This window comes from Ranitomeya imitator, chromosome 4 (assembly GCF_032444005.1).
Source record: "Ranitomeya imitator isolate aRanImi1 chromosome 4, aRanImi1.pri, whole genome shotgun sequence".
In the NCBI taxonomy this organism is placed as follows: domain Eukaryota; kingdom Metazoa; phylum Chordata; class Amphibia; order Anura; family Dendrobatidae; genus Ranitomeya; species Ranitomeya imitator.
In genome coordinates this window covers 715,191,888-715,263,976 of record NC_091285.1, presented here as the reverse complement: position 1 = coordinate 715,263,976, position 72,089 = coordinate 715,191,888, and the positions used below count along the sequence as shown (strand labels likewise).

Genomic DNA, 72,089 nt, shown 5'->3' with positions numbered 1-72,089 from the left:
ACACAAAGTGACCTGACAATTACAAAAACAAAGAACGAGCTCTGAGACGTGGGAACTCTGCTGATCGCAATCCCTAATCCTAACACACCACACTAGAGGTAGCCGTGGATTGCGCCTAACGCTCCCTATGCAACTCGGCACAGCCTGAGAAACTAACTAGCCCTGAAGATAGAAAAATAAGCCTACCTTGCCTCAGAGAAATTCCCCAAAGGAAAAGGCAGCCCCCCACATATAATGACTGTGAGTAAGATGAAATACAAACACAGAGATGAAATAGATTTAGCAAAGTGATGCCCGACTTACTGAATAGACCGAGGATAGGAAAGATAGCTTTGCGGTCAACACAAAAACCTACAAACAACCACGCAGAGGGGCAAAAAGACCCTCCGCACCGACTAACGGTACGGAGGTGCTCCCTCTGCGTCTCAGAGCTTCCAGCAAGCAAGAAAAACCAATTAAGCAAGCTGGACAGAAAAAATAGCAAGCAAAAATAACACAAGCAAAACTTAGCTTATGCAGGATAGACAGGCCACAGGAACGATCCAGGAGGAAGCAAGACCAATACTAGAACATTGACTGGAGGCCAGGATCAAAGCACCAGGTGGAGTTAAATAGAGCAGCACCTAACGACTTAACCTCATCACCTGAGGAAGGAAACTCAGAAGCCGCAGTACCACTCTCATCCACCAAAGGAAGCTCATAGACAGAACCAGCCGAAGTACCACTCTCGACCACAGGAGGGAGCTTGGCCACAGAATTCACAACAGCAGGCGTCACGTTGCATTTGCAGAGCCCCTGATATACCCAAACAGTAGAACCCCCCACAAGTGACCCAATATTGGAAACTAGACCTCCAAAGGAACTTATCTAGATGTGTTGTGAGAACTTTGAACCCCCAAGTATTTCACTACAGTTTATAACGCAGAGCCGTGAAAATAAAAAATCTTTTTTTCCCACAAAAATGATTTTTAGCCCCCCAAATTTTTATTTTCCCAAGGGTAACAAGAGAATTTGGATCCCAAAATTTGTTGTCCAATTTGTCCTGAGTACGCTGATACCCCATATGTGGGGGTAAACCCCTGTTTGGGCACACAGGAGAGCTCGGAAGGGAAGGAGTTTTTCAACGCAGAATTGGCTAGAATTGAGATCAGACAACATGCCGGGTTTGGAGAGCCCCTGATGTGTCTAAACAGTGGAAACCCCCCAATTATTACTGAAACCCTAATCCAAACACACCCCTAACCCTAATCCCAACGGTAACCCTAACCACACCCCTAACCCTGACACACCCCTAACTCTAATCCAAACCCTAATCCCAACCGTAAATGTAATCCAAACCCTAACCCTAACTTTAGCCCCAACCCTAACTGTAGCCCCAACCGTAACCCTAACTTTAGCCCCAACCCTGACCCTAACTTTAGCCCCAACGTTAACCCTGACTTTAGCTCCAACCCTAGCCCCAATCCTAACCCTAGCCCTAACCCTAGCCCTAACCCTAACCTTAGCCCTAACCCTAACCCTAGCCCTAACCCTAACGAGAAAATGGAAATAAATACATTTTTTTTAAATTTTATTATTTTTCCCTAACTAAGGGGGTGATGAAGGGGGGTTTGATTTACTTTATAGCGTTTTTATACCGGATTTTTATGATTGGCAGCTGTCACACACTAAAAGATGCTTTTTATAGCAAAAAAGTTTTTGCGTTTCCACATTTTGAGAGCTATAATTTTTCCATATTTTGGTCCAGAGAGTCATGTGAGGTCTTGTTTTTTGCGGGACGAGTTGACATTTTTATTGGTAACATTTTCGGGCACGTGACAGTTTTTGATCGCTTTTTATTCCGATTTTTGTGAGGCAGAATGACCAAAAACCAGCTACTCATGAATTTCTTTTGGGGGAGGCGTTTTTTACCGTTCCGCATTTGGTAAAATGGATAAAGCAGTTTTATTCTTTGGGTCAGTATGTTTACAGCGATACCCCATTTATATCATTTTTTGTTTTGGCTCTTTTATACGATAAAAACTATTTTATAGAAAAAATAATTATTTTGGCATCGCTTTATTCTCAGGACTATAACTTTTTTATTTTTTTGCTGATGATGCTGTATGGCAGCTTGTTTTTTGCTGGACAATATGACGCTTTCAGCGGTACCATGGTTATTTACATCCGTCTTTTTGATTGCGTGTTATTCCACTTTTTGTTCGGCGGTATAATAATAAAGCGTTTTTTGCCCCGTTTTTTTCTTTTCTTACGGTGTTCACTGAAGGGGTTAACTAGTAGGACAGTTTTATAGATTGGGTCGTTACGGACGCGGCGATACTAAATATGTGTACTTTTATTGTTTTTTTTATTTAGATAAAGAAATGTATTTATGGGAATAATATATTTTTTTTTCTTTATTTAGGAATTTTTTTTTTTTTTTTAATACATGTGGAATTTTTTTTTTTTACTTTTTGACTTTGCCCCAGGGGGGGACATCACAGATCACTGATCTGACAGTTTGCACAGCACTCTGTCAGATCAGTGATCTGACTTACAGAGCTGCAGGCTTCACAGTGCCTGCTCTGAGCAGGCACTTGGTAAGCCACCTCCCTCCCTGCAGGACCCGGATGCCGTGGCCATTTTGGATCCGGGCCTGCAGCAGGGAGGGAGGTAAGGAGACCCTCGCAGCAACGCGATCACACCGCGTTGCTGCGTGGGTCTCAGGGAAGCCTGCAGGGAGCCCGCTCCCTGCGCGATGCTTCCCTATACCGCCGGCACACCGCGATTAATGTGCTGCGGGCTGTCCGTGACTGCCCCTGGCACATAGTGCCGGATGTCAGCTGCGATAGGCAGCTGACACCCGGCCGCGATCGGCCACGCTCCTCCCGTGAGCGCGGCCGATCGCATATGACGTACTATCCCATCACTGGGAATTAAGTCCCAGGGTACCTTGACGGGACAGTACGTCATATGGGATTAAGGGGTTAAATTGCGCAAAGTCCAGGTCAGTGTTTTGCAAGGCCAGGATGTGCAGCTGTGTCCTGTGGTTGCTGGACAGGAGACACTCAATGAACTGTTCCTTTAAGAGTTTGTCTCCATCCTGCACGCTGTTAGGGTCAACCAGTCTGACGGCCCACAGTTCCTCCTGGAGATTAAGGGCATGGTCCCATATGCTATCCTGTGCTCTCTGCTTGCACCCAAAGAACTTCATTTTGATTTCTGCAGCGGTGCAGGTGTCAAAGGTGGTCTTAAGTTTAGCAAATATCTACTGCACAGTTCCTTTTTCCATATTTGGCCAGGATTTCACTTCTCTTAGGGCTGCGCCTATCAATTGTCCAATTAAGATGCTGACCTTTTGATGCTTGGTCAGGGGATATACCTCAAATAGGCTGCAAAGTATTTCCCTAAAGTCACTTAATGTATGGGGCTCCCCAGAATATTGTGGAAACCAGGCCGCTCCAGGAACATAGGGCATGGACAGCGGCATGATGGGCACTGTAGCTGCAGCGGGGTCCGGCATGGTGGTAGAAGCTGCGGGGCCTGCGGGCTCCTGGTGGCAATATCGGGCTTGCAGGTGCGTCTGCGGCGGGACTTGGGGGGTGCCAGGAGTCCGGAGGCTGCGTCCCCCACAAGGTCTTGGGGTATCACCGGGGCTGCGTCCACCCCGAGGTTTTGGGGCATCACTGGGGCTGCGGCTGCGTCCGCCGCCATTTCTCCCCCCTGGTCTGACATAGCTTCTCCCCACTTGCTAACCTTATAGGGGCCGGCGTCTCTCCTCCAGAGTTTGTAGCGGTTCCTCCGGTGCGTCGCTCAGCACTTTGCAGCATCCTCACTTCTGGCTCAGTTGTACGACGTCTTCACGTCAGGAGTTCCTCTTGCAGTGCGGCACCCGTTTCCTTCTTCGCGCTCTTTCCGGCTGGCTCCGCCCACGAAGGTATGCCTCCTCCTCCTCACGCTCCACATGGCGCGGCAATGGCGGCAGTTTTGGCAGCAATTCACAATGCACAGTCGGTCTGCTCTCTTCTGTCTCTCTCACAATCTGAACTCTCTTTTTCCCTCCAGAACAGAATGTCTTTTTTAGGGGAGTTCACCTTAAACAGGTTTAGAGCTCCCCCTTCTGGCCAGGAATGTGAACATGTTGTATGCATTGTGATTACCTGATAAAACATCTCCTTCATCGCTTCCAAACGTAATATCACTCTCCCCGTGAGGAAAGCAATGCCACTGTGACGACCAGGACCCTGGGGCGCCACAGATGCAGTAATTGATGCAAAAGGAGCCCCGACTAAGTATTAAGTGCAATTACTGAACACAGACATTTTAGTAGGCCAACATTTCGGATTTTAAAATCATTTTTCAAGCTGGTATTATAACGTATTCTAATTTACTGAGATAATGACTTTTGGGTTTTCATTGGCTGTAAGCCATAATCATCAACATTAACCGAAAGAAGCACGTGAAATAGATCGCACTGTGTGTAATGACTCTATATAACACGAGTTCCAGGAGGTTCACTTTTTGTATTGAAGAACTGAACATAGTAACATATTAACATAGTAACATAGTTAGTAAGGCCGAAAAAAGACATTTGTCCATCCAGTTCAGCCTATATTCCATCATAATAAATCCCCAGATCTACGTCCTTCTACAGAACCTAATAATTGTATGATACAATATTGTTCTGCTCCAGGAAGACATCCAGGCCTCTCTTGAACCCCTCGACTGAGTTCGCCATCACCACCTCCTCAGGCAAGCAATTCCAGATTCTCACTGCCCTAACAGTAAAGAATCCTCTTCTATGTTGGTGGAAAAACCTTCTCTCCTCCAGACGCAAAGAATGCCCCCTTGTGCCCGTCACCTTCCTTGGTATAAACAGATCCTCAGCGAGATATTTGTATTGTCCCCTTATATACTTATACATGGTTATTAGATCGCCCCTCAGTCGTCTTTTTTCTAGACTAAATAATCCTAATTTCGCTAATCTATCTGGGTATTGTAGTTCTCCCATCCCCTTTATTAATTTTGTTGCCCTCCTTTGTACTCTCTCTAGTTCCATTATATCCTTCCTGAGCACCGGTGCCCAAAACTGGACACAGTACTCCATGTGCGGTCTAACTAGGGATTTGTACAGAGGCAGTATAATGCTCTCATCATGTGTATCCAGACCTCTTTTAATGCACCCCATGATCCTGTTTGCCTTGGCAGCTGCTGCCTGGCACTGGCTGCTCCAGGTAAGTTTATCATTAACTAGGATCCCCAAGTCCTTCTCCCTGTCAGATTTACCCAGTGGTTTCCCGTTCAGTGTGTAATGGTGATATTGATTCCCTCTTCCCATGTGTATAACCTTACATTTATCATTGTTAAACCTCATCTGCCACCTTTCAGCCCAAGTTTCCAACTTATCCAGATCCATCTGTAGCAGAATACTATCTTCTCTTGTATTAACTGCTTTACATAGTTTTGTATCATCTGCAAATATCGATATTTTACTGTGTAAACCTTCTACCAGATCATTAATGAATATGTTGAAGAGAACAGGTCCCAATACTGACCCCTGCGGTACCCCACTGGTCACAGCGACCCAGTTAGAGACTATACCATTTATAACCACCCTCTGCTTTCTATCACTAAGCCAGTTACTAACCCATTTACACACATTTTCCCCCAGACCAAGCATTCTCATTTTGTGTACCAACCTCTTGTGCGGCACGGTATCAAACGCTTTGGAAAAATCGAGATATACCACGTCCAATGACTCACCGTGGTCCAGTCTATAGCTTACCTCTTCATAAAAACTGATTAGATTGGTTTGACAGGAGCGATTTCTCATAAACCCATGCTGATATGGAGTTAAACAGTTATTCTCATTGAGATAATCCAGAATAACGGGGCGTGGCCTAGCGACGAATGTGAGCGGACGTGCGAAGGGTCTCTCTCCCTGCACCGCTCCTTAAACCTACCCTTTCAGGCGCCGCCGAACGCCGAAAACCGGGCAGAGGGACCCCGCAAGTCCCCGGCGAGGGGAAGAAGGCTCCGGAGTTGATAAGCGGTGAGGAGCGGAGATGCCGCGCCGCAAACAGTCGGCGCCTGCAGCCGGCGCGAAAATTCAAGATGGCGCCGTGGCCGAGGAGGAGGCGGCCAGGGCCAGCGCTACATACCGCCGGAGGCTGGAGGTAATAGCCCGGCTGGAGCGATTTGCCCGCACGGAGGAGGGGGGAGCCCTGCTGCTGGGTCCAGAGGGACTTGAGGTGGAGGAAGCCCTGATGAGGCAAGAAAGTGGAGGGGACGCTGGGACCGGTGAAGTGGAGGTGCAATGTTCCCCAGGGAGGGCGCAGGGAGCGCACAGTGCAGAAAGTGTGACACCTGCTGCTAGCCCTGTGCAGACCAATGACTCTGATGTGGTACAGCAGCCAAGGATGGGGGAACCAACACTGCAGGACATTTTCTCTGTCGTTATTCACTGCAAATCTGCCTTGGCCGCGCTGAATCTGAGGGTGGATGATCTGACAGTTGAAATAAAGTCCCTTAACTCTGCTATGCGCAAAGTGGAGAAAAGAGTGGAGGTGGTGGAGGAGCGTGTGGGCAGTGTGGAGGATCAGACAAACGAACTGTTAAAAAGAGAAAAGAAATATATTCAACGAATTGCAGAGCTGGAATTTAAGACAGATGATTTGGAAAACCGATCTCGGAGAAACAATTTAAGAATAATTGGGGTGCCGGAGAAGGTGGAGGGAAATAATTCCACTGAATATATTGAGGCATGGCTCAAGAACTCGGTGGGAGGAGCAGACCTTACCAAACATTTCTCGGTGGAAAGGGCTCATCGGGTCCCCACTCGCCCTCTGCCGCCCGGCTCGGCCCCTCGTGCCATATTGGCAAAAATTCTGGACTACCGGGATCGGGAGACTTTACTGAGAAAGGCCAGGCTGAGTGATGGCCTGAGCATAAATGGGAATCGGATCTCCATTTATCCGGACTACTCGGCATCGGTGCAGAAACTTAGAATGAAGTTTGGGGAGGTCAAGCGACGGCTCCGTGAACTGGACCTAAAATATTCAATGCTCTACCCAGCTAAGCTTAGGGTGGTGGCGCTGGACCGTGTTCAATTTTTTCAAAATCCGGAGGAGGCGATGCAATGGCTGGACACCAATGCCAAGAAGATTGGCACTGAGCGGAACCGTTAAGAATGTTTCGGAAGGATTGTGACTCTGCTGGTTCTGCCTCTCTTCGTTGGAGGGGTCCTTTCTGAATGTTACTGTTGCAGATGGTTCAACTGCACCTAACGTTTACAGTATTATGTTCGGCGGCGTAATGAATATTTCATATTGGTCGCGGTGTGGGGGGAAGAGATGGACGGCAAAAGACTTAGTTCTAGGGTATACTAAGTGCCCTCGGTTCTCATATAGAGAAAGAAAGTTCGGAGTATCTGAGTTATCTTGAGTTTTAGATGGGGAAGGTTGGGTTAGTTGTTGGGATGGGGGGTGGGAAGGGGGGGGAGGAGGGCATTGGGGGAGACCTGGGAGAGACGATTCTTATTTTATACCTTTTTCTAAGGAAATGGGAGGGAAGGTTAATATTATAAGTTGGAATGTTAGGGGGCTAGCGGACGCTACTAAACGTGCGGCAATATTTCAGTACTTAGTGTAACAGAGGCCCTCGGTGATATGCCTGCAAGAAACTCACTTAGTGGAGGAAAAAGTAGATATGTTACAGAAAAAATGGGTGCGCAGGGCATATCACTCGACTTTCTCTAATTATGCAAGGGGGGTGTCTGTTTTGATCCATACTAGTACTCCATTTGAGGAAGTTGAGGTTAAAATTGATAAAGATGGTCAGTATGTCCTTTTGGTGTGTACAATTCTTAACCGTCTGATTTGCATTGTTTCAATATATATACCCCCGCCGTATTCTGGTAAGAAAATTCAAGAGATTTTGGAGCATATGAGAGGGTGGGTCGGGGTTCCTCTTCTGGTGGTTGGAGATGTGAACAATATTGCCGACGACCATTGGGATAAGAGTAATCACGCTCCGCTACGTAGGGACGGTAATGGCACTCCTTTTGGGAATTACCTTAGAGAAATAGGCTGGATTGACTTATGGCGGGTTCGAAACGCTAATACTTATTCTTATTCCTGTTACTCGACCACGTATGGTTCTATGTCTCGTATCGATGTCGCCATGGGCAATGATGGGATGAACGAATTGTTAAGTGAGGTGGAATATAATCCCAGGATTCTATCAGATCATAGTCCAGTTTGGGTCTCATTAAAATTATCTGAACAGGTTGGTTCACGGAAGATGGGATGGAAGGTTCACCCCTCCTGGTTACAACTCTTGGACATGGAAAGGGTGGGGGCTGAAATAGAGGAGTTTTTTAGGATTAATGACGGGAGTGCGGAATGCCACGTAGTATGGGACACCATGAAGGCGTATTTAAGGGGGATTCTGTTTCGTGACATTTCACGACACAAGACTAGGACTAGAGTACAGGATCAAGCTATTCTGGAAGAACTGAAGGCAGCTGAGGCAGCATTGGGGGCCCATTGTACTAAGGAGTCTCAGAGTCGGATGAGGAAGGCCCAAGAGGAGGTCAATCAATTATATTTGAGAAGGGCGGAGAGATTGCGGGCCTTTCAAAAAGCGTCTTTCTATTCAGAGGGGGAAAAGGTGGGGCATTTACTTTCGGTAGTGGCGTCTGCACAGAGGGACTCCTCTCATGTCTACTCCATTAGGAGGGAAGATGGAATATTGGTTACTCAGGGGGAGCAGATTTTGGAAGTGTTTAGGAAATTCTACAATAAGCTATATACTTCAAGTGTGGACAGGGGGGCTGAGGACATGACGGGCTACTTGGAGGGGATTGACCTGCCTAGGTTGAGTAAAGAAGACTGAGTTGTTGGAGGAGCCGATTGGGGAGGAAGAATTGGGGGCCGCTTTGGCGGGGGTTGCTGGGGGTAGGGCTCCGGGGGCGGATGGTATTCCAGCTGAGATGTACAAGGTATTGAAAGAAACTTTGTTGGCCAAACTGTCGGAGGTGTATAATAGGTCATTGGAAAGAGGGGAGTTACCTGTTTCAATGAGAGAGGCTATCGTGGTCGTTATCCCTAAGGCCGACAAGGACCCACAATTACCAGAATCCTATAGACCAATCTCACTTTTGACGGCTGACATTAAGATTCTGGCAAAAGCTCTGGCAAACAGGTTATCTAGGGTGATTGACAGACTGGTTCACCCGGATCAGTCAGGCTTTATGCCCAATAAATCAACGGCACTTAATCTGAGAAGGTTATTTTTAAATTTGCAAATCCCTTCTGACAATGTTGGCAAACGGGTTGTGGTATCCTTGGACGCTCATAAGGCTTTTGATTGCGTGGAGTGGAGTTATTTGTGGTCAGTACTGGAACGAATGGGGTTTGGACCTAAATTTATCTCATGGGTGCGGCTGTTGTACTCTTCTCCGGTGGCCAAAATTAGAGTGAATGACGCTCTCTCTGAGACTTTCTCTTTATCTAGAGGTACTAGACAGGGCTGCCCTCTGTCCCCGCTGCTCTTCGCCTTGGCGGTGGAACCCCTTGCCGCAAAGATCAGAGGGTCCCGGGAGGTGAAGGGTTTTATGTACGGGGAGGCGGAAGAAAAAGTAGCGTTATACGCTGATGATATCCTGCTCTTCTTGGAGGATTCCGAGGGGACCTTGGTAAAGACGGAGGCCATTATTGAGGAATTCGGGAGTTATTCGGGCTTAAGGATCAATTGGGACAAATCGAATATGATGTTGATAGATGGGGATAGTGGGGACGGTGATGGGGGGGACTCTGTCACAAGGTTGAGGCTAGTTGAGAAATTTAAGTACTTGGGGATTCAGATCGCACTCCCTCTGACTAGCTTTGAGGAACTGAATTTGGCACCTCTTCTGCGTAAGATACGTACCAAGGTCCAGGCGTGGAAAAAGCTACACTTATCGGTAATTGGTAGGATAAACCTGATAAAGATGATTGTGATGCCGCAGTTACTCTATGTGTTGCACAATTCCCCTATATGGATATCGCAGAATAGGTTTCGGAGGATTAGATCTTTGTTTGGTGAGCTGATCTGGGGTGGGAAGAGCCCCAGATTTAAACAGGAAACCCTACAGAGACCAAAGACGGAGGGAGGGGTGGCATTGCCCAATCCGTGGTTGTATTTTTTGGCCTCACAGTGTCAGCATTTCAAGGGATGGGGAGATGGGTCAGGTGGGATGCGGGCACCTTGCAGCCTGAGATCATTGATTGGGACAAAGGTGTTGAGTGAGGGCCTAGAGGGGGGACATTTCCGTGAGAAAGGTTCTAAATTTTGCACTGTAAGGCTCATTCACAAGGTGTGGGATAAAGTTAAAGGAATTAGGGGTGTACGGGCACTCACTAGATTCTCACCCATTTGGAACAACTGTGTCCTACAGGAGTTTAGACAGATGGAGGGATTTCATATTTGGAGGGAGGCAGGCATCTCTCGGATGGGCCAGATTTTACATCAGGGTAGAATTAGAGACTTTGAGATATTGCAGGAAGAATTTTTACTCCCGGAGTCTGAGATGTACCAATACCGTCGTCTTTCTCATGCGTACCGGGCACAGTGTAAGAGAGGGCCTGTTGAAATCCAGGTGGATCTTATGCTGGATTTTATCCTTGAAGGGGGAGGCACGAAGGGGGTGATTTCGGGTATATATGAATTCCTTCTATTTTCTTTTCTGGCGGAGCACCCTATTAGAGCAAGGGCGAAATGGGAGGCTGACCTGGGGGCGATTGATGATGACCGATGGGAATCAGTATTAGATTATGTGCCCAAGATATCAATGAGTGAGCCTGGTAGGCTGTCACAATTATTTGTCATTCATAGGGCTTACAGAACCCCAGACATGTTATTTAAAGCCGGATTAAGGCCTAATTCAGAATGCCCTAGATGCTCACAGTCCGAAGCGGGCATCCTTCATATGTTGTGGCAGTGCCCCAGGCTGTCCTCCTTTTGGGTGGTGGTGTTGAATAAAGTGGGTTTGGCATATAGTTGTAATGTGCCTCGGGATCCTCTGGTATGTGTTTTGGGCTATGTGGAGGAGGTAATAACTGATAAGCTGTATAAAACGGTTATAGCTAGACTGTTATTTATTGCGCGAAAGTTGATCGCCAAATTCTGGATTAGGGAAGAGCCACCAACAAGGAGAGACTTTATGAAGCAAGTGGACCATATCATTGCTTTGGAGAAGAGTATCTACGTTAGGAGGAACAAGATGGACCTCTTTGACAGGTTGTGGAGCCCGTGGCTTGAATCAATGTGACCTGAAGACCTTTTTGCCCCTATGGAAATATTTTTTGACAAGTCATCTTCCTCTTCTTGTACTTTTGTATGTGATAATTTAGTGGGGGATGACTCTTGACAGGTCTCTAGTGGGTGGGGGGAAGGGGGGTGGGAGTTTGGTTTGGGACTAAATAAGTTTTCTAAGAAAAAAAAGTATTGTGTATTTGTATATTGCTGAAAACAAACTATTCCTTTTATTGTTTATGCACAATTTTGATGGTTTAATAAAAATATCTGATTCAAAAAAAAATAATCCAGAATAACATCCCTCAGAAACCCTTCAAATATTTTACCAACAATAGAGGTTAGACTTACTGGCCTATAATTTCCAGGTTCACTTTTAGAGCCCTTTTTGAATATTGGCACCACATTTGCTATGCGCCAATCCTGCGGAACAGACCCTGTCGCTATAGAGTCCCTAAAAATAAGAAATAATGGTTTATCTATTACATTACTTAGTTCTCTTAGTACTCGTGGGTGTATGCCATCCGCCAATGCCTTATGCCATTATGCCATAATTAACTTTTTGATGATATGAAGTCTTGAAGGACTAAGAACCACCTAGTGGCATTCTTACCCTTCCTCTCTCTCAACCACTTCAGAGGGGTATGGTCCGACACCAACTTAAACCTACGGCCTAGCAGGTGGTACTTCAGGGTGTCTATGGCCCATTTTATAGCTAAACACTCCTTCTTAACTATGGTGTAACTCTTCTTGCAAGAAAAGCGTTTCCGGCTCAGGTATAGGATGGGATGCTCTTCTCCATTTATTTCCTGTGACAGCAGGACTCCCAACCCAACTTCTGAAGCAACAGTTTGGATCACAAATTCTTTGCTAAAGTCTGGTGTGACCAGAACCAAATGCTTGCAAAGAGCCCGTTTGACTTCTTGAAATGCCATCTCTGTGTCAGGGGTCCATTTCATTATCGTCAACTTGGTGCCCACAAGGAGATCTGTTAACGGTGCCGCAATTATGGCAAAGTTTGGGATAAAACGCCGATAATACCCCACAATCCCAAGAAATGCCCTCACTTGCTTCTTGGAGAGTAGTTGCAGCCACTAGGGTTGAGCGACTTTTACTTTTTTAGGGTCGAGTCAGGTTTCGCGAAACTCGACTATCGCTAAAGTCGGGTCAAGTGAAATCGGCCGATTATGGCGAAAAGTCGGGGATCGACCGAAACACGAAACCCAATGCAAAGTCAATGGGATTTTCTCTCTCTCTCTCTCTCTCTCTCTCCCTCCCTCCCTCCCTCTCTCTCTCTCTCTCTCTGTCTCTCTCCTCCGTCCCTGAACAGAAAGGCTGGTGTTACACATTTCAAATCGCTACAGCGCACAAGCGACAAGATGACGATAGGCGTCCACGCCCCTAAGACCTATGTCATCACTCTGCCCACGCTCCTTCATTGGCTGAAAAAATGGCGACTTTTGAAAATGAACGATCCGTTTCGCTCAACCCTAGCAGCCACTGCTGGATTGCCTCTTTTTTATTCAACTGGGGCTTGATTTTACCTCTCCCAACAATGTAGCCGAAGTAGCTGGCCTCCTCCTTCCCTATGGCACACGTCTTAGGATTTATGGTAAATCCTGCTTTCCTTAATGCATCGAGGATCGCCTGCACCTTGGATAGGCGCGAACTCCAGTCAGGGCTAAAGATGACAATGTCATTCAAGTAGGCTGTGGCATATTTCTTATGTGGAGTCAAGATTCGATGCATCACTTTCTGGAAGGTAGCTGGGGCCCCCTGCAGTCCAATGGATGTACTGGTGTAGTGAAAACACCCATCCGGTATCGAGAAAGAAGTCTTCTTCATGGCGCTCTGGGACATGGGGATCTACCAGTACCCTTTGTCAGGTCGAGGGTTGTGATGTACCTTGTGGGTCCCAGTCGCTCAATGAGTTCATCCACATGGGGAATTGGGTGCGTATCAAAATGGGAGACCTCATTGAGCTTGTGGTAGTTGTTACAAGGACGATGTCACTTGACCAGACACTTCTTGATTCCTCTATCACCCGAGGTCCAGCATTCTCTTAACCTCCTTGGAGATTATCTCCCGGCGTGGTTCAGGGATTCTGTAGGGTTTGAGGTTTACCCTTACATGTGGCTCTGTTCCATGACCTGTGTGCGCCCTGGCAACTCTGAGAACAGGTCATGGTTCTGCTGCAGCAGTTCTCGACATTGTTGCTTCTGGGCCGGCATTAGCGTCTCAGCAATTATGACCTCCTCGATCTTGGCTTTGGGACAGGAGCTTCCAGCGGTTCACGGTCCCCCCAAGGTTTGTGTAGGTTCACATGGTATACCCGTTGCGGCTTCCTGCGACTATGCTGGTGTACCTTGTAATTCACATCCCCGAATTTTTCCACAATCTCATACGGGGCTTGCCACTTTGCCAAGAATTTGCTCTCCGCCATAAAGATAAGTACTAGCACGTGGTCCCCGGGTTGGAATTGCCTCAGCATCGCTGATCAGTTGTATACCCTCGCTTGGGCCTCCTGTGCCTGGAGAAGATGTTCATGTACGATAGGCATTACATGTGCCATCCTTTTTTGCAGCTGGGCAGCATGCTCAATGACACTCCGATGCAGCATGACCTCGGCTTCCCAGGTTTCCCTGGTGATGTCCAGTAACCCTCGTGGATGTCGGCCATACAGCGAGAAGCCAGTGGACTTCTGTGGGACTTCTCTTATATGAACGAGCAGGAACGGAAGCAGGTAGTCCCAGTCTCATCCATCCTTCTCAACGACCATCTTGAACATGGCCTTCAAGGTCTTGTTGAAGCGCTCCACCAGCCCATCGGTTTGTGGATGGTAAACAGAGGTTCATAGATGGGCGATCTGGAGGAATCTTCACAGCTCCCGCATCACTTTGCTCATAAATGGGGTCCCCTGGTCCGTCAAAATCTCCTTGGGCAAACTGGACCTGGCAAAGATATGGACAAGCTCCTGGGCCATAGTCTTAGCTGAAGCGTTCCTCAGTGGCACTGCTTCAGGGTACCAGGTCGCCTAGTCCATGACAACCTCTCAAAGGGGATTTCTATCACAGTTAAGAGAACTAAGGGGCTTCAGAAGTGAGAAATAGGAGCAGTTTTCTGACAGGTGGGACAGGACCTAAAATAATTCAGGATCTCTCGATAACACCCTGGCCAATAGAACCTCTGTAACACTCTCTCCTGCGCTTTTTCTCCAACCCCAGATGCCCACCCAAAACATGCGAATGGGCCATGTCTAAAACTCTCCACTGGTAGGGTCCTGGAACTAACAAATGCTCTACTATCTCTCATCCCCTCAGTTTGGTCACCGATAGAACAATTTGCCATGTACTGAAAAATGAAGGAACCTGGTGTCAGCCTTCAGCTCTTGAGTAACTCCATTACATACAGTCACATTTTCAAATACCTCCTTCAGTGTAACGTCCCGAAGTTGAGCAATTCCAAAGTTCTCTTCAGGCTCCTCTAAGTTAGGGAAGCTGGGCTCCTCTGTTACCGTCTCATCCTCTTCTCCAGTGAGGACGTATAGGGGAAACTCCTTCACCTCTGATTTTGACAGAGTCGCCTTCAGAGGGGCCTGGCTTTTGACCGGGATACTGTACAGCCCCCTTTTGCCACAAGTTCCAAAACAGAGCAAAATCCTGCTCCAGTATGACCAGATGGATTAAATCTTTTACTACCGCAACCTCATGGTCTATAACACCAGTTTGTTCCCATGGTTACTTGGGCTACAGGGTAGTCCTTGGCATCTTCGTGTATGCAGCGGATGCCCACAAACGTGTGAGGGATTAACTGGTTCCTATTAGGTATATACTCACCCTCGGACGCGCCCTGCTTCTTTCCGGCAGCCTTCCTTCCTAAGAATTAGTGCTTGAAGGACCTTCGGTGACGTCGCGGCTTGTGATTGGTCGCGTGAGCGGTCACATGGGCGGCCGCGCGACCAATCACAGGCCGCGACATCATCTAAGGCCCTTCACGCGCTGATTCTAAGGAAGGAAGGCTGCCGGTTAGTACCAGGGCGCGTCAGAGGGTGAGTATAGCAATATTTTTTATTTTAATTCTTTATTTTACACTTAAATATGGATCCCAGGGCCTGAAGGAGAGTTTCCTCTCCTTCAGACCCTGGGAACCATTGGAAACCCAATGCACTGCATTGGGTTTCGGGTTTCGGCCGACCCCGACTTTTTTATAGGATCGGCCGATTTCACTCGACCCGACTTTTGAAAAAGTCGGGTTTCGTGAATCCCGACCCGATCCTATAAAAGTAAAAGTCGCTCAACCCTATTAGCGCCTGTTACTGCTGTCGCTGCTGCAGCTGTTGTTGAAGCTGCTGTGCTAACTGCTTATTCGTCTCCTGTTGCACCAAATTCTGTTGTTGACTGGCGAGCTGATGTTGCTGCTGTACTTGGACGAGATATTTCACAAGCTCCTTCATGCTGCCGGACATCTTGCTATGAATGGTGGATTTCACCCAGGACATGCAGTTGTCTTCAGCCTCTATGTGTGTTCCTCAAACGCTGCCTGCACTCAAAACACCACATGTAAAGGGTTGACACGCTTAGCTGCTTCTTCAGGTAGGCACAGGAACACTTGGATAGTGAAACACCAGCTGGTTTATTAAAGTCAGCATAGCCCAAGGCAGGGTTCAGGAAAATCATAGCAGATCTTTCCTGGCTTAAGGGAAAACAAATAAAGTGCAACAGAGTTCTTTTCTCTGCAGGTGTAACCTGCAGACACCTGGCAATGTCCTTAGTTCCTCCTGGAGCCACGTGGGAGTGTTCCCTCTCCCAACACAGTACACAGACTGTCCAGGTATTTAACCAGGACCATGTGATGATCACATGATAGTGACATCACTGCAGGTCCTGCTAGTACACATGCTGGTGTCAGCTCTGCAATAAGGGATATGGTGAGCACCCTCCATCCCACTATATTGGTGCTCATATAAAACCAGCCCATTGTAACTTTAACAATAACCCTCTCAGGACTTAGCATGCTGGAGGCAAAAACAATCTGGTTCTACATCACTGTATGTGCAGTATATGAGGGTTTCTCAGCACTTACATGTAAAGCGCCATGGAATAAATGGCGCTATAACAATAAATAATAATAATAATAATAATAATAATACTTAGCATGCTGGAGGCAAAAACAAAGGAAGTATGTGATCTGTAACTTTATCGCTTTTAGAGATCATTTAATGTTTACAATAACAGTAATTTTGACCAGGGGTACACAAACTTTTACATGCCACTGTATTGCCTTCCAGAGATAATGTCTAGTGATGGCTTTCTCATGAAGAACACAGAAGCACCTAGCTGAGCAAGTGCTCCTGTGTATGGGAAAGACGTCCAAGATGGCTGTTGGACTAACGATCGGCTGAACCTTTGGCCAACAGCCATCTTTAGTCTGATGCAGCTGGATCAGCTTTGCTGCACTGCTTGTAATCACAAGATATTTATGAAGGGGTATGGTCTAAATTTTTTTTGCTTGTCGGTAAAGATGGCTTTCTGCAGTCAATTTCAATTTCCTTCAGTCACAAGAGCCTTCCCTGGGGGTTCCTGCTTGCTAAGGTGCCATTGTTGTGCTGTTATTAGGACCAAGGGAACACAGATTAACATAAGAAATGCACACTTCTGGAATGTTAATACTTGGCTCAGGTGATAAAGTGGCTGTTACACTGGCCACTCTCACGCCTTCTAAGTGTTGCCCCACTCACCGCTTGTTTCTCTTGGCTCTACCCACTACCTGTCCATTGCTCGGAGCTACCATGTGCTATCTTCCAGCTCGGCTGTTTGTGAGTCAAAGGGAGGGGTGGCCGAACTTTGTAGGAATTTGTGTCCACCCAGTCCTGCAGAGATTTGCTTCCCCAGCCTATCACCTGCCAGTAGGTGATAAATCTGGTGACTCCACCCTCCATTTCTCACCTGAACTTAGGTTCTTAGTAGCTCTGTGTCTAGTTCCTATATTGGCTTATTCATGTTTTGATCCACCTGTTATTGACCCGGCTTGCCTTCTCGTTTGTCCTAATCTCTCCGCTCCTGACCGTGGCTGCAAATTCTGAACCTATACTGCCTGCCCCGACTATGAACCGATTTACCTCGCTTTTGTTTTGCTCACCCACATAGTGTCTACCGGTGGCCCAGCCTATCCTCACCATCATAGGTTCTAGTGAATACTCGGTGGACACTTAGTCATGCCCCTCCAGGGTAAGCCCGGCTTGTGGCGCAGCATTCATGTTAGATCAGTGGAGCTGCATGACCACGGCACAGAGGAGCAGCTTTCACTTGTGCTTCCACTCCATTGAAGTGACTCTACTATCTGGTAAATCGATGATTAAATGTTTTTGTCCTTATGTCCCTTAAATGACCCAATAAAACTGGAACCAGGGCGATGGACACAAAGCATTTAGGCTATGTGCACACTTTGCGGATTTTGATGCGGATCCGCAGCGTTTTTGGACTCGCGGAATTGCATCAAATCCGCAGTGTAGTGCACAACCAATGTTAATCAATTGGAAATCTAGAATTGTTGTGCACATGCTGTGGAAAAATCAGCATGGATTTGTGGGCTTCGGCGTTTTATTTTCTCCAGCTTGTCAATTCTTTTTGCAGATCTGCAGTGTTTCTGCATCCATTGACTTCAATTGAGTCATTCAAATCCGCAGCAAAACCGCAGGTGTAAAAAGATTTGCGGTTTTGGTGCGGAGTTGCGGGCAAAACATGCTGCAGATAGGAAGGAGGATGAGTGTGTGCGGAGACTATGTGTGTGCGAAGAGGATGTGCGTGTCTGTGTGTGTGGGTGTCTGTGTGTGAGCGGAGAAGATGTGTGTGTCTGTCTGCGGGTATCTGTGTGTGTGCATGTGCCCCTCTTTGAACATAAGGATTATACTGTACATTGGCTCGGCCTTTTTATGTATGGTGCTCTCTTTATCCTTTAACCCCTACTGAGCACTTTACCATTACCACAGGCTCCCCTGCTGCACTATGTTAGGGTGGCCTCCACTTCACCCACACTCCTCGCCCTGGCAACAAACATGGTGGAGGAATGGGCCTTCTCCTTTCTTCCAACTGTACCTTTAACCCAATCCCACCTCTACCCTCCCTTATCCTCCCCTCTTTTGAAGTCCACTTTGTCCGCATCTACTCCCCCCACAACCTCCAAATGGCCATCATATATCGACCTCTGGGCCTGGCCACTGCCTTTATTGACCAATTCTCCACGTGCCTCCTTCACTTTCTGTCTGGTGACATTCCCTCCATCATCATGGGTGACTTCAACATCCCCATTGACACCCACCAGTCAGCAGCCTCCAAACTCCTGTCCCTTACTTCATCTTTTGGACTTACTCAGTGGTCCTCCTCAGCCACCCACACAGACGGATACACATTAGACCTGGTCTTCACCCGTCTCTGCTCCATATCTAACTTCACAACCTCCCCTCTCCATCTATCCGACCACCATCTGCTCACTTTCTCATTCCTGTCCTCCTCACCTGTCACCCATGTCCAGCAACATGCGCACCCACGCAGAAACCTCGCACATCTAGACACCCACACACTCTCTGACTTTATCCTACCTCTAGCATCCATATCCTCACTCCACGACACAGACACTGCCACTAGTTTCTACAATGCCACTCTTGCATCAGCCATCGGCTCGGTCGCTCCAGTCATGCATAGCAGAGTGCGACAAACCAATAGACAATCCTGGCACAATAACATCACTAAAAAGCTTTGGCAAGTATCCAGAATTGCAGAACGGCGTTGGAAGAAAACACATACGCAAGATGATTTCACTGCACTCAAACAAGCAACAAATCAGCTCTCACCTCTGCTAAACAGGAGACTTCACAACCCTCGTATCTTCCTTATCCCACAACCCCAAACAGTCGTTCAACACCTTTAACTCCCTCCTCCGCCCACCACTGCCTCCTCCGAGTTCCCTAATTTTGCCAAGGACTTTGCCACACACTTCAAAAATAAGATTGACCAAACAAAGGCAAATCTTTGTTGTCAAACCACCACAACTCCTTAGTATACCCTAATGTTCTAACCCCATAACTTCCCTCTCCAAAAATCACGGAAGGGGAGCTTGCTCATCTTCTCTCCAAATCACACCTCACCACTTGCGTACTTGACCCCATCCCATCCCACCTCCTCCCCAATCTCACCACCACACTAATCCCATCCCTAACCCATCTCTTCAACCTATCACTAACTTCTGGTACCTTCCCCTCTGCTTTCAAACATGCCAGAATCACACCTATCCTCAAAAAGCCATCCCTTGACCCAGGGCCAGACTGGGACTAAAATTCAGCCCTGGCATTTGAAGGTACCCGCCCACTTGTCACATGGTGACTGTATAATATCTTTGTACACTTGTAGGTTACAAGAAGTGAGGGGAGTGTAACACGAATATATAACATATAATCACAGCTGTATCCAGCATTACAGCTCAGTCCTATTTATTGCTTTTAGTTGCAGTACCAAGAAAAGCCGCTACTTTACCTTCATAACTGGATCTCATAGATAATCAAGGGATTGTGGAACCTCATTCTGATGCTCCATACACTTTGCCTACAGCCACTTTTGGTTCCGCTGCGCAGCACGAGACCCGGTGACTCTGGAGAGTGGAGACATCAGTAACGTCACCGCTCTTCAGATATTCCTGGTCTTGCGCTGAGTTCGGCGACTGTGAAGAGCGGTACTGTTACTACCTTCACCGCTCTTCAGAGTCGCTGGTTCTCGCCAGGTCTGGGCTAGTAGTGGAGGTGTCTGGTAGACACCTCTCCATTACTTACACCAGGAATTGATAGCAGCTGACATTACGCAGCTGACATCAACCCTAAAAATCATTACACATACCAGAAGTAAATGCTCTGGCGGCTGGGAAACGCAGTAGAGTTAGCGCTATTCCCAGGTGCCGGGTGCTAACTACAACTGTCAACATCCTTGCCTGGTCTCCCTGCGAAGCATTTCTGCTGTATTAACATGCGCTGATCTCAGGCCACTAAACAAGTGTGATGACATGACATTGGTATTGTCGACTACCATGATTAAATGCCTTCCCAAGGGGTCACCGACCCCTTTTCCTTCCCAACCTCCGAATAACGACATGAGTCTCAAGTTGGATATAATTGGCCACAGCGGCCTTTATTATAATCAAACAAAACGTATAACCATAAAATGAGCTGGGAAGGGGTCCTGGAAGCTAAAAGTCTGGTGTCACCCATAGTATAAACAAGTGGACAAGAGACCAACCGTAGATTACTCTCAGCCGTTACCCCACAGGCTCGAGAGCACCAAAATACCCCGAAGGGTTACCATTGTCCACTTCCAACTTAGGAATCTGGCCCACCGTTACCAAGATTCCCCCAAATCACCAGACCCGCAACCAAAACTTATACCAACTGGAGAATCCGTATCCCGACGGACCCCCCAGGCCAATTTAACACCAACTCCAAGGACCCCTCCCCCCGCCACCACGAGGATACTTGACCCCTCAAGTACCCGAGACCCCACCAACCTTAACCGCTATGGCCCGCTCAATTCCAGACTGTAACCCCAGGGCCCACAAATCAATGCCCACCGCGTTCAGATGAATCCCATCACCCAAAAGAAATTGGTCACCGCCACGCTCCAACTCAAAATGACGCACGGCCATACCTCCGTTCCGCACAACAAAACCCGACACGGCCCGATTCACCTTAATTCGGGCTTTATTTATCTTTTCCACCGACCTGGCGTGCCTCCAAGATGTCCGAGGAACAATCTCCGACCACACTATGGACATCTCCCGAAACGAAAACCATAACAGCAGCATGTCGTGTTTAATGTCCCGGATCAACTCACGACAGGGACGAATTCTCAAGTCGTTTCCCCCGTAGTGCAGAACCAAGATATCAGGAGGCCTGTCCAGTCGTATGCCATTGTGTACCTCCTCTAGTACTCTGTTCCAACCTAAGCCCCGAAACCCCAACCACCTGATGACGGCCACATCCCTGGAAAAACCGAGCTGTCTTCCATCCTGTCTGACGTCAGCCCGCCTCGCGCCCCAGTACACACCAACAGCGAGGATGAACCTGAAAAACATAAACAACTTAGACAATCGCCAAAACGAGTAAAAGATCGAACCATCCCCAGCTGCTCAAGGCCTCACATAACTCCGATAACGGCCGGACTCCCACCGCCCAATCCTTTGCACCACCTCAGGAGCCAATCCGTTTCACGCCGCCTCAGTGGCAGCCCCGATCCGAAAAGAATGGGAGGCGAACCTGGCAGAATCTACCCCGATGGCCTTTAAACACTGCCGAAAAACCGCTATGAACTGATATTTAGACAGGAAAGACCCATCCTCATGACGCAACAAAGGCCCGTCACCACGCGGGTGAAACCTATCAAAAACCTGCCAGCAATGGACAGGACACATAACAGAACCGGGAACAGCGCCCAAAACTACTTTTTTACCCCACCCCATCTGATCCGTCTTAGACTTCCGAATCCAAAACTGCAGTGATCCCTCGGAAGCAAAAACGTCCCCCGCCCACAGGCCCCCTTGACGAACCGTAGTGGGTGACACTAACTCCCCAATCCTCAAAGCTCCATAAAAGGCCAACGAAAAAGCTAAGCGAAAAAGCGCAACCCCGAAGCTGGAAACGCATACGTCGCCCAAACGTACCCCCATCTCAAAGGACACCGGGCGCCTACAATCTCCTCGGCTGCATGATCTTCTCAGCCCCCTCGCAGCTTGCTTTACCAGAAAGGACTTTGTCACGTCCTGAAGGCCCCGTAGCCTGAAACCAAAGGCTAAAGCCGCTATCGTCCTATCCACCTTTGCTGCCGACCATCCCTGATCCGCCCCATGTCTCAACCACAACAACAATGCCCCCACCTGGTCTGAACCCGCACCCGCAACACCGCAAGCCGCCAGCCAACTCTCCCAATTGCTCCATACCGCCTGATAAACCGACCACGTACTCGGAGCCAAGGACGCTTGGATTAAAGGCTCTGCAGCCCGGACACCACGCTCCAGAGTTCCGCCGGGCATTCCAGGCCCGTCTCCTCGGCATCCGGCGCCAGTGACCGAAAACGCTCCCACTGGAAACGAGACAAAGAATCGGCAATGCAGTTATTAACACCGGGCACATGCGAAGCTGTGAAATAAGCATTCAGGTGTAAGCAAGACAAAACCAACTGCCGAAAAACTCTGATCACCGGGGGAGACGCCGTCGTCAAACTGTTAATGGCGCACACAACTGCCATATTATCACAATTAAAATGCACCCTTTTGTTCCGAAAATCGTCGCCCCAAAGCTGCACCGCCACCAAAATCGGGAAAATTTCCAACAATGTGATGTTCCGCACTAAACCTGTTTCAAACCAGGCTTCCGGCCATCTGGCCGCACACCAACGGCCCCCGAAAAAGGCCCCAAAACCAATACCGCCCGAGGCGTCAGTAAACAAGTCCAAATCAGCGTTGCCCACTGCCTCCTCCATCAACAACGAACGCCCGTTGTAACAAGACAAAAAACGGTCCCAAACCTCCAAGTCAGCCTTGTGCTCGGCTGACAGACGCACAAAATCATGCGGGGCGGTAACCCCGGCCGTAGCACTGGCCAGCCTACGTGAAAAAATTCTCCCCATGGGAATAATTCGACACGCAAAGTTCAACTTCCCCAAGAGCGACTGCACTTCGCGCAGTGGCAATTTTTTCAAACGTCTAGCTCGGGCCACCTCATCTCTTAGACCCGACACCTTGTCAACCGGCAACCTAAACTCCCACCTCACAGAATCGATGACAATACCCAAAAAGGACAAGCTCGTACACGGACCCTCCGTCTTGCCCGGTGCCAACGGGACCCCGAAGCGCTCAGCGACCCAAACAACCGTCCTTAACAGGACCTCACAACATTGAGACTGATCGGGGCCTATGCACAAGAAGTCATCCAGATAATGAATTACCGAGTCCAAACCGGACACATCCCGCACCGCCCACTCCAGAAAGGAACTGAAAGCCTCAAAATAAGCGCACGACAGTGAACAGCCCATCGGCAAACATCGGTCAACGTAAAACCCGCCGTCCCAATAACAGCCTAACAACCTCACGCTATCGGGGTGAACCGGCAACAAACGAAGCCCTCTGGCTTCCCTTTCTTCTTAAAACATTTGGAGGCTCCGTGTGAGGCGCCGTTGCAGTGCGAGCACAAGTGCTTGAACTTGCAAGTCGCCCCGAACTTACACTGGCCCTCATTGAACTGCCAACACACGCCATGCTTCTGACTGCTGGATTGTCCCGCCTGACCCCCTGCTCCTGAAGAGGAACCCTGCCCAGTGCCTTGGCCGGAAGTTCCGGCCCCGCCTTGAAAGGAGTGACCAAACTTCGTCGGTGCCATTACGTGCAACCACAAGCCGATTTTCTTCTGATCCCATCTGATCGCTGGACGAACTGCCTTCCGCTGCCAAAACTGCTCATCATATCGTAACCATGCTTGACCACCATAGGCCCTATGCGCCTCCCCTATGGAATCCATATAACAAAACAAAGCTGAGCAATTCTCGGGAGCCTTCTTGCCAATAACACTTGCCAAAATCGCAAATGCCTGAAGCCAGTTCACAAACGTCTGAGGAATAAGGCACCATCGCCGCTTTTCCTCATCCTCCTTCTTACTATCCTCTTTTTTACTCTTATCCAGGTTAAATTTCTCCAGTGGTAACAGTGAAAATATCTCCACGTACTCATCCTTCCAAATCTTCTCGCGCACTTCCTTCTTCAAATGCGCCCCCAACGGCCCTTCAAAGCACACATACACCTCACCACGCGCCTTATAATCTAGCCGAATGCCCCCTTCCTTCTCTTTCTCCGTCTGTACAGACACCGAGACCGGCTCGGCCGACCTACCCTGGTCACCCGAACCGCAGCCTAACAATGCTAACCCCGAATCGGACGATCCGACCCAAGCTGACAAAGGGGACGGCCCTGGCCTACCACTGTTCAACCGCGACAACAGTTCCCGCACCCCCGACAACAACTCGCCCACCCCTTCACGACTCGTATCCGCCCACGCCGCAACTCCCTCACCCCGCTCTACATACCCCCCAACCCGATCCACCGAAGTCATAGTCGGCGTCGACAACGCCGGGGACAAACAAAACATAGAATGGTTCTCACCAGGCTGCAGGGGAGCTGCGGTCCCCCCAGCCACAGACGCCGTCGCCGTCCCGCCGTCTCTTGACCGCGAAGCCGTCTGTGCGTCCACCCGGACGTGAACTTCGCTCCTCACTGCTCCAGCTGATCCGACCCCTGCAGAGGGGACCGTGCCGACCCCGTCACTCCAGGAGGCCGCCAAGAATCCGTCAGGCCCAGACCCGGACCCGCCGTCCACAACGCTGCCATCTGCCGCCATCCCAGGGAGAGGTGCGGGCCTGGTCGCAGATGCATGGGGGGAATGGCGTACCCCGGCTGAGTCCAGCAGCCCCGCCGAGTCTGGGGCGCCGCCTGCCGCTGGGATGCTCCCCCGCCATCTCATGGTGCCGCCGGAACAAGTCCGCCTGGGACAGGCATAACCGCCGCGGCCCGCCGTGACAACACCGCGTCCTGCAGCCGCTCTGGCGCGCATGGGCCCAGACCCCCGGAGTGATGAGGGAGAAGGCCCGACTGCCGCCGCAGGCGCCAGCGCAGCAGGTGGATTCCTCCCGGACCGCGGCCTGCTGGGGCGCTTGTGCGCAGGCACGCGGCCCGGAGGGTCCCGTGAGGGGCTCCTGCGCCGCCGCTGGGGTGCCGGGGCAGCATCAAGGGGATAGGCGCTGAGGGGGGCGCACGCGCCTAGACCGCCGCTCACCGGGCCCAGCCGCCGAGGGATCCGCACCGCTGCCGCCGCTGCTTGTACCGCCCAGGATGCCTGCTACTTGTGCCTCTAGCCAGCCGGGAGGCTGCGATGCCGCCGCCGCCCGCAGCTGTGCCAGCACCTGCTCAATGGCCGCCATGTTCAGCGCTGGTGAGTGCTCCCTGCTCACGAGTCCACAGAGCGGGAAGTGAACCGCTCCTCCCCCCGCTCCCACCATACCCCTCACCAGCAAGTTAACCCTCCCACAGGAACGAACCCCACGCCCCCCTTTCCCCTGCTCCAAACCCCCTGTCATGGCGGCTTCCACGTACGCCGCCCCGGGGAGGGGGGTGGGCGGCTCGCTCCAGCCTGTCTATACTGAAGTCGTTCGCTTGTTTCCCGGCCTCTTTACGCCAACTAAAAAAGAATGAAGGGAACAGAACAATCACAATTAGATCAGTCTGTGCCCATAGAGTATCATGTTATCAGCAGCACATCTACAGTTTACACCGGCGATGTGCTGCTGAGAACAAGGATTTCTGTTCCCACATAAACAGTTCAATCACTCGATGAATAGGCAGCATTTTGCTTGTTTAGTATAATACACCCCATAGACCTCCATATAGTATAATATGCCTCTCAGTCCTCCATATAATATAATATGCCCCATAGTCCTCCATATATTGTAATATACTCCTCAGTCCTCCATATAGTATAATACACTCCTCAGTTCTCCATATAGTATAATACACTCTTCAGTCCTCCATATAGTATAATACACTCTTCAGTCCTCCATATAGTATAATACACTCCTCAGTCCTCCATATAGTATAATACACTCCTCATAGTCCTCCATATATTAAAACACTGCTCAGTCCTCCATATAGTATAATACACTCCTCATAGTGCTCCATATAGTATATTGCACGGCCATTGTCATCCATGTAGTACAATTCACTTACCATAATATAATGCACCCCATAGCTCTTCATATAGTATAATGTATTCCCCATAGTCCTCGATACAGTATAATGCTGCCCACATATAGTATAATGATGCCACTCCAGAGTATAATGCATCCGCCCCACAGAATATATTGTAGCCCCCTGAGTATAATGTAACCCCCCAGAAAATATAATACAGCCCCCTCATATAGTATAATGCAGCCCCTGCATATATATGGTAGCCCCCTCATAAAGCCTAATGCAGCCCCCCATAGAATATAATGTAGCCCCCTCATAGAGTATGATGCAATCACCCCTCATAGAATATAATGCAGCCCCCATAGAATATAATGTAGCCCCCAGAGAATGTAATACAGCCCCCCATAAAATGTAATACAGCCCCCCATAGAATATAATACAACCCCCATGGGATATAATGTAGCCCCCATAGAATGTAATACAGCCCCCCCATAGAATGTAATACAGCCCCCCCTTAGAATGTAATACAGGACAGCCCCATAGAATGTAATACAGCACAGCCCCCATAGAATGTAATAAAGCCCCCCAATAGAATGTAATGCAGCCAGCCCCCATAGAATGTAATAACGCCCTCCAATAGAATGTAATACAGGACAGCCCCCTTAGAATGTAATGCAGCCAGCCCCCATAGAATGTAATAATGCCCCCCAATAGAATGTAATACAGCACAGCCCCCTTAGAATGTAATGCAGCCAGCCCCCATAGATTGTAATGCATCCAGCCCCCATAGAATGTAATACAGCACAGCCCCCATAGAATGTAATAAAGCCCCCCATAGAATGTAATACAGCACAGCCCCTATAGAATGTAATGCAGCCCTTCCCTATAGCATGTAATACAGCACAGCCCCATAGAATGTAATACAGCCCCCCATAGAATGTAATGCAGCCAGCCCCCATAGAATGTAATGCAGCCAGCCCCCATAGAATGTAAGAAAGCCCCCCCCAATAGAATGTAATACAGCAATGTAATGCAGCCAGCCCCAATAGAAGGTAATGCAACCAGCCCCATAGAATGTAATGCAGCCAGCCCCCATAGAATGTAATGAAGCCCTCCCAATTGCCCCACAATCCAGTTATCACTCACTGATATATAAAAAAAACCACTCTCCTCGTGCCCCGCACTGTGCCCGGCTCCGGTCTCAGCGGCTGCAGTCTGCCCGGCCACAAAGCAGGTGTGCGATGATATGACGTCATTGCTCACCCGCAGTGTCAGCGTGAGGCAGATTGAGGAATGATGGGAGAGGGAGTGACAGCGGACGCTCTCTCCTCCATTGCATTCAACTGTACCAGCGTCATAGACGCCGGTATAGTTGAATGCGGGGTGGGGTGGGCGATCGGGGAGGGTGAGTCAGCGCTGGCGGGAGGAGTCTGCCCTGGCGCCGCTGATAGCGGCAGCTGCCCACTCCTGGCATTTGCCAGATGTGCCCGATGGCCAGTCCAGCCCTACCTTGACCCAAGCGCTGTGTCCAGCTGTCGCCCCATGTCTTTGCTCCCATTTGCTTCCAAACTCCGTGAGCAGCACATCCATGCTGAACTTTCCTCTCACTTCGCATTTAACTCTCTCTTCAACAACCTACAATATGGCTTCCGTCCCCGCCATTCCACTGAGACTATGACCAAAATTACTAACGACTTACTTACAGCCAAAGCTAACAGACAATTCTCTATACTCCTCCTTCTAGATCTGTCCCTTGTTTTCGACACAGTTGACCACTGCCTCCTACTACAGATCCTCTCTTCCTTTGGTGTCAAAGACCTTGCCCCATCTTGGATCTCATCATACCGTACCAACCACACATTTAGAGTTTCCTACTCCCATACTACCTCTTCATCTCGTCCCCTCTCTGCTGGTGTCCCTCAATGCTCTGTCCTAGGACCCCTACTCTTCTCAATCTATACACTCGGCCTGGAACAACTCGTAAGGTCCTATGGCTTCCAGTACCATCTACGGTATATGCTGATGACACTCAGATCTACGTCTCTGGCCCAGATGTCGCCTCTCTGCTCTCCAGAATCCCACAGTGTCTATCAGCCATATCCTCCTTCTTCTCCTCTCGCTTCTTCAAGCTCAATGTGGACAAATCTGAACTAATTGTCTTTCCTCCATCTCGCATATCTTCCCTGCCTGATTTATCTATCAAAATAAATGAAATCACACTTTCCCCTGTCCCCAAAATCCGCTGCCTCGGAGTAACCCTTGACTCTGCCCTGTCCTTCAAACCGCACATCCAAGCTCTCACCACCTCCTGTCACCTCCAGCTCAAAAATATTTCCAGAATCCATCCTTTCCTCAACCCTCACTCTACCAAAATGCTTGTGCATGCCCTAATCATCTCCAGCCTGGACTACTGCAACATCCTCCTCTGTGGCCTGCCTTCTAACACTCTCGCACCCCTCCAGTCCGTCTGGACAATGCTGCCAACAATGCTGCCCAACTAATTAATCTCTCTCCTCGCTACAGTACCGCTTCCCCTCTTTGCAAATACCTTCACTGGCTCCCAATTTTCCAGCGTATCCAGTTTGAACTACTAATCCTGACCTACAAAGCCATCCATAACCTTTCTCCTCTGTATATTTCCAAACTAATCTCTCAATATCTTCCCTCACGTAATCTCCGGTCCTCCCAAGACCTCCTTCTCTCCTCCACTCTTATTTGCTTCTCACTCAATCGCCTCCAAGACTTCTCTCGAGTATTCCCCATCCTCTGGAATTCTGTGCCCCAACACGTCCGGTTATCGATCACATTTGGATCCTTCAAAAGAAACCTGAAAACCCATCTCTTCAAAGAAGCTTACAACCTGTAATGACCACACGACCACCTCAACACCATCGGAGCTGCTGCAACCCCCGACCTACTGTCTCCTTCCCCATAATCCTGTAGAATGTAAGCCCGCAAGGGCAGGGTCCTCGCCCCTCTGTATCAGTCTGTCATTGTTAGTTGTAACCCCATCTCATGTACAGCACCATGGAATTAATGGTGCTATATAAATAAATAATAATAATGTGTCTGCGGGTGTGTGCGTGGCTGTGTGTGTGTCTGTGTGTAGGCAGGCATCGTCCGATGGGACTACTAGTCCCATCCGGCTATGTCTGCTGTCACATAGAATAGTGACAGCATTAGCCGATGATGGGATAGTAGTGTCATCATCCGGCTACTGTGTTGAATAGTAAAAAAATACAAAACACATATACACATACAGTACATACATATACACATACAGTACACACATACACATACAGTACACACATATACACATACAGTACATACATATATACATACAGTACATACTCACCAAACAGCTAATCCCCAACGCCCTCGTTCGCCTGCAAAAAAAATAAAAATAAACCAACAGTATACTCCCTGTTCCGATGTAATCCATTTCATAATGATTGTCCCACGATGATCTCCTGTGTATAGCTATCACATCGGGAGATGTGACCGCTCTACACGGCATTGGTAATACAGTGACAGGAGTATCCACCCACAGTGGATCACTCCGCTGCCTAGAGGTCACCAGAGTTCATGCTGTCACTTGAGACACCGCTGCGTGGGAATTTTCTCACGCAGCTGTAGTGCCATAAAGTGAGAGCATGAACTCCTATGACCTACACTGCGGGAGTATTATCTCCGGTCACTGTATCACCGGAGCTACTGTAGATCGGTCACATCTCCCGATGTCACTGTTCTACAGGGGAGATCGTTGTGGGACACTCGTTATTAAATGGATTACATTGAAACAGGGAGTATTTGTGTTGGTTTATTATTTTATTTTTACTGCAAGAGATCGAGGGCGTCGCATGGATTGGATTAGGCGTATAATAAATATGGGAAACTGTATTGTGTTTTATTTAATTAAAATACTTTTTCTGGTTGTGTATTTATTTAACATGTAACAACTATAGGATTAGTAGTGGATAGGTATCTTATTGCCACCTCTCCATTACTAAACCTTGGGCTTGATGTCACCTTACAATACAAAGGTGACATCAACCCTACAATTATTACCCCACTTGCCACCGCTACAGGGCAAGTGGGAAGAGCAGGGCCATGTGCCGGAATTGGCGCATCTTAGAGATGCGCCTTTTCTGGGGCAGCTGAGAGCTGATGTTTGTAGCTGGGAGGGCGATCACCATGGCCCCTTCCTAGGCTATTAATATCAGCCCGCAGATGTCTGCATAGCCTTTTCTGGTTATTAATTATAGGGGGAACCCAAGTCATTTTTTAGAGGGGGGCTATTTTAATAGCAAGTAAAGGCTAAATATACAGCTGCGGGCTGATATTCATAGCCTGGGAAGATCCATGGGTATTAACCCCTTGCTAGGCTATAAACATCGGCCCCCAGTCACTGGCTTTCCCTGTTCTGGTTTTGAAAATTGAGCCCACGCCATTTTTTTCCCCTTTTTAAAAAAAATTAAACCCATATACTGCGTTAGGCTGGAGTCACACCTGCGAAAAACTCTATCTATAGATAGGAATCCAAAAAACAGGAGCAGCACACCGTTGTTAGTGAAAAAAAAGCTGTTTTATTTAGCGCATGATGGCGACGTTTGGGTCCAAAGAAAGTGAACCTTTTTCACTAACAACGATGTGCTGCTCCTGTCTTTTGGATTCCTGCATTCAAGGTTTGGTGTATACCTGTGGGAGCTTTTTTGCACCCGGTCTCTATTTATTTCTTGTGCTGCTCTGCTCTACTATTTTTGTAGATAGATAGATGGATAGATATATCTAATGATAGATATATCTATAGATATTTATCTATAGATATATCTATCTCTATCTATAGATATTCACTTATATTTGTTATGTGATGTTATAATGATATTATGGTATTCCATGGTGTATGCAAAAGAAGAGGTTGGACAAAGAAATGACATCACAATTCTTTTTTTTTTTTGTGCTAAATGATATATCTTTATATAGCTTACAAAACGCATACAAATCCGCATGAATGAAAATTCGCATCAAATCCGCACGGATTTTCAACTGAATTTTCTGCCAAGAGAGGAAGAATCCGAGCAGAAAATTCCACAGGCAAATTCGCAACGTGGGCACATAGCCTTAATATAAAAATGGATCCATCTGCAGCAATTAAATCCTTAAGTTCAAACAGGAGAGGTAAGAGGTTGAAGATGAAAGATGGTGGGAGGTGAATCCTCTGAGGAGGAGTCCTTCTAATTGACAAGTTTTCGAGTTCTTGGTGCTGTCCCCATGAGGACACTCTTCACCTCCTGGTTTCTCATACTGTAGATTAGTGGGTTCAGCATGGGCATTATCACAGTGTAAAAGACCGAGACCACCTTGTCCCGCTCACCAAAGTCACTGGTGGGGGATCGTAGATAGACAAAAAAGACAGAGCCGTACAAGATGGAGACTGACGTGAGATGAGCAGAACAAGTACTGAAGGCCTTTTGTCTACTCGCAGCTGATTTCATATGAAGGATTGAAGAAACTATAAACGTATATGAGACCAAGATGCTCAAAAAGGACCCAATGCCACAGGAGGAGATGATGAAAATGGTGACCATGTTACAGGTGAAGGTGTCGGAGCAGGACAGTTTGAGCAGGGGAGGGACATCACAGTAGAAGTGAGCTATGTGGTTTGACCTACAGAAGTCTAGACTAAATGCACAACCGGTCTGTGCCGATGACTGCAAGAAGCCAATCACGAAGGAGATGACGACCAGACACCAACATTTCTTTTTTGTCATTATGGTAATGTAATGAAGTGGGTGGCAGATAGCAGCATATCTGTCGTACGACATGCTGGAGAGAAGAAAAGCCTCAGTAGCTGCCATGGCGGCAAAGAAGAAGAACTGGAGAGTGCATCCGGTAAATGAGATAGTCTTCTTCATAGAGATAAGGTCTGTAAGCATCTTAGGAGTTATTATTGTGGAGTAGAGAAGGTCCACCACGGAGAGGTGACTCAAGAAGAAGTACATAGGAGTGTGAAGTTTGGGGGTTTTCAGGACAAGGGCCACCATGCCAAGGTTACCCACTAATGACACCAAGTAGACCTTGAGGAAGAGCACGAAAAGAACTGGGCCCAGAGTTACATCATCAGTTATTCCTGCAAACGAGAACACCTCTACATGGGTCCTGTTATTAGTTTCCATTCTTCTAAGATTTCTGTAAGAGTAGACAGACATAAGTTATAAATATCAATAAACCTCCAATCATCGTCTACAGCAAAGCTGCGCTTCCTTCTCTAGGTCAAACTCTCCTGTTGTACCTCTCTTGAGGAGTCCTTAATGGAGAGATTCCAATCCAAGGGATATCAAATCTGATGGATGAGTGCTCCATCTCTGGTACCCCAGTATAGTGGTAGCATAGAGGTACCCAAGCCCCTGCATGGTTGGGGTCCTCTATGGAGGTCTACCAAGGAGTTGGAACCTGAGCTATTGTAATTTAAAAGGGTTTTGAAATGTTTTGAAGTCCTAAAAATGGAACCCCCATGTATCACACATTTATGGCTCTTACTGTCATTATACTATAGATTTTTCATGGTTATTTGACCACATGGATGACACCCTGATTGTAATCTTTAGATGCCTTGTAGCAACTGGTATGGAGGCAAGGGATTTTCGCAAGGATGATGTGTTGTCCTTTCTTACAAAGGGCTTTGAGTCCTCGTCAGGTTCTGGTAAGCTTCAGATCTATGGTTAGAAAATGTTTGAGGGTCTGGTAAGGGACTAAATAAATGAGTATGTGAAATACACTGCTCATAAAACAAAGGGCACTTGCACTTGACAGAGGAGGAGTCACAAGCAGAGCAGGAGTCACAGACAGAGGAGGAGTCACAGGCAGAGCAGGAGTCACCGACAGAACAGGAGTCATAGACAGAGCAGGAGTCACAGACAGATCAGTAGTCACAGACAGAGCAGGAGTCACAGACAGAGCAGGAGTCACAAAGAGCAAGAGTTACAAAGAGCAGGAGTCACAGACAGAACAGGAGTCATAGATAGAGCAGGAGTCACAGGCAGAGCAGGAGTCATAGAAAGAGCAGGAGTCACAGACAGATCAGGAGTCACACACAGAACAGGAGTCATAGACAGAGCAGGAGTCACAGACAGATCAGGAGTCACAGACAGAGCAGGAGTCACAGACATAACAGGAGTCACAAAGAGCAGGAGTTACAAAGAGCAGGAGTCACAGACAGAGGAGGAGTCACAGGTAGAGTAGGAGTCACAGACAGAGCAGAAGTCATAGACAGAGCAGGAGTCACAAAGAGCAAGAGTTACAAAGAGCAGGAGTCACAGACAGAGCAGGAGCCATAGACAGAGCAGGAGTCACAGGCAGAGCAGGAGCCATAGACAGAGCAGGAGTCATAGGCAGAGCAGGAGTCGCAGACAGAACAGGAGTCATAGACAGAGCAGGAGTCACAGACAGTACAGGAGTCAAAGACAGAGCAGGAGTCACAGACAGAACAGGAGTCATAGACAGAGCAGGAGTCACAGACATAACAGGAGTCACAGACAGATCAGGAGTCACAGACAGAGCAGGAGTCACAAAGAGCAGGAGTTACAAAGAGCAGGATTCACAGACAGAGGATGTTGTGAATTCCGCTCTTGGGCTCCCTCCGGTGGTTGTAAGTGGCACTTTTGTGAGTTCTGCTCTTGGGCTCCCTCTTGTGGTTTCTAGTGGTATGGCTGCTCCTTGGAGTTAGCTGTCATCAGCTGCCTCCACTTATCGTCTCTTCTGCTCGGCTATTTAAGTCTGGCTCTATCTTCAGCCAGTGCCACTTGTAAATGGTTCCTGGTTGGATTCACATCTCTTTGGAGTTCCCTGTTATCCTGACCAGTTCAGCTAAGCTAAGTTTTTGCTTGCCCTTTTCTGTCCATAGATTGTGGACTTATCCATTCTGTGCTTTCTATGTTTGTCCAGCTTATCAGTGTGAATTATTCTGTCTTGCTGGAAGCTCTGGGAGGCAGATTTGCCCTCCACACCTTTAGTCAGGTGTGGTGATTTTTTGTAAACTGCGTGGATTTTTGTAGTGTTTTATACTGACCGCATAGTATTCCATCCTGTCCTATCTATTTAGTTAGACTGGCCTCCTTGTTATGATACGGTGGTCTAGGAGCAACGTGGAACGAGCTCTGAAGGAAGTGGTAACTGTACTGACCGCAGTCCCTAAGCTCAACAACACACCAGAAGCAGCCGTGGAATGCTCCTAACTCTCCCTAGGCATCTCGTCACAGCCCAAGAGCCAACCACCCACAAAGAAAGAAGCAGGAAAGCTATCTTGCCTCAGAGAAAATCCCCAAAGGATAGATTAGCCCCCCACAAATAATGACTGTGAGTGGAGAGGGAAAAGACAAACACAGAATGAAACCAGGAAGAGCACAGGAGGCCAGTCTAGCTAAATAGATAGGACAGGATGGAATACTGTGCGGTCAGTATAAAACACTACAAAAATCCACGCAGAGTTTACAAAAAATCTCCACACCTGACTAAAGGTGTGGAGGGCAAATCTGCCTCCCAGAGCTTCCAGCAAGACAGAAAAATTCACACTGATAAGCTGGACAAACATAGAAAGCACAGAATGGATAAGTCCACAATCTATGGACAGAAAAGGGCAAGCAAAAACTTAGCTTAGCTGAACTGGTCAGGATAACAGGGAACTCCAAAGAGATGTGAATCCAACCAGAAACCATTTACAAGTGGCACTGGCTGAAGGAAGAGCCAGACTTAAATAGCCGAGCAGAAGAGACGATAAGTGGAGGCAGCTGATGACAGCTAACTCCAAGGAGCAGCCATACCACTAGAAACCACAAGAGGGAGCCCAAGAGCAGAACTCACAAAAGTGCCACTTACAACCACCGGAGGGAGCCCAAGAGCAGAATTCACAGCAGTACCCCCACCCCCCCCTTGAGGAGGGGTCACCGAACCCCTGCCCCAATCTCAGAAGCGTCGACCTCAACCTGAAAAGGAAGAGAAACATCCGGTTGACGCAACACAGGGGCAGAAGTAAATCGGCGTTTAAGCTCCTGAAAGGCCTCAACAGCCTCAGAGGACCAATTCGTCACATCAGCGCCTTTCTTCGTCAAATCAGTAAGGGGCTTATACGACCATTGCTTACTGATTTGTTTGCTCAGATTAAGGGGGCTAGTTGGTTTACTAAGATTGACCTCCGAGGGGCATATAATCTTGTTCGTATTAAACAGGGTGACGAATGGAAAACTGCATTTAATACGCCCAAAGGCCATTTTGAATACCTTGTGATGCCATTTGGGCTCTTTAATGCTCCATCTGTGTTCCAGTCTTTCATGCATTATATTTTCCGCAATTATCTTGATAAATTCATGCTCGTATATTTGCATGATATTTTGATTTTTTCCGATGATTGGGAGTCTCATGTGAAGCAGGTCAGGATGGTGTTCCAGATCCTTCGTGATAATGCTTTATTTGTGAAGGGGTCTAAGTGCCTATTCGGAGTTCAGAAGGTCTCTTTTTTGGGTTTTATTTTTTCTCCCTCGTCTATAGAAATGGATCCTGTTAAGGTCCAAGCTATTCATGACTGGATCCAACACACATCTGTGAAGGGTCTTCAAAATGTTTTGGGTTTTGCTAATTTCTATCGCCGTTTCATTGCCAACTTTTCCACTGTGGTTAAGCCCCTTACTGATTTGACGAAGAAAGGCGCTGATGTGACGAATTGGTCCTCTGAGGCTGTTGAGGCCTTTCAGGAGCTTAAACGCCGATTTACTTCTGCCCCTGTGTTGCGTCAACCGGATGTTTCTCTTCCTTTTCAGGTTGAGGTCGACGCTTCTGAGATTGGGGCAGGGGCCGTTTTGTCTCAGAGGGGGTCTGATGGTTCTTTGATGAAACCGTGTGCTTTTTTTTCCAGAAAGTTTTCGCCTGCGGAACGCAATTATGATGTCGGCAATCGGGAGTTGTTGGCTATGAAGTGGGCGTTTGAGGAGTGGCGACATTGGCTTGAGGGAGCTAAACACCGTGTTGTGGTCCTGACCGATCATAAGAATCTAATTTACCTCGAGTCGGCCAAGCGGCTGAATCCTAGACAGGCTCGATGGTCCCTGTTTTTCTCCCGTTTTGATTTTGTGGTCTCGTATCTTCCGGGATCTAAGAATGTTAAGGCTGATGCCCTCTCTAGGAGTTTTTCGCCTGATTCTCCTGGAGTCCTTGAGCCGGTTGGCATTCTTAAGGAGGGGGTGATTCTCTCTGCTATCTCCCCTGATTTGCGGCGGGTGCTTCAGGAATTTCAGGCTGATAGGCCTGACCGCTGTCCAGTGGGGAAGCTGTTTGTTCCTGATAGATGGACAAGTAAGGTAATTTCTGAGGTTCATTGTTCAGTGTTGGCTGGGCATCCTGGGATTTTTGGTACCAGAGATTTGGTTGCTAGGTCCTTTTGGTGGCCTTCCTTGTCGCGCGATGTGCGTGCTTTTGTGCAGTCCTGTGGGACTTGCGCCCGGGTCAAGCCTTGCTGTTCCCGCGCTAGTAGGTTGCTTTTGCCTTTGCCGGTCCCTGAGAGGCCCTGGACGCATATTTCCATGGATTTTATTTCGGAGCTTCCTGTTTCCCAGAAGATGTCTGTTATATGGGTTGTTTGTGACCAGTTCTCTAAAATGGTCCATCTGGTACCTTTGCCTAAGTTGCCTTCCTCCTCAGATCTGGTTCCATTATTTTTCCAGCATGTGGTTCGTTTGCATGGCATTCCGGAGAATATTGTGTCTGACAGAGGTTCTCAGTTTGTCTCTAGATTTTGGCGGGCCTTTTGTGCTAGAATGGGCATTGATTTGTCTTTTTCTTCGGCGTTTCATCCTCAGACTAATGGCCAAACTGAGCGAACTAATCAGACATTGGAGACCTATTTGAGATGCTTTGTGTCTGCTGATCAGGATGATTGGGTGTCTTTCTTGCCGTTGGCCGAGTTTGCCCTTAATAATCGGGCTAGTTCGGCTACTTTGGTTTCACCTTTCTTTTGTAATTTTGGTTTTCATCCTCGCTTTTCTTCTGGGCATAGTTACATAGTTACATAGTTACATAGTTATTAAGGTTGAAGGAAGACTATATGTCCATCTAGTTCAACCCATAGCCTAACCTAACATGCCCTAACATGTTGATCCAGAGGAAGGCAAAAAAACCCCATGTGCAAAGAGTAAGCTCCACATTGGGGAAAAAAATTCCTTCCCGACTCCACATACGGCAATCAGACTAGTTCCCTGGATCAACGCCCTATCAAGGAATCTAGTGTATATACCCTGTAACATTATACTTTTCCAGAAAGGTATCCAGTCCCCTCTTAAATTTAAGTAATGAATCACTCATTACAACATCACACGGCAGAGAGTTCCATAGTCTCACTGCTCTTACAGTAAAGAATCCGCGTCTGTTATTATGCTAAACCTTTTTTCCTCCAACCGCAGAGGATGCCCCCTTGTCCCTGTTTCAGGTCTATGATTAAAAAGATCATCAGAAAGGTCTTTGTACTGTCCCCTCATATATTTATACATTAAAATGAGATCACCCCTTAGTCTTCGTTTTTCCAAACTAAATAGCCCCAAGTGTAATAACCTATCTTGGTATTGCAGACCCCCCAGTCCTCTAATAACCTTGGTCGCTCTTCTCTGCACCCGCTCCAGTTCAGCTATGTCTTTCTTATACACCGGAGACCAGAACTGTGCACAGTATTCTAAGTGTGGTCGAACTAGTGACTTGTATAGAGGTAAAATTATATTCTCCTCATGAGCATCTATGCCTCTTTTAATGCATCCCATTATTTTATTTGCCTTTGTAGCAGCTGCCTGACACTGGCCACTGAATTTAAGTTTGTCATCCACCCATACACCCAGGTCTTTTTCATTGACGGTTTTGCCCAGAGTTTTAGAATTAAGCACATAATTATACATCTTATTACTTCTACCCAAGTGCATGACCTTACATTTATCCCCATTAAAGCTCATTTGCCATTTATCCGCCCAAGCTTCTAGTTTACATAAATCATCCTGTAATATAAAATTGTCCTCCTCTGTATTGATTACCCTGCAGAGTTTAGTGTCATCTGCAAATATTGAAATTCTACTCTGAATGCCCCCTACAAGGTCATTAATAAATATGTTAAAAAGAAGAGGGCCCAATACTGACCCCTGTGGTACCCCACTGCTAACCGCTACCCAGTCCGAGTGTGCTCCATTAATAACCACCCTTTGTTTCCTATCCCTGAGCCAGCTCTCAACCCACTTGCACATATTTTCCCCTATCCCCATTTTTCTCATTTTATGTATCAACCTTTTGTGTGGCACCGTATCAAAAGCTTTTGAAAAGTCCATATACACTACATCCACTGGGTTCCCTTGGTCCAATCCGGAACTTACCTCTTCATAGAAACTGATCAAATTAGTCTGACATGAACGGTCCCTAGTAAACCCGTGCTGATACTGGGTCATGAGGTTATTCCTCTTCAGATACTCCAGTATAGCGTCCCTTAGAATGCCCTCCAGGATTTTACCCACAGTAGAGGTTAAGCTTACTGGCCTATAGTTTCCGAGTTCAGTTTTTGTTCCCTTTTTGAATATTGGCACCACATTTGCTATACGCCAGTCCTGTGGCACAGACCCTGTTATTATGGAGTCTTTAAAGATTAAAAATAATGGTCTATCAATGACTGTACTTAATTCCTGCAGTACTCGGGGGTGTATCCCATCCGGGCCCGGAGATTTGTCAATTTTAGTGATTTTTAGACGCCGCCGCACTTCCTGCTGGGTTAAGCAGGTGACATTTAATTGGGAATTTTTATCACTAGACATTTTGTCTGCCATGGGATTTTCTTGTGTAAATACTGATGAAAAAAAGTCATTTAGCATATTGGCTTTTTCCTCATCCTCATCCACCATCTCACCCAGACTATTTTTAAGGGGGCCAACACTATCATTTTTTAGTTTCTTACTATTTATGTAGTTAAAGAATATTTTAGGATTATTTTTACTCTCTCTGGCAATGAGTCTCTCTGTCTCAATCTTTGCTGCCTTGATTTGCTTTTTACAGAATTTATTTAATTTTCTGTATTTATTTAATGCCTCCTCACTACCTACTTCCTTTAATTCTCTAAATGCTTTCTTTTTGTCCCTTATTGCGCCCCTTACAGCTCTATTTAGCCATATTGGTTTCCTCCTATTTCTAATATGTTTATTCCCATACGGTATATACTGTGCACAGGTCCTATCCAGGATGCTAATAAACGTCTCCCATTTTCTTTGTGTATTTTTGTGTCTCAGGATATCGTCCCAGTTAATTGCACCAAGATTCTCTCTCATCCGTTGGAAATTTGCCCTCCTGAAGTTTAGTGTCCTTGTAACCCCTCTACTACACATCTTTTTAAAGGATACATGAAAACTTATTATTTTGTGATCGCTATTTCCCAAGTAACCCCCAACCCTTATATTTGATATGCGGTCTGGCCTGTTGGTTAATATTAGGTCTAGCAGTGCCCCCCTTCTTGTTGGGTCCTGAACCAGTTGTGAAAGGTAATTGTCTCTCATAATTGTCAAAAACCGATTACCTTTGCTGGAACTGCAGGTTTCTGTTCCCCAATCTATTTCAGGGTAGTTGAAGTCCCCCATAATAATGACTTCTCCTTGAGTCGCAGCTTCATCTATTTGCTTTACGAGGATATTCTCCATTGCTTCCATTATTTTTGGAGATTTATAACAAACCCCTATCAGTAATTTATTATTTTTTCCCCCTCCCCTTATCTCCACCCACAGGGATTCTACATTTTCATTAAATTCACCTATATTATCGCGCAGGATGGGTTTTAAGGATGATTTTACATATAGACACACCCCTCCCCCTCGCTTATCTGTACGGTCATTTCTGAACAGGCTATAGCCCTGCAAGTTAACAGCCCAGTCATGGCTCTCATCCAGCCACGTTTCAGATATCCCCACCATGTCATAATTATGCTCCAACAACATTAGTTCTAATTCGTCCATTTTGTTGGCGAGGCTTCTGGCATTAGTATACATGCACTTTATGTTCCTCTCTGTACTTCTATTTCTTAAATTATTAACTGTTCTGACCCCACCCCCCATGCCACCGCCACCCCCAACTTCCTTATTTGTGCCCAGGACTCTGTCTGCACTATCTTCCCCTCCTATAAAATGAATACCCTCCCCCCCAATTCCTAGTTTAAACACTCCTCCAACCTTCTAGCCATTCTCTCCCCCAGCACAGCTGCACCTTCCCCATTGAGGTGCAGCCCGTCCCTAGTGTAGAGCCTGTAGCCAACTGAGAAGTCGGCCCAGTTCTGCAGGAACCCAAACCCCTCCTTCCTACACCAATTCTTGAGCCACTTATTAACCTCCCTAATCTCCCGTTGCCTCTCTGGCGTGGCACGTGGTACCGGCAGTATTTCGGAAAATACCACGTTGGAGGTCCTTGCTTTCAGCTTGCAGCCTAATTCCCTGAAATCATCTTTAAGGACCTTCCACCTACCTCTAACTTTGTCATTAGTGCCAATGTGCACCATGACCGCTGGGTCCTCACCAGCCCCTCCCAATAATCTGTCCACCCGATCAGCGATGTGTCGGACTCGAGCGCCAGGTAGGCAGCACACCGTTCGACGATCCCTGTCTTTGTGACAGATTGCCCTATCTGTTCCCCTAATAATTGAGTCGCCCACTACCAGCACCTGTCTGGCCTGCCCTGCTCTCCTATTTCCCTCCTTACTGGAGCAGTCACTCCTCCGGCTTTCAGAGGACATGCCTGGCTGCAGCAGTGCTACCCCTGTACTGGCACCCCCCTCATCTGCCAACTTAGCAAACTTATTGGGGTGTTCCAGATCAGGACTAGCCTCCCTGGCACTCTTCCCTCTACCCCACTTCCTAACTGTCACCCAGCTTGCTACTTCATTGTCCTGCAGCTCCATCCCACCATCCCCCCCCTCATCTGTCCCATTGAGCGTCTGCTCCGTGAGCAGAAGACTCCTCTCCATGTTGTCTATGGATCTCAGTGTTGCCAGCTGCACATTTAGAGTCAGAATCTGGGTTTCCAAATGCACAACGTGCTCACTTCTCGCACAGCAGTATGCACCCTCGATCGGCTGCTCAAGGACTGCATACATGTGGCAAGATGTGCACTGGATGGCATTAACAATCGTGGAGCACATTTCCTAATGGGGATTGCACCAGACAGAACAGTTCAATAAAAAAAATAAATAAATACAAAGTATTAACCCCTTTACCCCCAAGGGTGGTTTGCACGTTAATGACCGGGCCAATTTTTACAATTCTGACCACTGTCCCTTTATGAGGTTATAACTCTGGAACGCTTCAATGGATCCTGGTGATTCTGACATTGTTTTCTCGTGACATATTGTACTTCATGACAATGGTAAAAATTATTTGATAGTACCTGCGTTTATTTGTGAAAAAAACGGAAATTTGGCGAAAATTATGAAAATTTCGCAATTTTCCAACTTTGAATTTTTATGCAATTAAATCACAGAGATATGTCACACAAAATACTTAATAAGTAACATTTCCCACATGTCTACTTTACATCAGCACAATTTTGGAACCAAAATTTTTTTTTGTTAGGGAGTTATAAGGGTTAAAAGTTGACCAGCAATTTCTCATTTCTACAACACCATTTTATCTTAGGGACCACATCTAATTTGAAGTCATTTTGAGAGGTCTATATGATAGAAAATACCCAAGTGTGACACCATTCTAAAAACTACACCCCTCAAGGTGCTCAAAACCATATTCAAGAAGTTTATTAACCCTTCTGGTGCTTCACAGGAATTTTTTGAATGTTTAAATAAAAATGAACATTTAACTTTTTTTCACAAAAAATGTAATTCAGCTCCAATTTGTTTTATTTTACCAAGGGTAACAGGAGAAAATGGACCCCAAACATTGTTGTACAATTTGTCCTGAGTATGCCAATACCCCACATGTGGGGGTAAACCACTGTTTGGGCGCATGGCAGAGCTCGGAAGCGAAGGAGTGCCATTTGACTTTTCAATGCAAAATTGACTGGAATTGAGATGGGACGCCATGTTTCGTTTGGAGAGCCCCTGATGTGGCTAAACATTGAAACCCCCCACAAGTGACACCATTTTGGAAAGTAGACCCCCTAAGGAACTTATCTAGAGGTGTGGTGAGCACTTTGACCCAACAAGTGCTTCACAGAAGTTTATAATGTAGAACCGTAAAAATAAAAAATCATATTTTTTCACAAAAATTATCTTTTCGCCCCCAATTTTTTATTTTCCCAAGGGTAAGAGAAGAAATTGGACCCCAAAAGTTGTTGTACAATTTGTCCTGAGTACGCTGATAGCCCATATGTGGGGGTAAACCACTGTTTGGGCGGATGGGAGAGCTCGGAAGGGAAGGAGCGCCGTTTGACTTTTCAATGCAAAATTGACAGGAATTGAGATGGGACGTCATGTTGCGTTTGAAGAGCCACTGATGTGCCTAAACATTGAAACCCCCCACAAGTGACACCATTTTGGAAAGTAGACCCCCTAAGGAACTTATCTAGAGGTGTGGTGAGCACTTTGACCCACCAAGTGCTTCACAGAAGTTTATAATGTAGAACCGTAAAAATAAAAAATCATATTTTTTCACAAAAATTATCTTTTTACCCCCAATTTTTTATTTTCCCAAGGGTAAGAGAAGAAATTGGACCCCAAAAGTTGTTGTACAATTTTTCCTGAGTACGCGGATACCCCATATGTGGGGGTAAACCACTGTTTGGGTGGATGGGAGAGCTCGGAAGGGAAGGAGCGCCGTTTGACTTTTCAAAGCAAAATTGACAGGAATTGAGATGGGACGCCATGTTGCGTTTGAAGAGCCACTGATGTGCCTAAACATTGAAACCCCCCACAAATGACACCATTTTGGAAAGTAGACCCCCTAAGGAACTTATCTAGAGGTGTGGTGAGCACTTTGACCCACCAAGTGCTTCACAGAAGTTTATAATGCAGAGCCGTAAAAATAAAACAAAATTTTTTTCCCACAAAAATTATTTTTTTAGCCCCCAGTTTTGTATTTTCCTGAGGGTAACAGGAGAAATTGGACCCCAAAATTTGTTGCCCAATTTGTCCTGAGTGCGATGATACACCATATGTGGGGGGAACCACTGTTTGGGCACATGGGAGGGCTCAGAAGGGAAGGAGTGCCATTTGAATGCAGACTTAGATGGAATGGTCTGCAGGTGTCACATTGCGTTTGCAGAGCCCCTAATGTACCTAAACAGTAGAAACCCCCCACAAGTGACACCATTTTGGAAAGTAGACCCCCTTAGGAACTTATCTAGATGTGTGCTGAGCGCTTTGACCCACCAAGGGCTTCACAGAAGTTTATAATGGAGAGCCGTAAAAATAAAACAAAAATTTTTTCCCACAAAAATTATTTTTTAGCCCCCAGTTTTGTATTTTCCCGAGGGTAAAAGGAGAAATTCGACCCCACAATTTGTTGTCCAATTTGTCCTGAGTGCGCTGATACCCCATATGTGGGGGGGAACCACTGTTTGGGCGCATGGGAGGGCTCGGAAGGGAAGGAGCTCCATTTGGAATGAGGACTTAGATGGAATGGTCTGCAGGTGTCACATTGCATTTGCAGAGCCCCTAATGTACCTAAACAGTAGAAACCTCCCACAAGTGACACCATTTTGGAAACTAGACCCCCTAAGGAACTCATCTAGATGTGTTGTGATAGCTTTGAACCCCCAAGTGTTTCACTACAGTTTGTAACGCAGAGCCGTGAAAATTAAAAAAAAAAATCTTTCCCCCCAAAATTATTTTTTAGCCCCCAGTTTTGTATTTTCCCGAGGGTAAGAGGAGAAATTCGACCCCAAAAGTTGTTGTCCAATTTGTCCTGAGTGCGCTGATACCCCATATGTGGGGGGGAACCACTGTTTGGGCGCATGGGAGGGCTCGGAAGGGAAGGAGCTCCATTTGGAATGAGGACTTAGATGGAATGGTCTGCAGGTGTCACATTGCATTTGCAGAGCCCCTAATGTACCTAAACAGTAGAAACCTCCCACAAGTGACACCATTTTGGAAACTAGACCCCCTAAGGAACTCATCTAGATGTGTTGTGATAGCTTTGAACCCCCAAGTGTTTCACTACAGTTTGTAACGCAGAGCCGTGAAAATTAAAAAAAAAAATCTTTCCCCCCAAAATTATTTTTTAGCCCCCAGTTTTGTATTTTCCCAAGGGTAAGAGGAGAAATTCGACCCCAAAAGTTGTTGTCCAATTTGTCCTGAGTACGCTGATACCCCGTATGTTGGGGGAAACCAACGTTTGAGCGTATGGCAGAGCTCGGAAGGGAAGGAGCGCCATTTGGAATGCAGACTTAGATGGAATGGTCTGCAGACGTCACATTGCGTTTGCAGAACCCCTAATGTACCTAAACAGTAGAAACCCCCCACAAGTGACCCCATATTGGAAACTAGACCCCCCAGGGAACTAATCTAGATGTGTTGTGAGAACTTTGAACCCCCAAGTGTTTCACTACAGTTTATAACGCAGAGCCGTGAAAATAAAAAATCTTTTTTTTTCCCACAAAAAATATGTTTTAGCCCCGAGTTTTGTATTTTCCCAAGGGTAGCAGGAGAAATTGGACCCCAAAAGTTGTTGTCCTATTTGTCCTGAGTACGCTGATACCCCATATGTTGGGGTAAACCCCTGTTTGGGCACACGGGAGAGCTCGGAAGGGAAGAAGCACTGTTTTACTTTTTCAACGCAGAATTGGCTGGAATTGAGATCGGACGCCATGTCGCGTTTGGAGAGCCCCTGATGTGCCTAAACAGTGGAAACCCCCCAATTATAACTGAAACCCTAATCCAAACACATCCCTAACCCTAATCCCAACAGTAACCCTAACCACACCTCTAACCCTGACACACCCCTAACCCTAATCCCAACCCTATTCCCAACCGTAAATGTAATCTAAACCCTAACTGTAACTTTAGCCCCAACCCAAACTGTAGCCCTAGCCCTAACCCTAATCCTAACCCTAGCCCTAACCCTAGCCCTAACCCTAGCCCTAACCCTAACCCTAACCCTAGCCCTAGCCCTAGCCCTAACCCTAGCCCTAACCCTAGCCCTAACCCTAGCCCTAACCCTAGCCCTAACTCTAACCCTAGCCCTAATGGGAAAATGGAAATAAATACATTTTTTTAATTTTTCCCTAACTAAGGGGGTGATGAAGGGGGGTTTGATTTACTTTTATGGCGGGTTTTTTAGCGGATTTTTATGATTGGCAGCCGTCACACACTGAAAGACGCTTTTTATTGCAAAAATATTTTTTGCGTTACCACATTTTGAGAGCTATAATTTTTCTATATTCTGGTCCACAGAGTCATGTGAGGTCTTGGTTTTTGCGGGACGAGTTGATGTTTTTATTGGTAACATTTTCGGGCACGTGACATTTTTTGATCGCTTTTTATTCCGATATTTGTGAGGCAGAATGACCAAAAACCAGCTATTCATGAATTTCTTTTGGGGGAGGCGTTTATACCGTTCCGCGTTTGGTAAAATTGATGAAGCAGTTTTATTCTTCGGGTCAGTACGATTACAGCGATACCTCATTTATATCATTTTTTTATGTTTTGGCGCTTTTATACGATAAAAACTATTTTATAGAAAAAATAATTATTTTTGCATCGCTTTATTCTCAGGACTATAACTTTTTTATTTTTTTGCTGATGATGCTGTATGGCGGCTCATTTTTTGCGGGACAAGATGACGTTTTCAGCGGTACCATGGTTAGTTATATCTGTCTTTTTGATCGCGTGTTATTCCACTTTTTGTTCGGCGGTATGATAATAAAGCGTTGTTTTTTGCCTCGTTTTTTTTTTTTTTTCTTACGGTGTTTACTGAAGGGATTAACTGGTGGGCCAGTTTTATAGGTCGGGCCGTTACGGACGCGGCGATACTAAATATGTGTACTTTTATTGTTTTTTTTTTTTTATTTAGATAAAGAAATGTATTTATGGGAATAATATTTTTATTTTTTATTCATTATTTTGGAATATTTTTTTTTATTTTTTTTTACACATTTGAAATTTTTTTTTTTTACTTTTTTACTTTGTCCCAGGGGGGGACATCACAGATCAGTGATCTGACAGTTTGCACAGCACTCTGTCAGATCACTGATCTGATAGAAGTGCAGGCTGCTTCACAGTGCCTGCTCTGAGCAGGCTCTGTGAAGCCACCTCCCTCCCTGCAGGACCCGGATCCGCGGCCATCTTGGATCCGGGGCTGGAGGGAGCAGGGAGGGAGGTGAGACCCTCGCAGCAACGCGATCACATCGCGTTGCTGCGGGGGGCTCAGGGAAGCCCGCAGGGAGCCCCCTCCCTGCGCGGTGCTTCCCTGTACCGCCGGCACATCGCGATCATCTTTGATCGCGGTGTGCCGGGGGTTAATGTGCCGGGGGCGGTCCGTGACCGCTCCTGGCACATAGTGCCGGATGTCAGCTGCGATAAACAGCTGACACCCGGCCGCGATCGGCGGCGCTCCCCCCGTGAGCGCTGCCGATCGCATATGACGTACTATTGCGTCCTTGGGAAGTAAAGCCCACCCCACATGGACGCAATAGTACGTCTAATGGCAGAAAGGGGTTAATAAAAATCAGACAGCAATTCAGTAATTCCTCCCCTGAAAACTCCCTGACTCCAATGTCACTGAATCACAAGTCACACTTACCGCCGTTCACACTTACGCTCTGGTCACACTCAGCTCGCTCACACTCGCTCTGCTGAAGATTTATAGAGATTTTTTTTTTTTTTTTTTCCCTAGTTCCCCTCAACAGCAATCAACCTTGCTGTTCAAATGCACTTCCAAAAAGGACTTGAGCCTCAAACAGCTGCCCCTTATAAACCCTTAACTATGAGCCCCCACCCTAAGTTAACCCTTATGAATATAGCTACCCCCAATTCAGCAACTCACACCAATTCACACAGGTATTTGTTAAAGGCTTTCCAAATACCTCTTCACTGAATCACAAGTCACACTTACCGCCGTCCACACTTACGCTCTGGTCACACTCAGCTCGCTCACACTCGCTCTGCTGAAGATTTATAGAGATTTTTTTTTTTTTTTTTTTTCCTAGTTCCCCTCAACAGCAATCAACCTTGCTGTTCAAATGCACTTCCAAAAAGGAAGGTTGAGCCTTCTGATTGTCCTGGTGTTGACTCTGTGGTGGACAGGCTGCAGCAGATTTGGACTCATGTGGTGGACAATTTGACGTTGTCTCAGGAAAGGGCTCAACGTTTTGCTAACCGCCGTCGGTGTGTTGGTCCCCGGCTTCGTGTGGGGGATTTGGTTTGGTTGTCTTCTCGTCATGTTCCTATGAAGGTTTCGTCCCCTAAGTTTAAGCCTCGGTTTATTGGTCCTTATAAAATTTCTGAAATTATTAATCCGGTGTCTTTTCGTTCTCTTCCAGCCTCTTTTGCCATGTTTTCCATAGTAACATAGTAACATAGTTAGTAAGGCCGAAAAAAGACATTTGTCCATCCAGTTCAGCCTATATTCCATCATAATAAATCCCCAGATCTACGTCCTTTTACAGAACCTAATAATTGTATGATACAATATTGTTCTGCTCCAGGAAGACATCCAGGCCTCTCTTGAACCCCTCGACTGAGTTCGCCATCACCACCTCCTCAGGCAAGCAATTCCAGATTCTCACTGCCCTAACAGTAAAGAATCCTCTTCTATGTTGGTGGAAAAACCTTCTCTCCTCCAGACGCAAAGAATGCCCCCTTGTGCCCGTCACCTTCCTTGGTATAAACAGATCCTCAGCGAGATATTTGTATTGTCCCCTTATATACTTATACATGGTTATTAGATCGCCCCTCAGTCGTCTTTTTTCTAGACTAAATAATCCTAATTTCGCTAATCTATCTGGGTATTGTAGTTCTCCCATCCCCTTTATTAATTTTGTTGCCCTCCTTTGTACTCTCTCTAGTTCCATTATATCCTTCCTGAGCACCGGTGCCCAAAACTGGACACAGTACTCCATGTGCGGTCTAACTAGGGATTTGTACAGAGGCAGTATAATGCTCTCATCATGTGTATCCAGACCTCTTTTAATGCACCCCATGATCCTGTTTGCCTTGGCAGCTGCTGCCTGGCACTGGCTGCTCCAGGTAAGTTTATCATTAACTAGGATCCCCAAGTCCTTCTCCCTGTCAGATTTACCCAGTGGTTTCCCATTCAGTGTGTAATGGTGATATTGATTCCTTCTTCCCATGTGTATAACCTTACATTTATCATTGTTAAACCTCATCTGCCACCTTTCAGCCCAAGTTTCCAACTTATCCAGATCCATCTGTAGCAGAATACTATCTTCTCTTGTATTAACTGCTTTACATAGTTTTGTATCATCTGCAAATATCGATATTTTACTGTGTAAACCTTCTACCAGATCATTAATGAATATGTTGAAGAGAACAGGTCCCAATACCGACCCCTGCGGTACCCCACTGGTCACAGCGACCCAGTTAGAGACTATACCATTTATAACCACCCTCTGCTTTCTATCACTAAGCCAGTTACTAACCCATTTACACACAATTTCCCCCAGACCAAGCATTCTCATTTTGTGTACCAACCTCTTGTGCGGCACGGTATCAAACGCTTTGGAAAAATCGAGATATACCACGTCCAAAGACTCACCGTGGTCCAGCCTATAGCTTACCTCTTCATAAAAACTGATTAGATTGGTTTGACAGGAGCGATTTCTCATAAACCCATGCTGATATGGAGTTAAACAGTTATTCTCATTGAGATAATCCAGAATAACATCCCTCAGAAACCCTTCAAATATTTTACCAACAATAGAGGTTAGACTTACTGGCCTATAATTTCCAGGTTCACTTTTAGAGCCCTTTTTGAATATTGGCACCACATTTGCTATGCGCCAATCCTGCGGAACAGATCCTGTCGCTATAGAGTCCCTAAAAATAAGAAATAATGGTTTATCTATTACATTACTTAGTTCCCTTAGTACTCGTGGGTGTATGCCATGCGGACCCGGAGATTTATCTATTTTAATCTTATTTAGCCGATTTCGCACCTCTTCTTGGGTTAGATTGGTGACCCTTAATATAGGGTTTTCATTGTTTCTTGGGATTTCACCTAGCATTTCATTTTCCACCGTGAATACCGTGGAGAAGAAGGTGTTTAATATGTTAGCTTTTTCCTCGTCATCTACAACCATTCTTTCCTCACTATTTTTTAAGGGGCCTACATTTTCAGTTTTTATTCTTTTACTATTGATATAGTTGAAGAACAGTTTGGGATTAGTTTTACTCTCCTTAGCAATGTGCTTCTCTGTTTCCTTTTTGGCAGCTTTAAGTAGTTTTTTAGATAAAGTATTTTTCTCCCTATAGTTTTTTAGAGCTTCAATGGTGCCATCCTGCTTTAGTAGTGCAAATGCTTTCTTTTTACTGTTAATTGCCTGTCTTACTTCTTTGTTTAGCCACATTGGGTTTTTCCTATTTCTAGTCCTTTTATTCCCACAAGGTATAAACCGCTTACACTGCCTATTTAGGATGTTCTTAAACATTTCCCATTTATTATCTGTATTCTTATTTCTGAGGATATTGTCCCAGTCTACCAGATTAAGGGCATCTCTAAGCTGTTCAAACTTTGCCTTCCTAAAGTTCAGTATTTTTGTGACTCCCTGACAAGTCCCCCTAGTGAAAGACAGGTGAAACTGTACAATATTGTGGTCGCTATTTCCTAGATGCCCGACCACCTGCAGATTTGTTATTCTGTCAGGTCTATTAGATAGTATTAGGTCTAAAAGTGCTGCTCCTCTGGTTGGATTCTGCACCAATTGTGAAAGATAATTTTTCTTGGTTATTAGCAGAAACCTGTTGCCTTTATGGGTTTCACAAGTTTCTGTTTCCCAGTTAATATCCGGGTAGTTAAAGTCCCCCATAACCAGGACCTCATTATGGGTTGCAGCTTCATCTATCTGCTTTAGAAGTAGACTTTCCATGGTTCCTGTTATATTTGGGGGTTTGTAACAGACCCCAATGAGAATTTTGTTACCATTTTTCCCTCCATGAATTTCGACCCATATGGACTTGACATCCTCATTTCCTTCGCTAATATCCTCCCTTAAAGTGGACTTTAGACAAGACTTTACATAGAGACAAACCCCTCCTCCTCTCCGATTTTTACGATCCTTTCTAAACAGACTGTAACCCTGTAAGTTAACTGCCCAGTCATAGCTTTCATCTAACCATGTCTCGGTTATTCCCACTATGTCAAAGTTACCTGTAGATATTTCTGCTTCTAGTTCTTCCATCTTGTTTGTCAGGCTTCTGGCGTTTGCGAGCATGCAGTTTAGAGGATTTTGTTTTGTTCCAATCTCCTCGCTGTGGATTGTTTTAGAAATGTTCTTACCTCCCATCTGAGTATGTTTTCCTGGGTCTTCTTTGTTCAAGTCTAATGATTTTCTTCCCGTCCCCTCTTCTTCTAGTTTAACGCCCTTCTGATGAGTGTAGCGAGTCTTCTGGCGAATGTGTGTTTCCCAGGTTTGTTGAGGTGTAGTCCGTCTCTGGCGAGGAGTCCATCATACCAGTAATTCACACCGTGGTCCAGGAATCCGAATCCTTGTTGTCTGCACCATCGTCTTAGCCAGTTGTTTGCATCAAGGATCCTGTTCCATCTCCTGGTGCCATGCCCGTCTACTGGAAGGATAGAAGAAAAAACTACCTGTGCATCCAGTTCCTTTACTTTCTTCCCCAACTCTTCAAAGTCCTTGCAGATTGTCGGTAGGTCCTTCCTTGCCGTGTCATTGGTGCCAACATGTATCAGAAGAAATGGGTGGACGTCCTTGGAGCTGAAGAGCTTTGGTATCCTATCGGTCACATCCTTGATCATCGCACCTGGAAGGCAGCATACTTCTCTTGCAGTTATGTCCGGTCTGCAGATGGCTGCTTCTGTGCCTCTCAGTAGTGAGTCTCCCACCACCACCACTCTTCGTTGCTTCTTGGCTGTACTTTTTGCTGTCACTTGTTGCTGTGTGCCCTTTTCTTTTTTGCTTGCTGGTATTGCTTCATCCTTAGGTGTGCCATCTTCATCCTCTACAAAGATTTGATATCGGTTCTTCAGTTGTGTGGTTGGTGATTTCTCCATGGTCTTCTTGCTTCTTTTGGTCACATGCTTCCACTCATCTGCTTTTGGAGGTTCTCTGACACTTTTTTCACCTTCTGTGACCAGTAGAGATGCTTCTGTTCTGTCTAGAAAGTCTTCATTCTCTTTGATGAGTTTCAAAGTTGCTATTCTTTCTTCCAGACCCCGCACCTTTTCTTCTAAAAGGGCCACTAGTCTACACTTCTGACAGGTGAAATTTGATTCTTCTTCTGGTCGGTCTGTGAACATGTAGCACATGCTGCAGCTCACCATGTAGGTTGTCACATCTGCCATGTTGCTCCTAGATCCTGCTGACTTGCTGTGTGTTTTCCTTCTTGTGTAATCTACTCAGCCAAGCTCTCTTGCAATAATACCCTACAGGTTTGGCGATGCTTTCCAAGCAGCTGGTCCCGGCTGTACCCAACGATCTTCTAGCTTAGGGAGACTTCGCTTTTCCCAGAAGACACCTGGAATATGCAAATTAGCCTCCTCAAGCTTAAATCCCTGGTTTATTTATTCCATAGATCTTTGTTGCGCAGATATGTGGTGCCTGTTGTTCCCTCGGTTGACCCTCCTGCCCCGGTGTTGGTTGAGGGAGAGTTGGAATATGAGGTTGAGACGATTTTGGATTCTTGTTTTTCGAGGCGGAGGCTTCAGTATCTTGTCAAGTGGAAGGGTTATGGCTAGGAGGATAATTCTTGGGTTGTTGCCTCCGATGTCCATGCCACCGATTTGGTTCGTGCATGTCACTTGGCTCGTCCTGATCGGCCTGGGGGCTCTGGTGAGGGTTCGGTGACCCCTCCTCAAGGGGAAGGTACTGTTGTGAATTCCGCTCTTGGGCTCCCTCCGGTGGTTGTAAGTGGCACTTTTGTGAGTTCTGCTCTTGGGCTCCCTCTTGTGGTTTCTAGTGGTATGGCTGCTCCTTGGAGTTAGCTGTCATCAGCTGCCTCCACTTATCGTCTCTTCTGCTAGGCTATTTAAGTCTGGCTCTATCTTCAGCCAGTGCCACTTGTAAATGGTTCCTGGTTGGATTCACATCTCTTTGGAGTTCCCTGTTATCCTGACCAGTTCAGCTAAGCTAAGTTTTTGCTTGCCCTTTTCTGTCCATAGATTGTGGACTTATCCATTCTGTGCTTTCTATGTCTGTCCAGCTTATCAGTGTGAATTTTTCTGTCTTGCTGGAAGCTCTGGGAGGCAGATTTGCCCTCCACACCTTTAGTCAGGTGTGGAGATTTTTTGTAAACTCTGCGTGGATTTTTGTAGTGTTTTATACTGACCGCACAGTATTCCATCCTGTCCTATCTATTTAGTTAGACTGGCCTCCTGTGCTCATCCTGGTTTCATTCTGTGTATGTCTTTTCCCTCTCCACTCACAGTCATTATTTGTGGGGGGCTAATCTATCCTTTGGGGATTTTCTCTGAGGCAAGATAGCTTTCCTGCTTCTATCTTTAGGGGTAGTTAGCTCTTAGGCTGTGACGAGGTGCCTAGGGAGAGTTAGGAGCATTCCACGGCTACTTCTAGTGTTGTGTTTAGCTTAGGGACTGCGGTCAGTACAGTTACCACTTCCTTCAGAGCTCGTTCCATGTTGCTCCTAGACCACCGTATCATAACAGAGGAGGAGTCACAGGCAGGGCAGGAGTCACAGACAGAACAGGAGTCATAGACAGAGCAGGAGTCAAAGACAGAGCAGGAGTCACAAAGAGCAAGAGTTACAAAGAGCAGGAATCACAGACAGAGCAGCAGCCATAGACAGAGCAGGAGTCAGAGGCAGAGCAGGAGTCACAGACAGAGCAGGAGACATAGACAGAGCACGAGTCATAGAGAGCAGGAGTCACAAACAGAGCAGGAGTCACAGAGAGCAGGAGTCACAGACAGAGCAGGAGTCACAGAGCAGAAGTCACAGACAGAGCAAGAGCCACACACAGAGCAGGAGCCACAAACTGAGCAGGTGCCACAGGATGACCAGGAATCATAGACTGAGCAGGAATCATAGACTAAGTAATTATCACAGACAGAAGAAGTCATAAACTGAGAAGCCAGAGACTGAAAGCAGACTGAGCAGGAGTCACAGACTGAGCAGGAGACACGGACTGAGAAGGATCCACAGACTGACAGGAGTCACAGGCTGACAGGAATCACAGATAGAGCAGGAGTCACAGACAGAGCAGGAGTCACAGACTGAGCAGGAGTCACAGACTAAGCAGGAGCTACAGAGCAGGTGCCACTGATGTACTGATCTAGAAGTTGTATATGATCCTACTGGAGACCATTTGCTAAATCATCAGGAGCATGGCCAGACATTGTCAGCTGTGCACACAGACTTGTCGGATCGTACACTACTGATTACATTATAGGATGTCAGGATACATAGAGACTCGTGGGGTCATACACTACTGATCACATTATGGGATGTCAGGATACATACAGACACGTGGGGTCATACACTACTGATTACATTATAGGATGTCAGGATACATAGAGACTCGTGGGGTCATACACTACTGATCACATTATGGGATGTCAGGATACATACAGACACGTGGGGTCATACACTACTGATTACATTATAGGATGTCAGGATACATAGAGACACGTGGGGTCATACACTACTGATCACATTATGGGATGTCAGGATACATACAGACTCGTGGGGTCATACACTACTGATTACATTATAGGATGTCAGGATACATAGAGACACGTGGGGTCATACACTACTGATCACATTATGGGATGTCAGGATACATACAGACTCGTGGGGTCATACACTACTGATCACATTATGGGATGTCAGGATACATACAGACTCGTGGGGTCATACACTACTGATCACATTATGGGATTTCAGGATACATACAGACTCGTGGGGTCATACACTACTGATCACATTATGGGATGTCAGGATACATACAGACTTGTGGGATCATACACTACTGATTACATTTTGGGATGTCAGGATACATACAGACTTGTGGGATCATACACTACTGATTACATTATGGGATGTCAGGATACATACAGACTCGTGGGGTCATACACTACTGATTACATTATGGGATGTCAGGATACATACAGACACGTGGGGTCATACACTACTGATTACATTATGGGATGTCAGGATACATACAGACACGTGGGGTCATACACTACTGATTACATTTTGGGATGTCAGGATACATAGAGACACGTGGGGTCATACACTACTGATTACATTATGGGATGTCAGGATACATACAGACTCGTGGGGTCATACACTACTGATCACATTATGGGATGTCAGGATACATACAGACTTGTGGGGTCATACACTACTGATTACATTATGGGATGTCAGGATACATACAGACACGTGGGGTCATACACTACTGATCACATTATGGGATGTCAGGATACATACAGACTCGTGGGGTCATACACTACTGATCACATTATGGGATGTCAGGATACATACAGACTTGTGGGATCATACACTACTGATTACATTTTGGGATGTCAGGATACATACAGACTTGTGGGATCATACACTACTGATTACATTATGGGATGTCAGGATACATACAGACTCATGGGGTCATACACTACTGATCACATTATGGGATGTCAGGATACATACAGACTTGTGGGATCGTACACTACTGATCACATTATGGGATGTCAGGATACATACAGACTCGTGGGGTCATACACTACTGATTACATTATGGGATGTCAGGATACATACAGACACGTGGGGTCATACACTACTGATTACATTATGGGATGTCAGGATACATACAGACACGTGGGGTCATACACTACTGATCACATTATGGGATGTCAGGATACATACAGACTTGTGGGGTCATACACTACTGATTACATTATGGGATGTCAGGATAGAGACAAACACATGGAGTTTGTGTTTGGAATGAATACTGAGTGTTTGCACCTCATCTACCAAGTGGATGCCCAATGTGGGAAAATTTTAAATTCTGCAGCTTGCTATAGTAATCGGCAGGCACCATGTATTTTCTGTGGGAGTAAAACTAGGAGAGTCACTTGTAGAGAAGCATATGGGTTTTCGACAGGCATCATATATTCTCTTGTGGTTGGTAAAACCAGGAGTCACTTGTAGAGAAGCATCTGGATATACTTGTGGGTCTCAGACTAAATAACAGCACAATGTCAATTGGCTGCTTCTAAAGCCGTCAACTTCCTGACTCTTTGCTCTGGTAGGCCCCCATACACACAAGGTGGTCGGCTAGTTCTGTTGAGATCAGTGGGTTCAGATGACTTTCATGTGCTGTGTATAGGGGCGTCAATGCAAACAGGAGATTGCCATATTATAATAACAGGCATGGACTTGCAGGACAGGAAAATATTGTACAAAGCGTTAGAGCCGCCTCATCTGGAATGCGCTGTTCAGTTTTAGGCACCAGTTCATAGTAAAGATATATTGTTATAGAACCCCCAGCACCAAGAATATGTTATGCAGTATATATTATGTATAATAGGTTCCATGTGAAATGCATCAGTCCACAGGCTGCGCCCCTGGTCAGAGGGGACAAGATATTCTCCTTCTGACCTCCCCCACCTTTGTAATTCCCACAGTAAATATCAGCAGGCTCCGGCCCCCTGCGGCTATTGTATGTCTGGCCTGCTTTTTCTATTGGCCTGCCCTGTGTATCTGTGTTATATATTCTGTGTGCTGTGAATAAAGTGTGTTCTTTTAGTCTGGAAATACGTGGAGTAGCAGTCAGCTTTTATATGCCCTCACGTAATCAAGGAATTCCAGCCAGCGTCCTTCATTCAGAATCCAGCAAAAGCAGAGTGGACCTCCTGAAACACGGGGGGTGCTGAAAGAGGTACTACAGCACAGTAGACCCCGTTACATATATAAAGAAGAGCCACAAAATTGTGAAGGGGTCTGAGATATTCTGATATGAGGATATATTCAAAGAATTAAATGGGCAACAAATCAGAAAGTTGTTTCTTCGAAATATGGATTTGTTCAAGGAGTATTTGGAGAAGAAACTGATCGGAAGCAGGGAGGAAACTCTCCAAATCCTCCTCCAAATCTCAGAATTCCTGAAAAACATTGGTCTTGATTCATCTAGCGTTGTTCATGCTGGTTTTGATGAAGGGGCATCTTGGAGTCAGCCTGATTCATTCAGAGTTGCACGCCTCTTAATAAATCAGGACCACAGGACAAGTGACGTGAGTCTTCACATTCCCGTCACCATAAGTCCTACTTTAGTGGGGGACGGATTTGGTGCCACTCATCATTAATTTAATGAGCAAGGGTTGAGCTCACCCTACTCTTCACACTTTGTCGGAGCTGGGCGAAAATTACGTGAGGACGCCACAAGTCACCAAAATTTAGCAAAACCGCTTGTTGGGCCAACATTTTGCAAACTTTCAAAGCTTTTTTATGCCATCATCCTTTTTCAAGTGTCTGCTGATTTTTTTCTCCAAAAACTAAGCAAAAAGACTCTGTGTGCAGAAAGCCTTAGGGTTTGTCCATATGGAGGTTTTTGAGATGTTGTTGAAGCAGAAACTCTCAAAAAATTTACCTCCAAATCTCAAAACTCCTCACTTTGAGTTTCTGCTCAGTTTCTGCCACAATCACTCAGGAAGAAACCTCCGGGTCCAATGAATGATTTATTGCAGTCCCTTTTCTTTCTTTGACTTGTGGTATACGCTGAGGTTTATTGCGACTAATTCTTCAAAATGGAGCACGTGGTTCATGAATTTGGCAGAAAATTAAACATTCTCTTTATTCTTGTCTTTAACCACTTTTTGGGACTTTTCAGCACCAAACGTCCCAAACCCTTTGAAAAGTTGCAAAAATGTGCTAAACTGAAGAATGGAGTGAGATACAGCCAAAAAAATACGCAATTTGGAAAAAGTTGCATTTTTCCGAATCTGTCTAAAACAACTAGATAGGCAAACTTGTTGAGGGAACAACAATGAAAAAAAGACCTAAAAAAGAAAAAAAACGACTCTAGAAAAGTGTAGAAACAATAATGGGGCACTCCAACACCTGTAGAGAAACAGGTTCAAGGGGAAGCAAACAGCTGATGGGTTTCTCGAATCTGGGTCACTTATGGCACATCTGTACTCTGCACTGAGAAAATTCTTTTTCATATCTGTCGATACATTAAACCATCAGCTTCCCATCCCAGAATATAAGAACTTTTGTGGCCACTATTGGGTGTACACACCCCAGGTGGATACTCTACACAGTGGTCACAGTCTTGATGCACGCCGAGGCATCCGTCCACCTTGGTGACCTATTGAAATAAGACGTAAACTCCACAGTATGTATCACTATACATCTAGTTAGTGGGGACGTGGCAGGTGGTCAGCATACCTGCTAAGGCCACTACAGATGTGTGCTTCCTTAACTTGTCTCTAAGCCCAACACATTCTGAGATGTTACACAAAGGTGACAACATAGTGCCCGACCAACAGACGCCTTGATGGATGCCAACTGTTGGCCAATTGTGTAGAAAGTTTAAGGTTGGGGGTTTGGTGCAATATTGTTGCCATGGTGGAGCACCGTGTGGTTTGCTCTCTGTCACAGTGATTGTACCATACTTATAAGCTCAACTACTTTGTAGAATGTCCACCGATGAGGAGTTGGAGAAGGAGCAGAGGATTGATCAGTTTGTAAGAGTATTGTGTGTGGACAAAGTTTTTTGAGAGCAGAAGCTTTCCAAATCTTCCTCAACAACTCAAAACTGCTCAAAAATTTGGAGTTCTCCCTCAGTTTCTGCTCCAAAACCTTATCAGAAAAGTCTTAAGGTACCGTCACATTTAGCGATGCTGCAGCGATCTAGACAATGATGCCGATCGCTGCAGCATCGCTGTGTGGTGGCTGGAGAGCTGTCACACAGACAGCTCTCCAGCGACCAACGATGCCGACGTCCCCGGGTAACCAGGGTAAACATCGGGTTACTAAGCGCAGGGCCGCGCTTAGTAACCCGATGTTTACCCTGGTTACCAGTGTAAATGTAAAAAAAACCAAACACCACATACTTACATTCCGGTGTCTGTCGCGTCCCCCGGCGTTCTGCTTCCCTGCACTGTGTAAGCGCCAGCCGTAAAGCAGAGCGGTGACGTCACCGCTGTGCTCTGCTTTATGGCCAGCCGGCGCTGACACTGTGCAGGGAAGCTGACGCCGGGGGACGCGACAGACACCGGAATGTAAGTATGTAGTGTTTTTTTTTTTTTACATTTACACTGGTAACCAGGGTAAACATCGGGTTACTAAGCGCGGCCCTGCGCTTAGTTACCCGATGTTTACCCTGGTTACCAGTGAAGACATCGCTGGATCGGTGTCACACACGCCGATTCAGCGATGTCTGCGGGAGATCTAGCGACAAAATAAAGTTCTGGCCTTTCTGCTCCGACCAACGATGTCACAGCAGGATCCAGATCGCTGCTGCGTGTCAAACACAACGAGATCGCTATCCAGGACACTGCAACGTCACGGATCGCTAGCGATATCGTTGTTAAGTTGTTCAGTGTGAAGGTACCTTTAGTTGGCACAAACCCTAAATTGTAATCAGACAGTTGCCAGGGTCGTAGTTGACCTGACGTTAGCCCTTCCTTGCATCAGTCCAGATCAGTCATTCCAAAACTCCTGTCTCCACTGCCCCCAACAAATCATGTTTTCAGGATTTTCTTAGTATTGCACATGTGATGGAATTATTATTAAGGCATCAGAAAATGACTGTCCATAATTTGGGCTTCTGGATTTTGGCATCTTTTCATACATGCTGTTTGTTAGCTCCTTTCTCTGCTCCCATGGGCCCAATATTCTCTGAACTCAAATAACCAAATAACCATGACTGATTGGATTTAACCCAGTCTAACAGGACAAAAGAAATGAATGGGATCTGATGATGGGCCTGATGGTGAGTCTGATGATGGATCTGATGATTGATGTGATGATAAATCTGATGATGGCTCTGATAGAATCCTCTCATGGAGTGCCTGATGATGGGTCTGATGGTGGATCTAATGAAGGAACTGATGACGAATGTCATGATGGGTCTGATGATGGGTCTGATGATAGATCTGATGGTGGGTCTGATGATGGATCGTATGATGGGTCTGATGATGGGTCTGATGATGAGTCTTGTGGTGGGTCTGATGATGGATCTGATGGTGGGTCTGATGATGGGTCTGATGATGGGTCTGGTGATGGCTCTAATGATGGGTCTGATGATAAATCTGGTGGGTCTGATGATTAATCTGATGGTGGGACTGATGATGGATCTGATGGATGTGATGATGGATGGAATGATGGGTCTGATGAAGAGTCTGGTGGTGGGTCTGATGATGAACTGATGGTGGGTCTGATGATGGGTCTGAGGTGGGTCTGACAATGGCTCTGATAGTGGGTCTGATGATGAGTCTAGTGGTGGGTCTGATGGATCTGATGGTGGGTGTGATGATGGATGGGATAATGGATTTGATGATAGGTCTGATGATGAGTCTTGTGGTGGGTCTGATGATGGATCTGATGATGTTTCTGATGATAAATCTAGTGGTGGGTCTGATGATGAATCTGATGATGGGGCTGATGATGGATCTGATGGGTGTGATGATGGATGAGATGATGGGTCTGATGATGGATCTAATGATGGGTCTGATGATGAGTCTGGTGGTGGGTTTGATGATGGATCTGATGGTGTGTCTCATGATGGATTTAATGATGGGTCTAATGGTGGGTCTGATAGTGGGTCTGATGATGAGTCTTGTGGTGGGTCTGATGATGGATGGGATGATGGATTTGACGATAGGTCTGATGATGAGTCAGATGATGGGTTTGACGATGGGTCTGATAATAGGCCTGATAGTGGGTCTGATGATGGATCTGATGATGGGTCTGATTGTGGGATACTCCTTAATCCTTTTTAGGTTGGATCAGCCAGGGTATCTATGTATTTACATATGTAGCACTTACCTAGCAGATTGGATTTCGCATTTCTGGGCTGTGTAATCTTTAGTCATATAACCTGTGTGCTCTTCTGCAGGATATTTTTTCTGTATCATTTGCCTCCTTATTTATAGCAATCGCTGCGTCCCACGAGCATTAACCTTCGCAGCTCCAGAGAGTTCATGAAAATGAATCCAATTAGTGACTGGTTACCTGGATCATTATATTATCTATATCTGGGAATATTAATTGATATCCAGTTCTTTAAACCTCAGACAATGGTCATCGAGTTACCAGAGATTTCTACCTGAAGTTTAGAAGAAACTGAGAGTCCTGGAGCTAAAGTCAAGATGGTCAAAATGTTTCAATCCAACACCTTTAATCATTTTTTGTGGAAGGATTTATTTTCCATTGTTTAAATGACAACTAAAGAGTCATAGATATTCACTCAGTGCATACAACCTCGTACACAATCATAAATAATAATAATAACAATAACGGTCTCCATGCCCATCCCCGATCCCCCAAAATGTCATTAACACCTTATGCAGTCATATGATAGAGATAAATTACAGAAGGCTCTGCCGGGAACCCTGCCGGGAGTGCTATTGGGCAGTGTCTGCTATTGCTGACCTCTGTCCCCAGACCTTACAAACCTATAAGCACATCTCCAATTTGCATAGAGGATTAATATAGAGTGGAACATATTTATGAAGTAATTGCAGCCAGTGGAGCATACAGGAGACGTCTGTGGATTTACTTGCCATTATTATTTTTCTAGCAAAGAAAAGCAGAAATCTAAAATATAGTCTATGGTAGGATCCATCAATAAGCTCATCTATAAAACCCAGCAGGCACTTTATTGGAGAACGTCCCATGGAATTCAAAGTGTTCATTGGATCAAACAATCCATGGCACTCTCCACTGAGGAATAAAATTAATCCTCCACCTCTCTCCATTCCTCCAGTGCCAACTGCGCCATCCATTTCACATAAGCCTTATTATAAGGCCTGACAGCAGAAGACTGGAGAAGAGTATTCTTGTGTTAGACGTTTAGGTAAATCAGAAGTCCCCAAGAGCACCTCCAATCTTGAGAAGCCATGGAACATGTCGTGGTCTGTTCTGAATCTGTGGGCCGGTGCTCCAGGGGTTAATACTTGGAGCCTCCCCTTGGCTCTGGGAGGGGTTTATATGACTACTGCCCGGCTCCATTCCTTGTCAGCTATACTTCTGCCCTCGGCTGAGTTAGTTGACTAGTTGACCCCCTGAGTGTCTGTGCCTGCTTTGTTGTCTGATTCCCTGCTGTTGACCCAGTCCATTTACTGTTGTGCTCTCGTCTTCTGATTTGGTACTGTGTATGTGTGTTCCTGGTTTCCGACTTCAGCTACGTCCCTGACTTATCTCCCTTCTATACCCCTTGTATTTTGGTTGCCCACATGGTTTTAACTCTTGGCCTGACTTTGACGTTCCTCCTGTTTAGCACTCATTGGCACCCCTTTCTACCTTGCCTTCCAGCAGTTCTCAGCCACTCTCAGCGACTCCCTCCAGGAGTGTAGTGGCTGGCCCCACCCCGGGTCCTCCTACGGTAGTCATGTGCCGCAGGTCCCGCTGGCAGGTGGTTGCATCTACCCTACAGCTCCCTCCGGGCTCTGAGCAGTCTTGTCGTGCCCGACCTGTATCAGGACCCGTGCACTGACCAGTATATCAGTCACGGAGTCCTGACAGAACACTGTAAGATGGAGTTGTATGTATAAGAACTTAGGGGTATCAGGAATCCCATATCTGTCTTGGAAATCCTCAAAGGTAAGTCATTCAGAGGTATCTGAGAAAATATGAATTGGAAATTTGACACCGTCTCTTCCCCAGAGAACCACAGGAGGCAAAAAGTGTAAATGTGGAAGGTGCTGATTTAACCAAAGCAGCACCCTTGGCTACATCAGTGGTGTATTTGAGCCCCTCAATATATTCTATACTATTGTCCAGACTCCAGTTCCTGTCCTTAGAGGGAGCTGATGAGGCCGCATTATATCTATAGAGTAGATTTGTTAACCCTTCATAAGAACCCATCAGCATTGCTCATGTCAATGTCTATCCATCAATGGGCATACACTAAATGAGCAGCCAGGAAGGAAAAGAATAAGTTAGGAACCGCCTGACCTCCATGATGTTTAAAGACCCGAGAGAGACCAGAACCGAGTAAAGTCCCATGAGAGACCAGACCTGAATAAAGTCCCGCAAGAGACCATACCCTAGTAAAGACCTGAGAGTGACAAGACCTGAATGAAAACCTGAGAGAGACCAGACCTGATTGAAGTCTCAAGAGAGACCAAACCTAATTGAAGACCTGAGAGTGACCAGACCCCAGTGAAGACCCGAGAGTGACCATACCTGAATGAAAACCTGAGAAAGACCAGGCAGAGGCGTAGCTAGAGCTTTTGCCGCCCGGGGCTGTTCCCGAGTTTGGCGCCCCCCCCCCCCCCCCCGGCTCAATACACACGAAGGTTACCAAAAATGGTTTTCCTGTTTTGTAGAACTTAAACTGGGCCTAATGGTGTCACCCCCACATGCCAAACCTGTGACTTAATACCACGACACCGTGACCAGACCACATAGTGACCGAATAATACTACATACAAGGGACAAATACCACCGCACCATTTCCAGACCACATATTACCACCACATAGTGACTGAATACTACAATACTGATCAGTAATAAAAAAAAAAAACCACAATACTATCACCATAAGTGCCAGTATTCACAGGAGATCTGTACTTAGTATGCAGTGTCTGTGTAGAGGTAATACAGTGATCACTGGTGACATTGTACACAGGACCTCTGTATATAGTATACAGTGTATAGTGTCAGTGTATAGGTAACACTGACTCACCAGTGACGTCTCTAGGTGAAGTCCTTCATCTTTCATCCAGCACAGACCGCCATCATTCCTTCCAGCCAGGACTCGTTTCTGCAGGAAATAACAGTTATCTGCCCTAACTAAAGTCACCAATGACCTCTTAACCGCCAAGAGCAAGCGACACTACTCTGTCCTCCTCCTCCTCGACCTGTCGGCTGCCTTTGACACAGTGGACCATTCCCTATTATTACAAACCCTCTCATCCCTTGGCATCGCAGACTTGGCCCTATCCTGGATCTCATCATACCTAACAGACCGGACATTCAGCGTCTCCCACTCACACACCACCTCCTCACCTCGCCCTCTATCTGTCGGAGTCCCACAAGGTTCAGTCCTTGGGCCCTTGCTCTTCTCCATTTACACCTTTGGCCTGGGACAGCTCATAGAATCTCATGGCTTTCAGTATCACCTCTATGCTGACGACACACAGATCTACATCTCTGGACCAGATATCACCTCCCTTCTAACCAGAATCCCTCAATGTCTGTCCACTATTTCATCCTTCTTCTCCGCTAGATTTTTGAAACTTAACATGGACAAAACAGAATTCATCATCTTTCCCCCATCTCACGCGACCCCCCCAACGAACCTATCAATTACAGTAAATGGCTGCCCACTCTCCCCAGTCCCACAAGCTCGCTGCCTCGGGGTAATCCTTGACGCTGATCTCTCCTTCAAACCACATATCCAAGCCCTTTCCACTTCCTGCCGACTGCAACTCAAAAATATTTCACGAATCCGTTCATTCCTCAACCATGAATCTGCAAAAACCCTAGTCCATGCCCTCATCATCTCTCGCCTTGACTACTGCAACCTCCTGCTCTGTGGCCTCCCCGCTAACACTCTCGCACCCCTCCAATCTATTCTAAACTCTGCTGCCCGACTAATCCACCTGTCCCCCCGCTATTCCCCGGCCTCTCCCCTCTGTCAATCCCTTCACTGGCTCCCCATTGCCCAGAGACTCCACTACAAAACCCTAACCATGACGTACAAAGCCATCCACAACCTGTCTCCTCCATACATCTGTGACCTCATCTCCCGGTACTTACCTACCCGCAACCTCCGATCCTCACAAGATCTCCTACTCTACTCCCCTCTTATCTCCTCTTCCCACAATCGTATACAAGATTTCTCTCGCGTATCACCCCTACTCTGGAACCCTCTACCACAACACATCAGACTCTCGCCTACCATCGAAACCTTCAAAAAGAACCTGAAGACCCACCTCTTCAGACAAGCCTACAACCTGCAGCTACCACCGATCGACCAAACCGCTGCATGACCATCTCTACCCTCACCTACTGTATTCTCACCCATCCCTTGTAGATTGTGAGCCCTCGCGGGCAGGGTCCTCATTCCTCCTGTACCAGTTATGACTTGTATTGTTTAAGATTATTGTACTTGTTTTCATTATGTATACCCCTCCTCACATGTAAAGCGCCATGGAATAAATGGCGCTATAACAATAAATAATAATAATAATAATAATAATAATAATCTCGAGCTCCGCTTGCAGAATACATTACTTAATTTTTCACAACTTCTACATTACACCACATGAAGACAAAAAGGCGATATAGTGTCACTCTGCACAATAACAGTACCGCCCCCCCATTTAAAACAGTATACTCAAAAAATAAAATAAATACATCACTGCAGTAATAATATCCCTTAATTAGCCCCTATGGTAACACTATTCCCCACCCTGGCCCCGTTTATCTCATTCCTGGCTCCAGCCATATGTTCTCGTATCCTGCCCTCATGACTATCCATTCTACCCCATATGATCTCCCCATCCTGCCCCATATGATCTCCCCATCCTGCCCCATATGATCTCCCCATCCTGCCCCATATGATCTCCCCATCCTGCCCCACCAGCCTCCATCGTATCCGTCCTGCCCCATGATCCAATCATGCCCCATGTCTCCAATCATGCCCCATGTCTCCAATCATGCCCCATGTCTCCAATCATGCCCCAAGTCCTGCCCCCAGTGTGTCCAGCAATCTGCCCCAGTGTGTCCAGTATATTACCCCCATGTTGTCCAGCAATCTACCCCAGTGTGTCCAGCATATTACCCCCATTGTGTCCAGCATATTACCCCCAGTGTGTCCAGCAATCTGCCCCAGTGTGTCCAGCATTCTGCCCCATGGTCTCCAGTATTGCCCCAGTGTGTCCAGCAATCTGCCCCATGGTCTCCAGTATTGCCCCAGTGTGTCCAGCAATCTGCCCCATGGTCTCCAGTATTGCCCCAGTGTGTCCAGCAATCTACCCCATGGTCTCCAGTATTGCCCCAGTGTGTCCAGCATTGCCCCCAGAGTCAGACATAAATAAAAAAAAAAAGTAAAATCCTCACCTCTCCCGTTCCTAGCGCAGGTCCGGTGCAGTCAGCGTCTCTCCGGCTCTGCGACGCTCAGGACAGAGAGGCTGAGCGGCGCGCACAGTAGTGACGTCATCGCGCCCTCTGCTCTGAGACGTCGCAGAGTCAGAGGGCGCTGTAGCTGCCGGCGCCGCAGGAACCAGGAGAGGTGAGTATTAGAGCGGGGGGCGGGGGCCCGGGGGTGGGGGGAGCCTGGTCGCGGCGGCGGACGGCGCCGCCCGAAGATTTAAAGGGGCGTCTTTTTTTTTTTTTCCTTTCTCCTGCAGCGCCGGCCGCCCCCCGCATTGTGCCGCCCGGGGCGGACCGCCCCCCCCGCACCCCCCTTCCTACGCCACTGAGACCAGGCATGACAAGTCTGGAGAGAGAGCAGACCCAAGTGAAGACCCGAGAGAGACCAGACCCAAGTGAATATCCATGAGGGACCAGTGCCTAGTAAAGAACCAAAAGAGAGACCAGACCGGAGTGAATACCCAAGATGCACCAGAACCAAGTGAAGACCTGAGAAAAAGCAGACCTGAGTGAAGACCGAGAGAGACCAGACCTGAATGAAGCCCCAAGAGAGACCAGACTCGAGAGAGACCAGACTTGAGTGAAGTGCACATAGTACATCACCCAATTTTCCACACAGACTTTCCTCTGCTCTTAGCATTCACATGGTATGTTCATGCATCCAACTCTCCTGCTCTCCTGCTTTGTCTGTCTATGAAGTGCACATAGTACATCACCCAACTTTCCACACAGACTTTCCTCTGCTTCTAGCATTCTCATGGTATGCCTTTCAGCGAACCCCAGCTTACCCTGTGTTATTTATGACCTTGTTTACTCTGGCCTGATTGTATGCATCTGGTCCACCCTTAATTCTCTGACCAAGATGAGCAGAGACCACTCCTCTCTGCTTCACACCTGAATGCACTTAGTTGTACATATATTGCATAGAACAAGTCTGCATTGACTTTAGTCTGCAGTGTGATTCCTACAAGTGTGTCCTAGAAGTGTGTGTCTGCGTATTGAGATACTGATTTGGCTTTTATCCTAAGTCATATTGCACGACTCGTTAAAGGGTTGATTGTGACTTGTAGGATCGCTACTTCCAACAGGTGGCACTATAGAGTTTAAGTCCTCTTTTTTCTCAGAAGAGGCAATTTGCATATTATATTTCTTAGAGCAGCATTGCACGGCGAATAAGCCTCCTTACCTTGACAAGCCAGAGATGGTATGTCATTCTCCATAAGGAGAAACGATACCCCTTAGACCCCAGTCCAGAGCCTCTCACCTAGCCAAATCAGCTCTCATGCTTCGCACTGATGAGGGCCAACAGCCCGAAACACCGTGTCTGCGAATTGAGATACTTATTTGGCTTTTATCCTAAGTCATATTGCATGACTCGTTAAAGGGTTGATTGTGACTTGTAGGATCACTACTTCCAACAGGTGGCGCTATAGAGTTTAAGTCCTCTTTTTTCTCAGAAGAGGCAATTTGCATCCTAGAAGTGTGAAGATTAATTTAGAATTAAAAACAGAATTGAACCAGAAGGGAACTGAAGGTAACTGGACACAGTCACTGTAAACAATGTTTCTGTTTGTTTTCACTTTCACCCCTATAATTCTTCACTTTCTGCAAACTCCCCTAATTCCTACTCCTAGTAAAGAACTGTTCATCTCCTCTTCAATCCTCCCCATCCATCGCACCTCCTCCTCAGAACTGTTCCTTAACATACAATCCTTTGTCTCCAAGCACAGACAGCCACCTCATGCCCTCTCCTGCTCCCACCTGCTAACACTTTCTCTGCTCCTTCTCACTGCTGGTGATATCTCTCCAAATCCTGGTCTTCACCACATCCCCACAGTCAGTTCTACCTACCATCCACGCTCTATCACAAACTTCCATAACCTCTCTAACCTTATACCCATTCGCCCAGCTCCCACTAACAGGAGCTCTGTGGAATGCTCGCTCTGTCTGCAACAAACCTTCCTACATCCACAATCTTTTTGTTACTACCAAACTTTCCGTCCTCGCCATCACCGAAACCTGGCTCAACCCTTCTGACACAGCCTCTCTTGCTGCACTTTCATATGGTGGCTTCCACCTTTCTCACACACCCTGCCCCAGCAACAAGCATGGCGGAGGAGTTGGTTTTCTCCTGTCAGATAACTCCTCCTTTACCCCAATCCCACTGCCAACCTCTGTTACCCTCCCTTCCTTTGAGGTGCACTCTGTGCGCATCTATGGCCCCACCAACCTCCAACTGGCTGTCATTTACTGCACCCCAGGGCCAGCCACCATCTTCTTTGACCACTTCATCACCTGGCTACTTAGTAACATAGTTAGTAAGGCCGAAAAAAGACATTTGTCCATCCAGTTCAGCCTATATTCCATCATAATAAATCCCCAGATCTACATCCTTCTACAGAACCTAATTGTATTTCCTTTCTGTGGACATCCCCACTATCGTCATGGGTGACTTCAAAATACCCATTGACACTTCCATCTCAGCTGCCACTAAACTTCTATCTCTCAATTCCTCCTTTGGCCTCACTCAATGGTCTTCTGCAGCCACTCACAAAGATGGTCACACATTGGACCTCATCTTCACCCGCCTCTGCTCCCTATCTAACCTCTAACTCACCTCTTCCTCTTTCTGACCACAGTCTGCTCACATTCTCTTCTCTCTCCACTCCTTGTCTACAATCCCCACCCCACAAACCTGCACACCCTCGCAGAAATCTTAAACACCTTGATCTACATTCACTCTCTGAATTCCTCCTCCCTCTCACAGACATAAGTTCCCTACACAATGCGAATGACGCTGCCGCTCTATATAACACCACAATAGCTGCAGCTTTGGAATCTCTTGCCCCTCTCACACATACCAAAGCTCACAAAATCAACAGACAGCCCTGGAACACCAGCCTGACCAAAGAACTGAGGCGAGCTTCAAGGGCCGCAGAGCGGAGATGGAAAAGATCCCACTCCAACGAGCACTTTATCGCATTCAAACAGTCCCTCACTACTTTCAAGACCACACTCGCCACAGCTAAACAAACCTACTTCTCATCTCTCATAGCTTCCCTGTCTCACAACCCTAAACAGTTATTCAATACCTTCAACGCTCTCCTCCGTCCCCCAGCACCTCCTCCTTCCCCACTCATCTCAGATGAAGACTTTGCCTAATTTTTCAAGCAGAAGATTGAGAACATCAGATACAGTTTTAGTCGACAACCCCCAGAGCCCTTCCTCCCAACTACCCAGCCCTCCACCTCCAAAACCAACTTCTCCAACATTACAGAAGATCGACTCTCCTGTTGTGAATTCTGTTGTCGAACTCCCTCCTGTGGTCGTGAATGGTACTTCGGCGAGTTCTGTCTATGGGCTCCCTCTGGTGGCTATGAGTGAAGTTGCTGCTTCTGAGGTTCCTTGCACAGGTGACGTGGTTTATCCTTTAGTTGGCTGCTCTATTTAACTCCTCTCAGATCGTTACTCCATGCCAGCTGTCAATGTTTTTGCATTGGTTCAGTTCGCTCCTGGATCTCTCTGGTGACCTGCCTTCTCCTGCAGAAGCTAAGTTCCTGATAGTCATTATTTGTTCACTGTTTTCTTGTCCAGCTGGTTATCATGATTTTGTCTTGCTAGCTGGAAGCTCTGGGATGCAGAGTGGCACCTCCGCACCGTGAGTCGGTGCGGAGGTCCTTTTTGCACACTCTGCGTGGTCTTTTGTAGGTTTTTGTGCTGATCGCAAAGTTACCTTTCCTATCCTCTGTCTATTTAGTAAGTCTGGCCTCCCTTTGCTGAAACCTGTTTCATTTCTGCGTTTGTGACTTTCATCTTTACTCACAGTCAATATATGTGGGGGGCTTCCTTTACCTTTGGGGAATTTCTCTGAGGCAAGGTAGGCTTTATTTTCTATCTCTAGGGCTAGATAGTTCTTAGGCTGTGACGAGGCGCCTAGGTCTGGTCAGGAGCGCTCCACGGCTATTTCTAGTGTGTGTGATAGGATTAGGGCTTGCGGTCAGCAGAGTTCCCACTTCCCAGAGCTCGTCCTGTATGAGGTTTAACTATCAGGTCATTCTGGGTGCTCCTAACCACCAGGTCATAACACTCTCCACTCTACTCTCAAGATCGCATCTCACCACCTGTGCACTTGACCTGATCCCTTCCTACTTCATCCGAAACCTCACCACAGTCTTCATCCCAACCCTAACCCATCTCTTCAACCTATCACTAACTGGTGTTTTCCCCTCAAGCTTTAAACATGCCTCAATCACACCTATCCTCAAAAAGCCCTCTCTTGACCCATCCTCTGTATCTAGCTATCACCCTATATCACTTCTCCCCTATGTTTCAAAACTACTGGAACAACACGTCCATCTTGAACTGTCCTCCCATCTATCTTTCTGCTCCCTCTTCGACCGCTTACAATCAGGCTTCCGGTCACACCACTCCATTGAAACTGCCCTAACTAAGGTCACCAATGACCTATTAATCGCCAAGAGCAAGCGACACTACTCTGTCCTCGTCCTCTTGGACCTGTCCTCTGCCTTTGACACAGTGGACCATTCCCTATTACTACAGACCCTCTCATCCGTTGGCATCACAGACTTGGCCCTATCGTGGATCTCGTCATACCTAACTGACCGAACATTCAGCGTCTCCCATTCACACACCACCTCCTCACCTCGCCCCCTATCTGTCGGGGTCCCGCAAGGTTCAGTTCTAGGGCCCCTGCTCTTCTCCATTTACACTTTTGGCCTGGGACAGCTCATAGAATATCATGGTTTTCAGTATCATCTCTATGCTGATGATACACAGATCTACATCTCTGGACTAGATATCACCACCCTACTAACCAGAATCCCTCAGTGTCTATCTGCTATTTCATCCTTCTTCTCCGCTAGATTTCTAAAACTTAACATGGACAAAACAGAATTCATTGTCTTTCCCCATCTCACGTGACCCCCCCCAACGAACCTATCCATTACAGTAAACGGCTGCACATTCTCCCCAGTCCCACAAGCTCGCTGTCTCGGGGTAATCCTCAACACTGATCTCTCCTTCAAACCACATATCCAAGCCCTTTCCACTTCCTGCAGCCTTCAACTCAAAAATATTTCACAGATCCATACATTCCTAAACCAAGAATCTGCAAAAACCCCAGTCCATACCCTCATCATCTCCCGTGTTATGATAAGATAATTCAGTACCACAATGGACATAGAGGTCAGAGCACATACAGTGACCTGACAATAACCCAAAAACATAGAACGAGCTCTGAGACGTGGGAACTCTGCTGACCGCAATCCCTAATCCTCTCCAAACACACTAGAGGCAGCCGTGGATTGCGCCTAACGCTCCCTATGCAACTCGGCACAGCCTGAGAAACTAGCTAGCCTGAAGATAGAAAACAAGCCTACCTTGCCTCAGAGAAATACCCCAAAGGAAAAGGCAGCCCCCACATATAATGACTGTGAGTTAAGATGAAAAGACAAACGTAGAGATGAAATAGATTTAGCAAAGTGAGGCCCGACTTTCTGAACAGAGCGAGGATAGGAAAGGTAACTTTGCGGTCAACACAAAACCCTACAAACACCACGCAAAGGGGGCAAAAAGACCCTCCGTACCGAACTAACGGCACGGAGGTACACCCTCTGCGTCCCAGAGCTTCCAGCAAGCAGGAAAAAAACAAATATACAAGCTGGACAAAAAAAACCAGCAAACAAAATAGCAAAGCGGAACTTAGCTATGCAGAGCAGCAGGCCAAAGGAATGATCCAGGAGGAAACAGGTCCAATACTAGAACATTGACTGGAGGCCAGGATAAAAGCACTAGGTGGAGTTAAATAGAGCAGCACCTAACGACTTCACCACATCACCTGAGGAAGGAAACTCAGAAGCCGCAGTACCACTTTACTCCACCAACGGAAGCTCACAGAGAGAATCAGCCGAAGTACCACTTGTGACCACAGGAGGGAGCTCTGCCACAGAATTCACAACAGTACCCCCCCCTTGAGGAGGGGTCACCGAACCCTCACCAGAGCCCCCAGGACGACGATGAGCCATATGAAAGGCACGAACAAGATCGGGAGCATGGACATCAGAGGCAAAGACCCAGGAATTATCTTCCTGAGCATAACCCTTCCACTTAACCAGATACTGGAGTTTCCGTCTTGAAACACGAGAATCCAAAATCTTCTCCACAATATACTCCAACTCCCCCTCCACCAAAACCGGGGCAGGAGGATCAACAGATGGAACCATAGGTGCCACGTATCTCCGCAACAATGACCTATGGAATACGTTATGTATGGAAAAAGAATCTGGAAGGGTCAGACGAAAAGACACAGGATTAAGAACCTCAGAAATCCTATACGGACCAATGAAACGAGGTTTAAACTTAGGAGAGGAAACCTTCATAGGAATATGACGAGAAGATAACCAAACCAAATCCCCAACACGAAGTCGGGGACCCACACAGCGTCTGCGATTAGCGAAACGTTGAGCCTTCTCCTGGGACAAGGTCAAATTGTCCACTACATGAGTCCAAATCTGCTGCAACCTGTCCACCACAGTATCCACACCAGGACAGTCCGAAGACTCAACCTGCCCTGAAGAGAAACGAGGATGGAACCCAGAGTTGCAGAAAAACG

At 46.7% G+C, this 72,089-nt stretch overlaps 1 protein-coding gene across 1 annotated transcript; it reads right to left on the bottom strand.

Annotated features, from left to right (window-relative positions):
- Positions 1-31,206: 31,206 nt before the first annotated feature.
- On the bottom strand, positions 31,207-60,222 carry LOC138674398 (olfactory receptor 5B12-like). The gene is made up of 2 exons (XM_069762248.1): positions 60,182-60,222; positions 31,207-32,229 (listed from the first exon to the last, which is right to left on the bottom strand). Exon 2 carries the CDS (start codon positions 32,214-32,216, stop codon positions 31,275-31,277), a length of 942 nt encoding a protein of 313 aa, XP_069618349.1. The 5' UTR covers positions 32,217-32,229; positions 60,182-60,222; the 3' UTR covers positions 31,207-31,274.
- Between the last annotated feature and the right edge of the window lie 11,867 nt (positions 60,223-72,089).

Bases quoted from the DNA above. Each gene is read 5' to 3' on its own strand.
- LOC138674398 (XM_069762248.1), bottom strand. From the start codon at position 32,216: ATGGAAACTAATAACAGGACCCATGTAGAGGTGTTCTCGTTTGCAGGA.